The sequence below is a fragment of the Gambusia affinis genome, linkage group LG15 (genome assembly GCF_019740435.1).
Source record: "Gambusia affinis linkage group LG15, SWU_Gaff_1.0, whole genome shotgun sequence".
NCBI lineage: Eukaryota > Metazoa > Chordata > Actinopteri > Cyprinodontiformes > Poeciliidae > Gambusia > Gambusia affinis.
Window position 1 is genome coordinate 1,849,127 of NC_057882.1, and position 72,089 is coordinate 1,921,215.

General features: G+C 37.6%; 1 long non-coding RNA gene across 1 annotated transcript; it reads right to left on the reverse strand.

Moving 5' to 3' along the window:
* Positions 1-25,042: 25,042 nt before the first annotated feature.
* LOC122845382 lies at positions 25,043-43,720 on the reverse strand. Its single transcript, XR_006373026.1, has 3 exons — positions 43,476-43,720; positions 34,100-34,223; positions 25,043-30,112 (listed from the first exon to the last, which is right to left on the reverse strand). It is a non-coding gene; the product is annotated as an uncharacterized LOC122845382 (long non-coding RNA).
* Positions 43,721-72,089: the final 28,369 nt, after the last annotated feature.

Consider the following 72,089-nt stretch of genomic DNA (forward strand, 5'->3'; position numbering starts at 1 on the left):
ATCCAGACGAGCTAAAGTTAAGAGTACAGAGTTACACGGGAATTTAATGTTGGTCTGTTTAACCTGCTGCAGGTGTGCTGAGACTGAAGTTGGTAAAGTTGATCTTCACAGCATCAACTCGGCCTCAATGCATTCACTTCTTCTGCTCAGAGCCAATGAATCCTCTGATTGTCAGGAGGAATAACGGCCTGCTTTAACCCATCTTCTCTGCTCACCTCTGGTTTTTGCCTGCAGGCGGATCAGCCTGCAGGTCCAGTTCTGGTTTCTGTGGGTGCAGCTGTTCCTGGCCAGCAGCCCATCACTCATCTTAACCAGCTGTCTTTCAGCTCAGAGGAGCTTTCAGGGCCTTCTGGACCGTCTCTCCAAGTGCAGGAAGAAAAATTTAACTTTAAGATTGTTAGTTTTTCTAACTTTTTTTTCTTGCTCTATCCGAATTTTCAAAATTAACAGGTGGACTTTGACCTCAACAGGTTTCTGAAACCTGGAACTGCACTGTCCCCTAGTGGCCTGGGGTTTCATTGTATGTGATCGCTAGAAATCAATGGTGTAAAATACCGCGACCTGCAGGTCATGGAATACGGCTCAAAATGTCTATTATATTTTATACATCATCACCAAAAATAATAGCCTAAATCATTTTTTATTATTGCCAAAAGGAATTTTTTTGAAACCTAAACCTTCATTAGGCAAAATAAGACCTAAGCCGTTACTCCTTTCACTTAACCTTCTTTCCTAAGTTTTAGCATTTATCTTAGTTTTATAGAAGGAAGGACACATTCTTCCATCACTTCAAGAAAAAGAAAACATGAATACAATTTGTAATTTTTTGAATCAGTCTAATTTATTATCATAGCATATTTTGACAACAAGGCAATTCAAAGTCCTTTCCATCATTAAAAAACAAGTACACACCCAAAAAAGAAATACAAAATTGTAGAACATGCAGTCGGCAAATGTCAATTGCCATCATGATACACAATTCGTCAAGTGCCATTGTTACACATCAAAATGTTGATTAATGTTGTATTGATTATGTTTCAATAGCAACTCTAAACAGAGCTGCATTGAAACAACTAAGTTGTTTCAATAGCAGAAATGCAGCACTGGTTCAATCTCCTTTAGTCAAGATTTAGAGGCACTCTGTGTTTTGGCATTTTTTGCAGTTTTCTGAAAGGTTGTTCCAGCTGAAGCTCAATGCTGCTTCTCCACCATTCAGCGAGTCCAAAGAATTCAATACTGCTGTTGGACTAATGTATAAAAGTAATCACAAAATATTTGACCAGTTTTTTTTGTTTTTTTTGTTGGTGTTTGTTATACCAGAAAAAGTGGCTTACAGAGGCTTTAAAATCCATTTAACAAGACAGTTCTATTTTTATATGAAAAATTCTTACAAAACTTACAATTAATTTACAATTCAGTAAATTAGGGGCTTTACGTGGGATTATTAAAACTTTAGTAGACACTTTAAATCTGGCTATCCTGTTGCATTCAGCAGCATTATGCAGACTAAAGTTCCTTTCTGTCCAAAACAGATTAATTGAGTTTTATATAGTGAACAATTGACTGGCAAGGAATATAGAGGTTTTAACAAAAAGAAAAAGAGTAAATCCATGTAATTCCCAGTACAAGATTAATAAATTAAGTTTAAACCTAAAAATAACTTTCAGAAGAAAAGTGAAACTGAACATCATGGAATGTGAACTGAAATCAGCTCCGACCTTCAGAGAAAACTGAATAATGATGCCAATTTGTCAATTTGACCTCAAACTCAATGACTTCCTGTTGCTCCTGCTTCTGCAGGCAAATTAAAGCCTGACGCTGCACAATGCGAAACACCTTCAGCAGTTATTTTCACATCAACACAGCCATATTATTCTGCTCTTTTTCATCCATGGAGCACCACTTCCCATTTAAACAGCTAATGGAGTGTTGCACAGCCGCTCATCACCTGGAGCTGATCACAACTTCCTGATCCTGGAGGGGATTTTCCCCTTTGCTTTGGCTGTGATTGCTCAACCTCGGAAAAGATTTGGTTCACTGACCTTTCTACGTACAGAAGTCTGAAGAGACGTCCTGATGAATGGAGCTCCACGGATACGTTCGCCCTCACAACACCTCAATTCTGCCGCTCTCCAATACCACATCAGGTCCATTTTCAGTGGCTCAGGTTCCAGAGATGATCCAGTGACATGGAAATGTAAATTGAATGAAAATCAAATATCTCCATGTGGCAAAACTTAATAGAAAATATTGTGTTGAGTAATGAACTGGGGCTCAGCCTAAAAGGACAATTTTTACAGTTAAATAGTTTAAAGAATGCCCATTACAATAAAAAATACACTATATGCGAAAAGATTTATTTTCAGGCCAGTTGGAATCAATAAAGTTAATATTTACCAGCATATTTATAGATTTTTTTGGTCTAAGACTATAATGTTCTAAAAGTAAATGTAGATTTTTCATTAGTGTCATATGCTGCGGTGTGAGATGGTGAGGCAGAACGCTGTAGACCCAGATGAGATGAATGATGGTAGTTTAATGATGAGCACAGTAGCAAGATGGCAGACATCCTTGTGAACGGGTGTAGCCCAGCTGTTGTTTCTCTGTCTTCAGTTTGAACAGCCAACAGGGAAATGCATGGAAGAACTGAATATTCCGTGGTGGCCGACTAGAACCAGATTTGGTGCTCAGGAACCACATTCTTTAGGCAGAAATGCAACATTGGTTCAAAATCTTGCTTGAGAACCGGATCCGGAGTGTGGTGGTGTAACAGTGGTGACCAAGACCACCTGCTTGAGGCTGCTGGGCTTGAGCTAAAGTTCACCTTACAGCAGAATATCAACTCTACATATACAGCTAGAGTTACATTGAAATAACTGCTGTCTTAGTCAAAATCTAGATCTTAATCCAGCTGAGAACCACAGCATGACTTGAACACTAGAGTGTAAAAAAGATGCCGGTGAGGTTACATTCACATTGCAGACAAACTTGATCCAAAAACACTTTTTGTACCCACATACAATCGATCTCCAGCCAATTCCAATCTTTTCACCCGAAAAAATGCCCTGATTTGTGTCACTTCCATCTGTGGTGCTAATTCAGATACATATTTGATTGTTTTGAAAGCATCTGCTGTCTGGATGGTCTTGTCACATTTTCTTTGGCAATTATGTCATTTATGTGAGACGTGTCATAATCTGAACCAGAAAAAGCCAGGCGTGGAAAATCCAGGCGTGGAAAATGGCTAAAAAGTATATTTATGAATTTATTCAAGAAGCCTGTGTCAGTGAAGTGTGTCTCATTTCAATCCCTCTTCTGAGCACACAACCAAACAGACTTCTCAACAGAACAAAAAATCTTTGATATTAGTTGTGCAACCTTTTTATTAGCTTCCTGCATGTTGTTATCTTGTGAAAATACTCTTGTCTCCCATTGCTGAATAACTTTAAAACTGACTCTTAATTGGTGCCAACCATTATAACTTCTGCAAAAACTTGTTTGTCACATCAACATTCTTCTCATACACATATGTAAACCGTTCACACAGAAGTCTGATTGCAGTCAGGTTTAATTAGTAGCATAAAAGACCACATAATTTTTTTAAAATTTAGTTAAATAGTATGACTTTGGTAAAACACTGTAAAATATCTGATAATGGGAGTTTGCAAAACTGCAAACTTTTGCCGTAATGCTTATTTTGCAGGTTTGTACACATTCTGACTGAAATCTTTTTGAGGTGGTCATTATGTACTTCATGGATATGTTAGATAATTAAAAGCACACACTTTATTCCATAGGTCAGATAGGGCTGGCGGTCACTTGGACATTAAGGGGGGAGATGATTGGCTGTTACTCCCAGCTGCAGCAGCCTTTGATCCTCATGTGATTGAAGACTGTTAGTGGTGCAAATCTCTGTGGAGATCAAACGCTGAGCCAGGCTGAGGTGAAGTCCAGTCTCCACAGGGTCATCTGTAACATAACCATCTCATCTAAAGACCGCAGGGATCAATACAGAGATTAGACAGATTGTGAATGTTGGAAAATGTTGTTTTTTTAGGAAGAGTTCATGAATTTTTATGTGTTCAAATTTCCATCTGCTAAAGTAAGATTGATCCAACAGCACTGTAGACGTTCACATAACATAAAAAAACACCTTAAGTCCAGTTGCTTTAGGTCTATTACCAAGTTTATTTATATGTCATGAAATACTTCAACGAGGCACTGAGGGCAGGAAGGATCACCAGTAGCAGTCAGTCTTGCAACAAATCCTTAGAGGTCTCTGACTGAAGAGTGTCATTGTATAAAAGTTTTCATCCTCTGCTCTTTAGTCCTGCTAGCATCCATGAAGTCTCCTTTTTAACTCCTCTTGTACTTGGGGTCGTAGTTCAGATAATATTTGAGCTTTTGAGATACTAATCACCTGCTCCCAGTTGTCACCAAGGTTACAGATCATAGCAATGGTCTAAAAGTAAAAAAGTAAGAGAACAAACATTTACAGCTGGAATGCTGCAAGGCTGAAAATTTAGACACTAACTAAAAATGACAGTAGAATAGAGGAAGATTAATGCTTTAGTCTTTGAAAATTTTGCATATAAGGCAGAATTCATTTATTCATCCTTCAGGTAGGTATCTACTGACCAGTTTTTTTATCTTGGGGATGTTGAATGTTGGGGCGTAACAATAAATTGCGTCCCCACACCTCTGCTGTCCTAACACAACCTTCATCTCATACCTCTGAGGGTATGTCTCCTGCTGCTGCACAGCATCCATCGTCCAAGCAGGAAGGCTGACCTTTCACCGGTTCCTGACAGGTAACTCCCTAGACTCCAGTTGGCTTCCTCGGGCGAACATTAACCCAACCACCCTACACCTTCCTGTCCCACGCTGTGAAAACCGATTTAGACAGATGAGCATCACGCTGTAGCACAGGGCAGGAAACTAGCATTAAACTGAAACAAAAGTTGAACCACAAACAAGACATGCTACATCAAGTATGGCTAGGTCTGGTATGCTACAACCCCAATGACCTTAGATATCAGGTAGTGAGTCACAAAGCCACTTCTCTTGTAACTGAAGGGTTTCCCTCTTTCACCTGCTCAGGCCTACAAGACATTTATCATGTCCAAATTTCCTACATTTTTCAAGCCTATGATGTATGGATGGATGATTTCATTGACTAGAACAACAGCCACATCTACGGACAGATGGCCTGATAGACGGATATGCTTTCATCGATGGATGAAAGCATGTCCCTCCAGGATGGATGAATGGATGGATGAATGGATGGATGGATGGATGGATGGATGAACGTTTTAATGGATGGATGGGTGAGTAAAATATTCACACAATTGGTTGTGTGACAGATTTCTCTTTGTGAAGTTAATGTGCCAAAAGTTTATAATAAATAACAATGCTGCTATATTTTTTGAGCTACTATTTAAGAGCCAGGACCAAATCCAAACTTCATTTGATTTACTTGAATTCTAAATGTGTCATAATTAACTGAATCAGTGAGGACATTTTAAAATGTTCAACAGGAAGAAAATCAGACTGTTTTAGGAACTTAAAAGTCACAGAGCTATTTTCAGAACACTCATCATGTGCATCCATGCTCCTGTTGCCTTGAGGCATGCTGGGAGTCTGAATGGTTTTCGAGCCACAAGGTCAGCCAAACAGTTCCTGGTTTTAATACTGTGAACACACACAACAACAGGGTGGAGAGATTGTTAAATTATTCAGGACCAGACAAAACTGAGAGCTAGTAAGTTTTCAAAGTGTGAAATAGAAGGCTTCTCTGTCAGCAGACTGGCCAGAGCTCACCGACGCAGACCCTCTTCTCATTCTGACCATTCAGGTGGAGTTTCCTGCTGGAGAAAACAACAAAGGGCCGGTGAGAAGGTACAACAGAAATGACCTGGAGAGAGAAAGACTGCTGGGAGGGCAGGGGCTTTTCTGTTAGGGCTTTCACAGTGTGTACACATCCAAATTTACATTCCAGAAATGCTGGCCCTGCTTCAATAGAAATATGTATCTTTCACAAAGTTGCAGAAGACATCAGTTTTCTTCTTCTCTATTTAATAATTCTTATTGTGCATCTTATCAAAATTGTGCTGCCTTAACTCTGAGAGTTCCTTAATGCTCTAAATGCTCTATTTTTTATTTCTTTTGTCAAGTATAGACGATCATTTTTAGGTCACTCTTTAAATTATTGATTAGCTCTAGGAGGATTCTTTCTGCCATACAGAATAGTCATTATTGTTTCACAGTGCTTGAGTTTCCATCGGAAGGATCATTACAATTTTGAGCACTGCAGGTTGTCTGATCAAACTGAAACTACAAAATTAACTTTTTGTGTCTTTTCCAAACTTAAACTCCATTTTGGTTTTTAAAAACAGGCAGAAATTATTCTTTTAAATCTTAGTTAAGATTACCATTCCCCTTGTTTCCTTATCTCTGATATGAGCACCAAATATTTGATTTACCGTATTTTCCGCACTATAAGGCGCACCGCATTATAAGGCGCACTGTATAGTGCCGAAAATACGGTAGTCAATTACACAAAAGAGAAATGTTACATTTTTTAAGTGTACGTGAATTAGTTTTAGTGTCTTAAAGCAGTAGACAAATATAAAAGTGATTTCACTTTGTAAAAATGGAAATAATTGTCATTAGAGTCAAGCTTACAGCCAAATGAGCTAATAGCTATTTAAGCTAGCAACCACAGTCAATATCAACAACTCAGCAACAGGCTAACAATGACTCAAAGTAATAATTATTCAGATTCAACGTAACACCTGATAATATTGGCAGAAAACTAATTAAAATGATTTTTTTGTTAAGTGCTTTGAGACAACATTATGAAATGACACTATTTAAATAAATTTAATTGAATTACTATCAAGAGTGGCTACTTGGTCCATGTTGTATTTGTTTGGTCATGTGACAGTGAGCTCAGGACTGTGAGACATTTAACTGGAGAGAAGCAATGTCAGCACTGTGGCTGCTTTTTTGGCCTAAAGGTTAAGGATTGCAAGACAGCAATATTAATACTGAATATTAATATCGGCACAAATCTTCATATTGGAACATCCCTACCTGAAACAGCCAGAGACCATGATATGAAATGATAGTAAATGTGGACGGGGATATGTAGAATTTAAAGAAAATGATATTTTACCTGCATTTGACAGGTTACGGTGGAGGTGTATCTGTTACCCTTCATGCTTTACACTCCTTCACCAGGGCAGAGTGAAGTCAGAGGTTATAGATGCTCTGCAGTGGGAACATGGAAGTTAATATGCACCACTAAAGAATTGGCATGTTTTCTCAGCTTCAAGACCAGATTTCTTTATTAGCTCGTTGCAGCTTTGAGGCAGTCAAAGCCTGACAGGCGCCACTTTTTTTCCATTCAAAAGCCTATTTCTATGAATAGTGATGAGCATTGTTGCTCAGTCTCTCTTGGCAGAATTTTGTTCCATCTTGCCTAAGTGAACTGCACACATGTGTGCTATTAGCAAGTTTAATGAATGTCCACTCCTGTCATTTCCGTAACAACATGGGAAAGTGGTGGGCTGATATTCAAATATTTAAAAGATCACAGTATGCAGAAGTTGAATGAATCCAGTGAGAATCCAAGCGGTTGTAAAAGTTTGTGGAGTTAATGTTTAGTATTACTGCAGAGGAACATAAACTAAGGAATTCAGAGTGACCTTTATCTGAATGCTGTTGGTGTTGCGTCGTTGGTAGAGATGGATGGAATATTTAGAAAGGTCAAGTTATTTACGTCTGTTTTTATGTAGGTGTTGCAGTATGTTTCCAGCAATATTAACAGTAGATAGGTCAGTTGAATTAGGATTTTAATTCAATAACAAATCTACACAAGCTTTGGCACACTGAAATAGAGTCCAGATGCCTCTATCTCACTTATTACTGGGCATAGCAGGGGTATTGCTCATCAACTTTCTAAACAAACACAATTTTTCTTGATCATAACAATCCTCAACTTCCACCATTACTCGCTGAAAGCTTATTATCTGTGAGGGTTTCGGAAATCACATTCGCTCTGAACACCTGCAGTGATTCTGCCTTGACAAGTTAGCCTAATCCCAATGTGCCAAATACCAACAGAAACCGCAGGCAAAAAGTGAAAACCACAGAAAGCAAAATTTCAAAGAGGGTCATCAACGTCCATGCACAGGTTGTGTTTTTTCAGCAATGATGGATGGATCTCATAAATCACTGAATCTAAAATAGTGATAGCAGCGTATCTCAAACTGCACCATGGGTTTCACTGGGAGCCCTGAAGGATTTCCTCTAAACATTAGTAGTCTGAATAAACAGCAGCTTAGTTTGGACCAAAGCCTTTAGTTTCAGGCTGTGTCTGAGCTGTCGAGCATAAACTCCATATTGTAAACAGTCAGAGGGTGATGCCCTTTAGCGAGCCTCAACTTCAGAGATTTAAGGTTTCACAAACAAAAAACTGAAAAAAAATACGACTCAAGTCAAAAAAGTCAGATTTGAGAAATGTCATTAGAGATTCCTGGAGATGACCTCTGGGTGTCTCATGGAATAATCCGCCTGTTCCCAGAGGTGAAGTCTCTCACAAACAAGTTCTCAGTCAGTTTTAAGTAAAGAAAAATGTGGCGTGGGGGGTTCAAAACAATGTTAACTCTGTTGAAGCTACACCAGGCTTCATTTACTCATCTTAAAAGCATTGAAGCCCACCTGTTTCTGTTCAGAGTGTTTGGTTTTAGTTCCTGATATCTATGGCAGTTTTTGGTTGTGCTGTTGAAAAAAGTGATCATATAATACATAAACATGCCTTACTTGATTAAAACATGATTGAAAAAACTGAATTTGGAAAATAAAACCAATTTCATAGGGAAGCAACCAACGGAAAACCTGAGATGTGAGGAAACTGTTGGCTCCTTTACATCAGGACTGAAAACATTACTGCTCACTAGTAAGCCTGCCATATTTATTTTGGGTATTCAAAATGTCTCCCAGTTCCAGTGTTAACTTTCCAATGGACTGCTATTAATTTTTTGAGAGGGTTTACTTGCATTATTATACAATTACCATAATAATACCTGAAAATGGTCTCAAAGTAACAATATTGTACCTTATTGAAATAACTTCTGGGACAATTTATCATCTAGCAAAATTTTTTATTGTGATAGTTGTATTTTATTTTCAATATTTAAAATACCATCCAGTTCCGATGTGGAGAGTTCATTACAAAATGAAAGTTTCTTGAGAGGAATTTACATAATGGCATTACTGAGATGTTTGAAAATGGTCTCAATACAACAAGAGAATTGTTTATCGCAATAATTACTGAGGCAATTTATCGTTCAGCAAAATTTGTTATTGTGACTGGCTTACTTACTAGATTATAAAGGACAAATATTGCTTTATCATTACATTCCCATCATGTTTCAGTTTTTTTTTTTTTTTTTTTTTTTTTTTGGCTTAATGTGTAACTAAACTCCCTGGTGAAAGGAAAACTGACAAATTTTGAAAAATTCCCAAGTCTAGAGCCAAAATCCAGTGAGGTGTATGGTCAAGAGTGGGTGAAGTGGGTCTGCAGTCAAGACGAGGGAAAGCAACAAAGCAACTTTGCTGCCACATTTATCACCTTTTCAGACCCATCTAATAATTTTTTTATGTAAAAAGTGACACTTTTTTCTGTCATTGGAGACAACATGTGAAAGCAGCAATCGCTCTGCAGGTCCGCTGCAGCTCTGCACAGTCCTGTTTTGTTCTAAACTTTTAATATTAAATCTGTATTCTACAGTCTTTGTTTGTTGCTGTTTTATTACTTACAGTACTTTGAGATATCTGTAAAGTCTGTCATAAATAAAATGTATTATTATTAACGTATCTGAACATGGGGTTATGAAACAGATGCTAAACTAAGCTGTACCATCGAAACCAATTGCAAAATTTAATTGTAGTAGCAATTGTTCAACCTAGGGAGAGCAACACTGAAACGGTTTTGGACAAAACATTGCAGAATTAAACAAATTTACACAAAAATGTCACACTTTGCACAGAAACATAAAGATAGCACCCTTGATCCACAATTTATCTTCCAAAGGAAAAGTTAATTTGGGGTTTAGTTACTTTTAAATCATGTTTTAAAATCTTTTTTATTTGCTTATCTCATAATTTTGTGCTTCGTTTGTGTTTTTATTTATTTGGTGGCTTTTTTTAATCATTCCTGTTTTAATATTTTCTTGCTAATTATTCTGTATTCAGGGGTCAGGAGGGTTGCTGGTGTCCATCTCCAGCTACGTTCCGGGCGAGAGGCGGGGTCACCCTGGACAGGTTGCCAGTCTATCGCAGTGCTCTGTATTAATGTTGCTAAAATAATCTAGACCAAACTTTCAGAAATCTGCGAAACATCTGAATCACTGAGGGTAAAAAATATTTTGTGTCCCAATCTGCCGAAAATCTGAACATTATTTTTCTTTCAGAACCACTTTTCTCGTAATTTTAGGACTTTTCTTTTGGTAATAATATTATTTTAATCAAGACGTAAAATCCTCGAGTTGCCTTTGATTCATAATAACTGTAACATTTATCAATATTTTGATATGTATTTGCTTGATGATGCATTGGACAAAATATAATGTTTGCAATTGGTTACTCTATTATATACTTATGGTTTGAAGCTGAAATGTGCCATACAAATAATTTTGATTAAAAAAGTAAACTTGCCTTGGACATGATAAATGACAGTCACTGCATATAATTTTGCAGTTGGGGTTGGGGTTTCCAGACATCATTGCTGTCCATACTTTTCTGCAGTGGCAAGAAGAAACAGGAAGTGAGTAGCAGTGAATTTTGTACTTAATGACCAAACTTCAACTGTAACTGAATACTGAACCCAACACACAAACCTTTAACCAGAGGATCTAACATATCCATCTCTAAGGTATTTCTACCAAGACTGCAGAATTGCTATAGATCTACTGCTGCAAAACATGTGTTAAGATAAAATGTTCTTTTTCCCAAGATGAATAGCTGCTGGGAAATCATCACAGAACGTGCTGTACAATGTCTGTGCTGCTCTGGGGAGCCATGCATCTGCAGCAGCCTGCACAACAAATGCACAGAGGCTATATAGGAGCTGAAATACTGACCTCACTGAAAGCTAAAAATAAGATTCTCCCCACACTGGTGGGGAGGATTCAGATGAAAGTTATACACTTTTATGCAAGAATATACTGTAGCAAATGGCTGTGCTGAGTAGTTCTGCATTTGGATCCTAACAAATGCGAGTATTCTCTATGCAGAACACCAATTTCCATTTCAATCAAAGAGGAATTAAATTGTGATCACATTCGTGTTGTTGTTGGTAGAGTCCAGATGGAAGGAGGCAAACAAGCTGGAAAGCCAAAAACATGTGTGATCAGCAAATTAAGCACATGGATAAACCCAAATACAGACTGAGGAAGGCTGGAAACAAACTGACTGATTTTATTTATCAGAGAATTAAACTAAATGTTTACAGAGGTGAGTCACTGTTTGCGTGTTTCCTTTATTTTGGTAAAAATCAGCCTAGTTCAGTAACTAACAACTGCAGAAAAAAGTAGAAAATTTCTCTCCTTCTCCTGTCCTCAGCTGCTGAATCTTTCCTGCTTGTACATGAGATCCTTAATTGGGCCTTCCTTGAGCTGATTATTTATCTGCCAGTGTGACGTGACACAGCAGCAGATTGTTCAACCACGTTACACCATTTCACCGGTGACCATCCCAGCTGTTATACACTAACACTCATCTCTGTTAATCCCTGCATCCTTTTCCTCCTTATCTGGGATGTTTGATAATAAATATCAGAAAACCTGCCTGAACAGATAATAATGACTACAGTGGAGATATTTTCCTTTCAAGTCACTGTAAACAAAGCTCACTGTTTTTTTTTCCAATGGTATCAGATGGTAACAATTTTTATCATCTGAGACCTGACTGAGACTGTTAACAGCTTAGGATAGGTGAATGGGCTACACAAAATATGTTCATTACATTTTTTGCACAACATCATTCTTTGACACAGAACTTTTAGTCTGCTCAGTTCTACCCATTTTGATCTCTGTTCAGAATTATCTGTTTTAGGGCCTCTGGTCACTTTAAATCCAAATAAGTTGCTGCTGGCCATGTGAAAATGGCTGAAAACAGATGTGCAATTACACAACAGTACATCTTTGAAAAATAGAAGTGGAGCCTCCTGCACAACCAACAAGTGGTTTCTGAATGGTAAGTCAACAACTAAACACTTGTCTTAGCACTCATCTTTTTTAAACCAACATGGTAGGTTGCTAGGTAGCGAGGCTGGGGTTGCCAGGTAAAGGCGCAGAGCACGCCTTATGAATTAACAATGGAGAAGTTTTTGAAACTCATTTTCTAGCCTAGCACAGATTCCAGATCTGATCTGGTTGTCATGTTGCCAATCTGGACTGGTTCCCTGAACTTTAGGGATTGGATTGTGAGAAAGAAGCCTCCATCTTCCCAAAGGTGTGTTCTGACCATTGAATTACTGATTGTAATCCAATTCAACCATTAGCACTGTTTCTTTACTCCATGATGTCATTGTTCCTGGTTTCTACTGTACAGAGGATTTCCCTCTGTGCAGTCCTGCAGGCAAAACAATCCCCAGTAAAAAGAAACTCTTCAATCCTCCATTGTTACTTCACTGAAGATTCAAGTTGAGATTCGAATCTCCAAAGAAATGAAACCATTATGTAACTCACCATTTTTCTGATTACACAGTGTTAATTCTGCCAGCCATTCATCAACCATGTGACCTAGCACAGTGCTATTCTAACCAGGCTACCAGGCATTCTGAAGAAGTTACACATTTCAGCAACAGTTCAGTGAAGGCAGGTGGAGAACATCTTTCAAATGATCCAGTTCAATTTATTTTTGCAAAATGAATACTAACACCTTTCAATTCACCTTAGGAACAGTAAAAAAAAAAAAAAAAAAGACCCAAGAAGATAGATATACACTTTTATGAATTAAAGATATTCTTAATGATGTATTTATTGGACTGTGGCCAACAGATTTGTACATTTTCACCCTGGCAGATTTATTTTTAACCCCAAACTAGTGCAGTAATCATTCCATCAGAGAATGCCTTCAGCACACAAACCAAATGTATGCAAACGGCGGCCCTCCTGAAGCAGCGCACGGTTCTGTTTTATAAATCTTTGTTGTTGTTGGACTTCTCATTTCCACACAGTTATCCATAATGGATGCAGACGTGCTTGAATTACTTATTTGCATGCCTCTGTTGCTCTAGCAGTAAAGAGTGCAATTTACCAAGCGGGTGACATTCAGGAGGCTCTGCGGCGGATTGGGCTATTTATAATCCTCATGATAAGAACTCCCCTTGTGAAGCAGTGAAGTGACGGCCGACTCCATCCATCAGTAGCATCCATGCTCCTTCTCCACTGGCTGGTTTTAGCTACATGCTACGTGCTCTGATTAGTTTGTTAACCTAGAGCACAGATAAGTTGGTACTGGATTCTTTATTTTCATTAAGAAAGCTTGAATCCCACTTTATTTCCTGATCTTGTTTCACAACATTTAATCTGTGGACAATAATCTAAAACTGTTCAAATGGTTGGACATTATCTCAGTTTATCTCTCTGAATTGTTTTACCATCTTAGCACGGAGTCCAGACCTTTCATTTCCACTGTGGGAGTGTTTGGGCACAAAATGTGTTTGAAACAAACTGGTTTGGCGATAATTTCCACTTCCTGTATTTATGTTTGATTTTTTTTCCTCCAAATGTAAATACTGAAAAAGACTTATCTGACCAATTAGCAGTCGGAACGATGTTGTCTGTTTTGCAGTGTTTGGTCTTGAAAAGAAACCGAACCATCATAAGAAGCTAAAAAGTTAAACTCATCAACTGATTAAGAAATAGAAAGCAACAATAGATGTAGAAACGTCCTAAGAAGTGCGGACTGACAGGGTAATGCCCCTCCCCCAACTACTGCTGCACAGTGCTAATTAGCAAGCTAAAGAAGGTTATTATACTTTTTATTCACTACCAAGAAATGTGGCTATTTGTAGAAACTAAAGGAGTGCCACTCATTCCTGTTGCTAGGGCAACACTGATTTAAATTACAGTCGATAATGAACAATCAGAATGTCTGCTGTCTTTTACTTGTGCAGATAGTCCAAACTGATTAACTGGTGTTTTCAATATTTTCATGTTAGTCTTGCATTACAAATACAAAACTGAACAGCAACACTGTGGTATGACTAGAATATCTAATAACATTTTATGAATTACATGAAATTCAGTGAGGACTTTGAAATCCAAACTATTATAGGAGATGATAGTTTGATGCAGCTCCAATGGAAAAGCTCATAACTCTGTAGGAAAACCCTCATGTCTCGTTTGTCTGCAAATATCCCATCTGAATCTCTTTATCGCTGTTCAGCAAGAGCACCAGTGGGCAGCGGTTTGGTGCATTTGAGAGAAGTATACCAATCCCAGCTATCTGTCTTTCATGGGCTGTTTTAATTACAGCTGCTAATTGAGCTGTAAAGCTAACCACCATCTTGATTATCCATCTAAACGCTCTCTGGGCAGCTTTGTGTCGACTGCAGCAGCTTTCACGTTGTGTGCTTGTGTAGGTATCATGAGTGAAAAAAAACAAAGTGAGGCATCGGTTGTTTCCAGCCAGACCTGCTGATTCAGCAAAAGCCAACACTGTGACTTGTTAGTAACTTTCAGATGAGGCATTTTTCCTCTGTGTGTCTGTTCAGTGTCGTAAAGATGATGGCCAGATGGGGAGAAGGGGTGATGGAGAGAGATTAAAGGACATAAACCATCTTTTTTACAACTATTTGTTTTCAGTTATTTTAAAAGTCAAACAAGGGAACTGAGAACCGAGCCACAAAATAGTGATAAAGACTCAAATTTCAGTTTATAAACTGAAGATTTGGTTACAGTCAACCCTTGGTATTCACACAGTTTATGGACCACAGCTCCTAATAGACACACCCTCATAAATGCTAATTTGCCATGTATAATTTGAAGTTACATTCCACTGAAAAATCTGTGAATACTAAACAGTTTTGAGGGAGGAAATCAAAAGACAAGTTGTCTGAGAATAGTAGCACGGAGACTTAACAAACAGGCACACTGTCCAGGGATCTAAAAGCATCATGGGGGAAGTTCTGACTGAAATTCAACACAACTAGATGACTTGGAACAAAACTCCTCGGTTTAGAGTAGTGTTTTTCAAAGTGGGAGCCAACAGGGGGCACTGGGGGTGGCTTCAGAACGTTGGAGGGAGGATGAGGTGTAAATAAAGCAAAAATTTTCAAATTGAGTTAATGCAATTTTTAAAATCATTTTTATAACTATACATATATTTTTTAAGAAAATCAAATCTGTTTTTCAGTCATTGTACAAAATATAAGTTGAAATAACTTATTGAAATGGGTTTTTTTTCTGAAGAGTTTTTGTGGCGCTAGTGGCTTGTATTTGTGTGACAGTAGGCAAACAGGAAAGGGGGGAAGACATGCGGCAAGAGTCGTCAGGACCGGGGATTGAGCCTGTGACGTCTGCGTCGAGGACTATGGCCTCCAGATGTAGGGTGTGCTAACCCCCTGCGCCACCACAGCAAGCCCCAACAAATTGAAATGTTATTTTGCATGCTCATCTTTCTGATTGTGAAATTTGTTGTCATGGCAAACACAAAATTTATCATTTTTTAAAGCAAAATTAATTTTAATGTAAAATGTACATTTTCATCTGCTCAGCAATAAACTAAGCATAATATTTAAATTAAACAAAGAGAAGTTCAATTTAGTAGAAAACTGGATTTTCAGTTATTGTAGACTCTTATAGGTTTGCCTTAATAAAAGAAAAGCAAACTTGGAGGTGATTTTTTTTTCCAGAAGGAAATTTGATTAAAATGAAGACTGAATGGAAAACGTCCACCAGACTGTTGATGTTCTTTCTAGGTCCCTAGAGTGTCATTTGAACGAAAACAAACTATCTTTGAAGTTTTTGTTTTTATAACCTTCAATTCAACACATATAGATTCAAGTAATGTGCTTCATTTTGGGAACCAGTCTACATACATCAAGCTGCTTTGTATTGAGGAATCAGATTGATGGCTGATAGGGAATCAGGCTGCACAGTGGATTGTCACCAATAACTAATTTAAATTAATTGAAGCACAATCAATCCCTTTAAATTTGTAATTATTGAGACAGGTCTGACTGGTTATCAACCTAGAAAAACAAAGTTTAGGCAGTTTTGGTTGCTGTGTTTTTATTTGTCTGGAAACTCCAAGTACATCTGTAAAAACTTGACTCTTTACAGATATACACTAAATCAATGTCCAGGAGTAGCCATGGGTCAGTAACAATCAGCCTCCATCAGCAGTGCTTTGGATTGGGAACCCAAACACAGAATTTACAGATAAGAACAAACTTTTCCTTTTTGCTTTTTACTTTCTACAAACAGCTTCCTTCCACGTCTTTCCTGGAAGATTATTCCCTCCAACACAAACAAGGACGTCTGCCTCTAGTAAACACTCGAAATGTCCGGTCTTCTTCCGTCAGTCCAAGTGTTTGATGCAGCCGGAACAACTTTTCTAAACTCAACATTATCTCTCTAAACTATTAAGCCTCAATCTTCCTGCTGTCTGCAAGCAAATTCTGATGTTTTTTTTCTTTTCCTTTCCCCCATTTCTTTGCTCCTAAATTTAATGTGAGTGTGACTCAACTGAGGCTGAGTGGATAGTTCAGCTGTCAGTTTGAGGGGCTCACTTCACAGTGTCGCAGAGACTAGGATGCATTAACCAGCAGCCAGGTTCAAAGACTCCACAAGGTATATAAAAAAAATTTCCAAACTAAAATGGAAATTTAAGCTAGCAAATATCACAGTTAAATATTGCAGTAGTGGTGTCAAACTCATTTTCATTTTGGGAGACATCTAGGTCATGAATGTTCCCAAGGGCCAGTGATGCTTGAATGTACTGATCAAACCCATTAACATACCGTCAAATATCAATAAATTGCTGTCTCTACATTGATACTAATAATATTGAGCATCTTTTCACATTGATGAGTCCCTCCAAGATAATGCAAGTGTTTTGTGATGTTTTGCAATACAAATCTGAGATTCTGTGCGATATTTGCACAATGTGACATTTTGTTACTTCCCATCTCAATCATGGACTAAGCAGCAGTGGTGTAAAGGTAAGACATGCTGCCTCTTGTAGGTAGGAGATAGCTGTAGTCACTTAAACCCAATGTTGTTGTTTTTTTTAATCATTTTTGCAAAAGAATTACAATAAACTCACAATTATACATGAGCATAAAAAAATGCGATGATCTGTTTGATTGTTGTTAACCTTAATTTATCATCCAAATATCCAGCATTCAATTTCTCTTTAGGATTATTAAGGTATTTATGAATTGAATTAAATAACATGTGTATTCTTTTCTGAATCAAAATCCACTGTTTTAAATCCTTTTAAAATAATTTTTGTGCAACATTCTATTAATCCTTAGAAATTGAATTTTGGGTCGCAATCATCAATTAATAAATCAATGATATCACTCTGTGATAAATAATAGATCTCTATGATCTTAAATTTAAATCCTTATACAGACCTGGAAATTACAATAAGCAAATTGCGTTTTTCACGAATTTTAGTTTTAGCTAATGAGTTGTTAGACAGGGCTCCACAGGGCAGAGCCCTCTGGTGGCCACATCAAGGAAAGCACCAGTACAGTAAAAGAGATGAGAATGCTTTTAAAGCCCAGTGAAGAGCTCCGACATGTTCAGGGACACCTCTAAAAATGGCTTCCATCTCCTCTTTACAACCTTAAACATGCTGTAAACCAGCAGTCAGCCACTCGTACGCTGCAGTCTGGCTTCAAGGGTCCTGATAAAGCAGCAGGTTGTGGCGTGTTGGGAATGAAACTCGGCTTTGATTGCAGAGAGTCTGTCAGAAGTGTCCTTCAGCAGGACACTGACTCCAAGCTCCAGGAGTGAAGTCTTAAATTACAGCATTATCATGAAGAAAAATGTTATGTAACTGTCTTTGACTTTGAACCAGGAAGTGGCACTATGAAATGCAATGTACATTATGTAGATTCAGTGAGAAAAAGACTTGATATGAATGGCGGTGTCAGCTCTTTCTTTCATCACATAAAAAAACTGTTTACTCTGCATTGATATCCATCAAAACTTTGACAGACTCCATCTTTTTAGGGGAAATTGCTACGTTAAATTGACTTTACATCTTTTTCTTAGGTGCTACAGGTCCACAGAAGGCAGGAATGAATAGTCGGCTTGCAACAAAGATGCATCAAGATGTCATAACTCAGGAAGATTTGACATAAAGCACCAAACTGAAGTGGTTTTCTAATTACCACCTACAAACTCAACTGACTACATTATAGAGGCGGTGATGAATAAAGATGAACAGATCCTTTGTGAGCTTAGTTTTAATAAACAACTTAAAAGTTTGTATTTTAACCTTGTGGAAAGTGTTTCATACTTTAACTTCTAATGCTTTGTAATTTTTTTAGAATCATAGGAAAGTGATGAAAGGCTCATTAAATTCAAGCTAATTGTTTACAAAGTCACAGTGATTAAAAATAATCTTCAAGCATTTCCTGTGTGCCTGTTGTTGTCAAAGAAAATTGTTAAACAAAATGGGAATGACTTCTCATCAGCACAGGAGAATTTACCTTCCTTACCAGAAAGACAAACTCAGCCTACAGTGAAGACCACAATTATTCACATTACTGCCAGATGTAGACTTCAAAAATGAGACTGGCATCTTTATTTTAAAGGGAGGTTTTGTGTATTTTCCAGGCATACAGCATCATTTTATAGTAGAATCAAGTAACTAAGTTATCTTCAGTTGTCAAGAAAATACTGTATGTATCAAAAACAACATTTGACTTTGCATCATAGCCATACGGTATTTAGCATTTTCCTTGAGTCTGACTAATTATTTTGGACTTTTGAGTCAAATGATACACTTCCCACTGTGGACCATGCCGGCCCTCATGTGAAGGTAGTGTGGACAACTCAAATAACGTCATACAGTATTTCTAGTCAAGTTAGCACTGCATGACCGCCCCAGACTGGACCTCCCCTTGTGCCTGTTCTCAGGCTCACTTAGCAATCACCATTGAAGGAGTTTGTGTGTGCAAAAAGCAAAATAAAACAAGAACAGTTCTTAACTGGGTTACTTAAGGGACGTCATAACTCTATTGACCAATTAATGTTAAGAAGTAGTCAACCCAATCTCTGATGTCTGATGTTTCTGAGAAAAATAAGAAATGCAGATAAATTATGAAACAGATCTCAATCGTCCTGAGCAGGAAAACTCTGTTATTGGTGCCAGAAGCTGGTTGGCTTCATGTGACACAGATGTGAAAGACCTTTTGCTTTACTAAGGTTTCTTGTAGGACTAAATGAAGTACCAACTGGTATTACTTCAAACAACAAACAAACTAGTTAACAGGAGCGAAGGACATCAAAGCATTTAAAACTGCAGTAAAAACCAAGCATGGCCTCAGTTAACCTTGATGTGTAAACAGAAGTGGACATTAATGAGGAAGAAATTTTAACAACAGGAACAGTTTTTCGATTTAAATATTGCGCATTTGGAATTGATTAACATGTTTTTGCATGATGGCATGCATGAGATGTTAATAATTCAACCCGTTTGATTGTTTTTGTACAATGTAAATTATTTTTCTGGGCATGATGCCATGTGTGAGTTTATGATAATTAATGTGCTCACATTGTAAACTGTTACTGACGTTGGTTCTATGACTTTAGGCCACTTTTCTCCTATTTTGTTTACTTAACTCCTAATTCATTTTGAAATACATATTTGTCCTTCGAAACATGTCCATACGCAGTGTTGATGAGACGCTTGCTAATGTCAGATGTTATTAAAGAGGGTCTCTTTGTTTACATCCCGACCAGGCAAGATGCCTCGGCGGATATTATCAGCCTCATGACTCCCGGCGTTCTCGCTCTCTCACTCACTCACTTCCTCTCCCTTCATGTCTTCGATTCGTTCTTGTTTACAAGCCGACAGAGCAGCAGGATCAGGGTGTAATTAAAAGGTTTTCTGTCCGAAATCAATCTGGATTCTTTTCTTTTATGCAATAAAAGGAAAATTTTTAATTGAAAGAGATGATTAACTTTGAGTTGACAGGATATTTGAAAAGAAAAACCTGCTTATTGTTTTTATATTCGTTATCTCGTGGACATCCAGATGCCCTCAGCATCACTGATTAGAAGTTTTTAATGAAAGGGACAAGACAGGATGTTGCTAAAAAAGTTTCTCTAGTTGAAAAACCGTTTTGAAACTTACTTGATGCTCTTGCAAAAACATTTAAATATATTCCTGTTTCTGATGTAGAAAAAATAAGGATGATTTGAATGCTAAAAAACCAGAAAAAGCTAAAATTATTTTTAAGATTAACAAAATACCTTCTGAGTTGTATGAGAACTAGAGATGCACTGATTTACTTTTTCACTTCTAATACTGATTCAGATATCTGAGGTTCACCATCGGTCAGATCTTTTTCATTTGTGATATTTTGTCTAAAGTAAAGATTAAAGGAAAAAATAACTGATCATTCCAGAGCCATATCTGACAAAATGTGACTTCACAAGAATGACAACAACCCAAATATGGCAAATCAGGTGAAATGAGTGGGTTATTCTGCCTGTGCACAAACAATTTTTGACTCTTTCTGTATCAAAAATGCATCGAAAATTTACACCAGATAAAGGTATCCAATTTTTCTATTCAAACGGTCTGGAGATGATGTGACTGACAGGAGTAAAATACTGTGCAAACAAATACAACATTATTCTACAAAGTTCTATTCTATAAGGTTGTTTATTTTTTTTTTTTAGCAAAATTAGGTTTATGCATAAAAGTCTGTAACTTAACTTACCAGTATTAGGTTAGCTTAGTAGTCAATTCATCAAGATTGATCTGATTAATTGTTTCAGCATCAGAAATTACAATCTGCAGATGTCACATATCACTACTTGATGACTAAGGTTACATTCAGTCAGTAAAAGGTTTACTTAAATAAAAATAGTTTCAAGTTTCACTTTCAGTTGTCTGTGAATGGGATTCTTTCCTAGTTAAGACAGCTATGAAAAGTATGCAATATTCCTGACAAATGATGGCCTTAAGCCTTATGCATTACATTCTGTGATGGGGTTATTTCATAACAGGCTTCTGCGGTGCATACTTACTTATCCACAGAACAGTTTTTCCTTGTAGTTTTCTGTAAAATCACTGCATGCGAGTTTATTGGGTGGGAAACAATGAGCAGTTCTGATCACAGCCAGCTAGTACACAGCCTGAAGCAGACAGAAAAAAGAGAAATTGTTGTCGCCCCAGAGCCAAGAGGGGAGAAAGAACCAGCAGGACACAAAGCTTTGGATCAGCACAAACAAAAATGACAGACCACTGTGGTAATGGAAAAGGAGAAAAAGCCTGAACATTGGCTGATTATGGTTTCCTCTGTGAGCCTCCTGCCAGCTTCAGCAGGGAGGAGATTGAGATGTGTGGCTTTCTGGAAAATCTAGTGGGACAGCTTGGGTGTTTTTAATTTCTTTCTCCTTGTTGACTGATAATAAGCCACAGAAATGTTCATTTGGGACGGGGAGGTCCTGATGGGTGCAGCCTTAGTGTATGGAACAAGATGCAAGAGTTATGTAAAAAAGCAACAAGCTAATTATAGCAGCCAAGCAACAGAAAACTGGTCTGAAATGACTCTAGTTTTACTGCTCTACAGCGTTTACAGGCTCACAGTGAGAGCAAAGTAGTTCAGTTTTCTGTCATTTTCACCCTTGTAACTGTTTTCTCTTCTTTATGAGCCTCATTCCTAATTTTTTTTCTCTTGTCGTATATAAAACCAAATGAATCCATTATTTTATACCTTGTCCAACTGTGTTTGCCTCTTGATGAGTGCTTGAGGCAAACACAGTAAACTGACCATAAACTCCAATTCAAATCAAATACACAGTGTAACAAGATTATGGAACCTGTAAAATCTGTTTTATTTTTTCCCAAATTCCACTTTTTCTGCTTTTATTTTTTCCCCATTATAACCCAAACCATATTTAATTAGGTGTTAAAAACAGCAACAACAAAAAACTGCCACAGGTAAACATTTACTGTTATTCTGTTTCAAAATAAAACGTCAAGTTGGTTTTACAAGGTGCTAAAAAGTTTTTTCCCCTCATCAGTGGCCAAAACACTACAGAAACTCCTGCATATCCTTCCCTTCACATTCTGAGTTTTATTATTGCTTTAATTTTGTCTATGAAATGTCACAGTTCTGTCAGGGCTTTCCTCAGTGATAAAACTTCTGAAATACAGTAGGGTATGTTAGAACAGGGTCAAATACGTCCAGTGATTACAGAGTTTACTGTATCTTCTCTGTCTGCAAATGGCACAAGAGACTCAACAAACAGAAACCAGCATCAGAGTAACAAAACAATAAATCTCACTTGAACATAAATTGAAGGTGTCTGCTGAATATTTGGTTAAAACATATTTGTTCTTCATTCAGTGCGCTTACTCAAATAAGTTTTACTCAAGTAAAAGTACTCAAGATACATTACAATGATATTAATTAAGTAAAATGTAAAAATACATTGCAGGAATACTACTCCCAAAAGTAATTCTTTAACCTGATTTCTTTCTAAAAACGAATTGTTAGTTTGAAAACTTTTTAAACGAAATTGAGTAATGAACTGAACTTAATGCAAAGTTTGATAACTACTGGTTTGTTTGTATGATTGAATTGAATTTACTCTTTGTTTGTAAAGTGCTTTGAGTTGACATGTTATGAATTGCAGCAGTGCATACACAGAAAGTGAAAACTGAGTAGTGAAGTAAACAGACAGCCTGTGACAGACTTCCTGGTCCCAGACGCAGCATCATTTTCCAAACACACATATCCGGGTTTGAGAGCATGACTCAACATGGTTTGTTTAGAAAGTTCTCTCTCGCTTTCAAAAATAGCACAAATGCAAATTGTGATTGATATATGTTGTATGCTTCCAGGAGTTCTGCAGGTAACAGTCTGATTCTGCAGTGCTGACCTGCTTTTACAAAAAGATTCACTTTGATGAGTCTTTTCAGCAGGAGTTAATAAAACAGCCTATGACAGAATAGCAGCAGTTTTTAGATCTTCTCTGCAGACCAAAGTTAGATTTTTTTTTCTCCACCTCCATAAAAATCTGAAATATTTAGGCTCAAGTTTTCAGCGAAAAAGCCTCACAACTATTAATAAAACACTCTCTGTAGTCATTGTTCAAGTAATGAGGTTTTACATTTCATAGACTGTCATCTTCTTTGGTAACTTTCTTCCAGAAAAAAACTCCTTTACTTTGCTCTCAGGCAGAAAGAAGCAGAGTCAATAACTCACTCCAAGCTTTTATGGGCTTCTCATTCCAATAATCCAAGAGAACAGTCATCTCTGAGAGAGTGGCTCTTTGTATGAAGAGCCTCGCTCTTTTAATAATAGCACTGCTGCAAGGGAAAGCATATTACCATGAATGCATTTTCTTTATCTGTAACTCTGAAATGTCCTTTATTACAAGTGAAATGGCAAAATTAGTGTTGTTAAATGAGAAGAAACTAGCAGCAGTAACTGGAAATAGAACAGAGATATGGACATGATTGATGGGACGCCACTAAGCTGCATCTTTTAAAAAATATTGTATGGATAAAAAGAAAGTCATTAGAAAGAGAAATTGAATATCTGATGCAGATACGATCACAGGTTGAATTGATTATCTTCTCACAGTTTGTATGTAACGTCAGGTTATTTGCTGCTCAACAGAGATTAGCTAACGAGCCGACGTGATGCTTCCCATTTCTCAAGGCCTCAAGTATCAAGTCGCACTAATTAGACTGGAAGGTAAAAATTCTGTTTGCTTGTTTTCATTTAAATCAGAGTCACAGCTTGAACAATTTTTTCTGGAATAAAAACTCTCCCCACCGTCTGGCTAACAGCTTCAGGTGTCTTTTCCTCCTTTTTTATGCTCTGAGAGAAATAAAGCCATCTGGAAACTAATTCTACACATACGATTCCTATAATTGTACCATGAAAATGTAAAAGTATTAAACACTGGGAGATGAAACAAAGAGACTCGCTGGCTTAGAGTGAAGATTAAACCCATTATCACTGATGAACGTTCATGTTTCAGGTTGGGTGTTGATGTTATCAGCATGAGACATGAGAATAAAAAATGTGTGCATAATTCTCCTACGTATTGATTTAGATCAAGCATAGATTTTTATCTACAAAATTATAGTGTCACTTCAAAGTTGAGGTGTGCATAAAAGTAAATCTAAATCCTGAAACGTGATGACAATATCTAGTCAGGGTGAAAATGGGGAATGAAAATGAGAAAATGACCAAAAACCCCTCAAATCTGAGCTGCTAATGTTACACTATATTCTACCCTAAGAATAAAACCTACCCTGCAAAAATACTAAATCTTAGCACATCATTAGAACAATGCACAGCGATTCCTCAAACATTTATGAGACAACCAAAACACTCCAGGTAATTTTTTTTTTGATGAATTATTAACACTACAACATGACATAGAAGCTCAAAAACCTAATTTTACACATACTGCTGCAGTGACATTTATTCAGTGATGGTTCTTGCATTCTGCAAGGCTTTGATTGCGATAAAGTATTTTTGAGGATTGTGTACACATTTTTCTAATTTTTGTGTAAAGTTGTGGTTTTCTACAGTTTTTCCTGCCTGTCTTTGACGTCCTCAGCATCACTGAGACGTACCTGCGCCACAAAAGGAAATAATATTTACTGCTGATGGCAAAATTACCAAAACATTTTTACATAACATGTGCAAACTCTCACATTTTTAAAGTCATAGTGACACATTTCTGCATATTTCATCTGCTGAGGCTGCAAAGTTTCTTTTCAAGAAAACTCCAGTGACTAACACAGCCAGTTCGAACAATGCCTTTTTTTTATTTTGGCATCTTTGAAAACTACTCCATGAACGGCAGTTTCTGACTGAAGAGTAAAGAAAAGATGGAAAAACGAGTGGGCTGTCAGGAAAAGAAGGTACAGAGTGTTCAGAGCAAAAGCACAGCGCTGAGGGGATTGTTTTTGGCACAGCCAAGGTAAATACCTTTAGAGTTTCATTTTGTGTGTGTTTTTGTACACCTTGTTGGATGTATATAGTTTAACAAGCAGGCAAAACGTTTCTTGCATTAGTTAGTTTACTTGTCACTTATCATGACTGAATAACTGACTGATTAGTAGAACAAATCCTGGATGTGTGAAATTTAAACTCATGTTATTAGCAAACCTAAACATATTTAAGTGGGAATGTTGGAGTAAACTACATATGTGGAAAAACAATACTCATCAACGCTGTGCAGATGTTTCTTCTGCTCTTTCCCTTTAGGTTTTCAGTTGTTTTCTGCATTTGATTTACTGGCAACCATCCAACACGTTCAGAGGAGCAGAAGAACCAAACGTAGCTCATACAAGCGCAAATTTACACACGGCACACGTAGAAGGAATGCAAAGACCTCAGCACCAAAGTAGGAAAACAAAAACATCTGCAGCTTTGTGTTTGTAGCAAACATCTGAGCTCAGCCGGAGACACGAGAACATGAAACAAAATCAAAACGAGCTTGTTCTCCACAGGCCAGCGTTGTATACACTGCCGTACATGCTGAGTCAATGAATACCTTTTAACTTTTTGGGAGTACTTTTTGCCCTTTTTAGTATAAAAACATGTATCATTGTACATAAAAAAAAAGGCTTCTAAAAGAGCAACATTTCTCTTTAACGCCGCATCACCGCATTCATGTTTACATTATTTACATTCACAGCCCTATAAAAGTCTGTTTACATGTATTCAAAAAGTAAATACAGCAGATTCAGGTTGAGTTTTGTGGGAAAATATATAATGTACAGTGACATAGGAAACAGAAGGAAAAGGTGGCACACCTGACTAAGAGAGGACACAAAACACTAAAGATGTTGAATAATTAAATTGTGTGATATGAAAGTGGTGGTAACTTTACTTGTAGGAGTAAACTTAAAAAACTGAACTTTATGCTTAAAGTTGCTGCATCTTCTAAAACTGTCCAAATATACTAGAACTATTTCTATGTCCTTGACTATAACATATCTTTAAAAAAAAAAGATTATTTTGCTTTGCAATGGGGAATTTTCAAAAAGATGTAGCATTTTGAGACCAAATGTCTTGCATATTGGTTATCAACAGTAATGGACACAGCTAACTACACAATTAGCTGTGTTAGCCCTACAGCACAAATCATAAACACTAATTCTGAAAAAGTGCTTTCAATACTTTATTTAAAAAAGCTAGTGCTAAAGCACTAACCTAAATTCAAATTATGTCTGCCCTTAAAGGGCTACAATCTTCAAGCACCAGTTTAATTATGACATAATTTGCATGTTCTATACGGCCCTTAGATATTGTATTTATGCTCATGTAAAGTTCTCTATTGTTAATATTGTATTTTTCTTCTGTTTGTATCTTGTTTGAAATCAGGTATGCAGAAAAAAGAAGGAACAGAAGGAGAGGAAGCAGAACGTCTTCACCCCCTTCAAAATAAGAGCATGAAAAAGGCTAATTGCTTGAATTCTTAAGTTATTAACTAATACATTAACACAGATGTCAATCTTAATTTGTCTGAAACTTTATAAAACAGCCAAGTAATTTAGCTCTCTGGAATTTATCCAGAAAAATGTATTTAAACATTTTCAAAGTTAGCAAAGTGCTACATGAAACATTAGCTCCACTGTTAGCACATTAGTGGATGAGCGGAAGTGTGCAGAGAAGAATGTCTGGTTTAGATAGCCTCTGTCTTCGCCTAGTTTTAGATCAGTAAAACTTTACAGCAGGTTTCATCCACACCGTATATTTTAACATCGCTAAACGCTGGATTGATAACCAATATGGTGACATAAATAACTACAGAGTGAGGATGTCACATGCAAGTCTTTTGCAATGGAAAATCATATCTATAGTCACCAAATTATGTATAAATTTATAAAATATAACACAATGTTTGGAGTAGGACATCTTGAAGATATAGCAAAAAAACAAAAACAAACAAAAAAGAACAACAGCAAAAAAAAAAATAAAAAAATCATTCCTGCTATAAATCTGAAGTATTCTTTTACTTGTGTTGACCGTTTCTTGGAATAGCACCCAACCATCTGGATTAGCGCCATACATATGTTTAGTTTATGGTGATTCATAATTAGGTCTGTCAAAAAATATTTGATCAAGCTGCAAATACAACAATTCCACCTCTTTCCTTTCTCACAGAGAGAAACCTGAAGCACAGCAGCAGCTGGAAGGTTAAAACACATCATATGGCAAGTAAATCAAGGAAAAAAAGTGGCAAGTTTCTCTAAAAATCAACATAAACATGTTATTGAATTAAACCCCCACCTTTTTTTTTTTTTTTACCTTAAAGTGGTTTTCATCTGGTTCTGGAACATTTTCCAAACAGTTGGATACAGAACATACACACCTTTGTCTTTTACCAACATCTACATTTCCTTTCTTCTAACTGCAAACATTAATAAAAGCCTAACCTTCAGTAAAGTCATTTTCATACACCGTTTATAAAACTGTAGTCTAAAATGACTACTTTTTAAATCATATAGCCCTCCTCTGAAGTCCTTCATATCTCAATAAAGGTTTTATTTGAACATATGGAGCTTAAAAAACAACAGCAAAGATTATCAAATAAGTTTTTTTTAATGTTTTACTGACCAATGCTGCACTACGTGGCACATTTTTGACACATAATTATCAAGCTTGTATGCAAACCCTTCACTCTGCAGTTCATGGGAGGTTTGAGTTTTGTAATGTTAAATTAAATGCTGAACATTGCCAAAATACTGCCAATGCTGAGGGGGTGTTATTTTCATAAGAAAATGGAGGCTTGCAAATTGAAATGTACAATACAATTTATAAAACATCTTTTCTTTAAGTTTTATTTTACATGTGTCCAAACTCTTACCCAAGTATTTTATTAGCTTTGATCGTTTTTTTGTAGTTATTAAACAAGGTAGCAAAACTTCTGCAAAGTATATCTTTACATCACCTGTGAAGAATTAAACAAATGCTGAAGACCATAGGTGGACTTTGAAACACATTTCTAATGACAAAAATATATTTTAATGTATTCTTAAGGTAAGTGTCCAAATGTTTAAAAATCAAACCAATACAGTTTTAAAGTCCACAGTATCACATGATTGCCAAGTCAAGCCTTAACACACACTTAAAAGCAATATTTTAAAAACAAAGATATAAATTGTGATACATGAAAGAAAACCCAACATGCTGTATCCATCACAGCAGTCGAATGTGAGTGTCTACAGTCGGAGGCGGCTGAAGGTCTTTGCATTCGCACACAAGGAAAAGGTTTGTGATCTGGATAAAAACCAAACTAAAATCAGACCATGAAACTCATTAATGTCAAAGAAAGTTTGTCTGATGTGCTTCTTCTTGCCAAGAGTGCATTGACATAAGGCACAGGCACAGTTCCCCTCTTTCAAAAGAGTGGTTCAATATCTTTTTTTAAACTTACAGTGCAAGAAACCAGTAGGGTGATCACCACAAGAGTTCAGACATCTTATTTTATTGATTTATTTTTTGTGTATTTATTGTGTTTTAAAATCAACATAATGTAAGTTTTGTCTCGCTGAGCAGCCTGGTTGAAAATATATTTTTGTTAAAAGGCAAAATGACAAAACAGCTGCAGAGGGTTGAAAACACACTACTTTAAATTAGATTTTTACTCAAATTAAATATATTTTTCAAGATTTATATGTGATTCAGGATGTGATTTCTCTGCAGCATTGTGAACAATAATCACATATTTTAATACTTGATTATTTAATCAATCGGCTGTGATTGATTTGTTGTTAACTGCTTGCATGATAGAAGACATTTTGGATTAATGAGGAGAAGAAGACAAATCTTGAATATTTTATGCATAAAAACCTTAAGAAACTTTTGTAATTTGATTGAACTTCAGTTAAATGCTCAGACTTTACAGATTTTGATGTGAAGGTAACATGGCCAAACTTATGTAGAAACTGTGAGTGAAAGTCAGCCACATAAAAGCACATACAAACACAGCAGCTAAAATATTTCTCAATTGTTCCGTAAAACCAAACTTAAATAGCAAAGAGACTTGGCCTGTTGTCATGGGTGATGACCCCAGAGGTTCTGGCACTGAGAAGGTCCGGGGGGGAAAAAAAGGGAGCAGATCAGTGTCTTTTATAGTAGATCTCAGAGGAATTTCCTCTCCATTTCTGTCAGGAGAAAATACTCACTGGAATTCTGTTAAGTGTTTCCTATGTTTGCTTGCTATTAATAAACAGACGTGTCATGTGAGTCATTTAAGGTCAAGCCATTACGATACAAACACCAACCTTATTTATACTTGTCTCTGTCCAGGTCAGAGCGAAAAGTGCCATTCTGTCCTTCTGTATTAAAAAGGTATTGAAACCTGTAACCTTTAGACTTCTGTAGAAGTTAGGGAAAAATATATGTTCTCACTGAAATTTGGCACCGCTCAGAAACCTTAAAGCAAACTCGTCCTTATTGACTTTTTAAACACATCAGTAGAACCCAAGGTTAAAGTGTTTTTGATTGAAAAATGACGCTTATTTGTTTGTCTGTTGGCTCTGGCAGTCTTTGTATTTGCCATGGATCAGTCCTAGAGGCAGACAGCGTTTGAACATCGGCCTGCTCTGCGTGTCATTTCCTCCCGCCCCCCCACCGAATATCTTATTTATAGTTGTACAAAATTATAGAGTTGCAGTCCTAGAGGCAGACGTTGTTGTTGATCTGGCAGGTGGATCCGGTGCCAGCAAGGGACAGAAAAAGTCTCCCGTTAGGACAAACGCAAACTTCATAGACAGTCTGCCTAGTCCCAGAGGACGAGGAGCTGGAGGAAGCTTTTCCTTCTGGCAGCCTCATCAGACGGATCCTCTGAGCATCCAGAGCAATCTGGGTGAATGGAGAGGAAACTGGTGAGACTCTGGACAAGTGCAGATTGGTCGACATCAGAAAAATTGACTGACAAAATCTTGTTAACATAGTTACGGTTACCATCAGAAGTTTACATGCACCTATGCTATTTAACATCCATCCACTGTTTATGCAATTAGTCAATAAAAACACGACATGCCGTCATCGTCCAACTATTTCCTGTCATCGTCTTCTTCTTAGTTTGCGACAGTGGCAATACCCGGTTTGTTATTTACATGACTTGTGTGATGCGAAAAAATAAAAGTGTTGCAAAGTATACTAATTTTGATGCAACCAAAAAACTCACCTCATCCCAGCACCAAAACGTTTTATCAAAAAACAAAAGGTTTTTCAAAATTGCTTTATTTCCATTAAGTGGATCTATTTATGAAATGTCAAATTGTTCACTTACATGGTCAATGAAAACGACTGACAATGTTGTTTACTCTCAGTTTACAACAAACACCGGTGAACACAGAATATTATATACAAGTAATGTCATGATCTGGGCTCACAATGCTCCACTGCAGAGTTATATCAAGGATACAAACTGATAACCTCTTTACAGACAATCATCTCTGGATTAAGGTACTACTGGTGAAGCTATATAGAGTCAAAGGAAACCTGTCAGGTAAATATTACAGGAAATCATGAAGCATGAGAACTGATACAGGTGAAAGGGGAAATTATTTCTATTCCATTAAATACAAGACAATCCATTTGACATTAATGTCACCATAATGTTACCAGTAATTGACTCGGCTTGGTAGATATTTGCTGGACTAGTAGGAAATCTGTGTGAGTGCCAAAGAGAAATCACATGAATGAATAAGATGAATTAATCCTCCAAACTTTGCTGTATTTTTGGAAAATAGTTTTCTAAGGTGACATTCTTAAAGTTAAGTAACACTCGCTTTAAATTCACGAACAGTACTTCTATGTGGTCTGTAACTGCATTTTCTAGACCTGTTTGATTTGACAGTCAAATTTCCCTCCAGATAAACAAATCAATCAAACTACCTGAAGATGAGAGTAAAACTGGTGGCATCACATCAAAAAGACTGGAGGCTGTGAACACTGGCAGAGGTGGAGGGTCAAAGTGAGTGATCGCTTATCTAAATGGGATTTCTTGGTTTTCTATTTTTAATAATAAGTTAGGATATCTGAGATAACAGATTCATTTAATCCAATTTGGAATAAGTCTGTATTGTAACAAAATGTGGAAAAACTGAATCGCTGTGAAAACTTCCTGAATGCACAGACAAAAACATATTTAATTCTCTGGCTCACCCACACTCTACTGAATCCTATTTTTATATTTTTTGAATCATGCTGGAGTTTACCCAACTCAGGCTTCGACCAATAAGAAAAAAGATCAATAACCATGATTCACAAAAGTGTTTTTTTATTTTGTTTCAACAAATATTTGTTGGATAAAAATCCAAAACAGTAAATTTTTGGATTTGCTGTTTCGCCTGCAGTTTACTGCTGGTTATTTCTCTAGAGCAACGACAGAAAAAGCACCCCAAGTTTTCTCTGCTTCCCTCCCTTTACAAACACATTTACTCATAACTCATTTTATCTCTCTCATTGATTGGAACAAAATATCTTTCTCACTCGGTGCAGTAAAAACTCACTCCTGGATGAATCCAATCTCTCTTCCCTGTCCTCCTCCGTCTCCTGGGGCTCGTGCCCGGCCTGTGTTTTACTGGCCACAGAGAGGAGGATCTCTCCAGCCATAAAACGAAGAAGTAAAGGAGCTATTACCAGGAGCTCCAGGGAAGCATCGTCAACAAATGACCTGGAACCCCTTTTAAAGCTGATTCTCAGCTGACTTCCTCAGGCAGCTGCTGCTGAACAAATCCTGGCACCACAAGGGGCAGATGGACCAGGACTCTCCGGGAATTTGTGGGTCCAGGAGGGTAAGAGTACATAAAGATAAGCTTGGTAAAGTATTAATCTAACAGGAATATTTCATTTTAATATTATTCTGAGTTTATAATCTACATCTTATTTATTACGCTGGGAAATTCACTTTGAAATACAAAACTTGAGAGAGAAATCTCTTAAATCTAAGATCAACACGGTGTGATTACTTAATGCATCAGTGAATCAGATCTAATATATTTGTTCGCCTGTCCGTCCATCTCTGCTATAATAGGAATTTTTGTTCTATTGTTATATAAATTAATTGTGGAAAAGGGAGAAATGTTAACAATAAAAATGACTCATAACCCTAAAAAAAAGAAACTCCCCCATATATTTGTAATCTTAAACCACATCCTACAGACAAGTTGTTTGTTGTTTATTATGTTAGTCTAAACAACAAACAAATTTAGACAGAGAGCCTTCTGGATTTTGTCTAAATCATCTCAATTAGACAGAAACCTTTTTTATTATCATTAATATTTAGGTGATTATTTTCTGATGCAGGATTCAGTCTCAGTCCAAATGCAAAGTCTCTGTAATTAAAACTTGTTGCAGTCTGTCTGGACAGTTTGCATTAATCTAATGAAGACACGGACACGTGCTCGGTGGCCCGTTAACGAGCCGCCGCGCTGCGTTTCCAATAATTTCAGTATCTGCTCATGTGGCCCGTCACCGGATAATAGCCAAAACCTTTCTGTAATTGTGGAGGCAGCTCCCGCGGACATGGAGGCTGCGGTGTAAGACAGAGGTTTGACAAATGGACATTTGCTGGACTAATGGAGTGTGAGAGCGCAGTTCTAATTATATGCTCTGTTCACAGGAAGTTCCACATTTAATCTTTGAGCACATGTCTGCAGGCGTGGCGTCTGCTTTTAATTGGACCAGACTGGATCCAGGGTCACCTTCATAACCTCCACTGCTCCTGTTGGTCTCAGGTCAGATTTTCCTAAGAACACTAAACTGTTTTGCGAAAAACTTTTAAATACTTTCTTTCTCCCCTAATCCTCCTGCGTTGATGTTCGCAGATCTGACAAGGGGCGACTGCTGAAATGTACGGAGGAAAATCCTTTTATCAGGAAAGATAAATGCCAGGCTGATGGGTGTAACGAATTGCTGGATGGTTGGAGGAACTCAGGTGCACAAAGGAAAACGATGAGAGAATTGGAAAGATGCTAAAAAAACAAAAAAAAAAAACAAGTTAAAGACAGAAAGTGGGAAAGATGAATGGAAAATAAATAGTTATTAGCACATGAAAGGATCAGGAGGAATAAAAGAGACAAAGAAATTAACTTCTGCTTCTAGTCTTCCTACTTTTTTGCACTCCTGGTGGATGGCCAGTGAGCAGGAAAATTGCCAGCGGCCATCTTAATAATGCCGGCCCACGTTGGCTCAGAGAGCTAAATATTGTTTGTGTTTTTTTGCTAAAAATACGTTTCGACAGAAGGAATATTAAACTGAGCTGGAGCCAGAAGACAAAGACGGTTAATTTCTCCACTTGATGCAACAGAGTGGGAGGTTTTTCCATCGACAGAGAGCCAAGCGGACCTCGCTGTGAGGGGAATAGAAGGCTATGCATAATCTTTCTGCTCAGCTCCTGGATGGCGGGGTGGAAATGAAATGAAACTGCACGTTGAAAGATCGTGTGACTCTACTGCAAAGATCAAAACATCAAAACAGCATCAAATACAAAATAAATAAATATAAATTTTGTCCATTTCTACATTAAGCAGCATTCATATACTGATGTTAATCTGACTTTTTATGTCTGTTATATGTCAGTATTTTATTTTGTATTTTGTCTTTATGTTGAGCATTCTATCTGTGTGTCAGGTTAGTACTGCCCAATAATTTCCCAATAAGGGGATCAGTAAGGTTCATCTTATCTCATATCAAAACTGAAGGACAATTGTTCTTCAGGAAGTATTTCTGATATCATATCCTGAAGGACTCAGAATGTAAACAAACGTTAGAGGAAGCAGAATAAAAATAACAACCAATGTAAAAAAACAACCAATAAGAATTTGGAAGCTGACCCACCTCTCCGTCTTTGGACTCCAGCCGCAGCTCGTTCCTGCAGATGGCCTGGATGTCTCCGGCCTCGGCCAGGATCTGGATTCCTTTCGGGGCCTCCATCAGTAAAGAGCGGGTGGGAGACTCCAACCTGCAACAACACCGCTCCGTTAGAACCTTTTGTCTCTGGATGGGTTCAACATCATCTCTTCAAAATTTATGCATTTATCCAACAAAGCATAAATCAGAAGGAGAACCATTCAACACAGGTTACCACGGCAACAAACCTAGGAAAGATGTATTTTGTATTGATATTGATGACGTGTCTATTGGTACATATATTGTTATTGATTTTTTAGCAAATATCTACAGACCAAAAGTTTGGACACACTTTTTAATTGAATTCAATTAGAAGGTGTGTCCAAACATTTGGTCTGTTTATGCAGAGCCACCATTTTTAGCTGTTGCTTAGCAAGTTACATATTTAACACCATTCGTTGGGATTCTAACATGGCTGTGAACAGGAGATTCTTTGACGGCGTTGAATATAAATGGTTGTAACAACAACAAACAACAAACAATTAAAATATTGGTCACATTACTACCAATAAACTCTGTTAAGCTGCATCAAAAGAGGCAGACAGACACTAAGATCTTAGTTTTCTGTAATGAAAACTTGGGACTGTTAGGGAAATGCAAAGATCAATGTCAAAGAAAATGCCATGAAAGTGAAAGAGGCCAACCTGACTCACTCACCAGGCAATAAAGTCTGAGGTTTGACTGCTCCACTAATCAACAATGAAAGGTAAGTTGACACGTCTGCATAGCAGCTCCACTTTGCTGGTTATTAACCGTGATGATAATCATAATCCTGCCACTCCACTTGATAATACTGACTGTAAAATGACTGTTGGCTCCCTGCAGTTTTTTTTTTTTTTGCTTTAATTTACATTAAGAGTTGGATTCTCACTCAGGCTTCAAAGCCAGGATGATTTATGGTTTCAGGTCTTATTAAAGCTGCCCTGTTTGAGTAGTACAAAGGAAAGTATGAGAGGAGTGGCAGCCAAAAAAACCGATGGGTGAAGGTCCAAATTAAATCTACAATCTTCTTTTATTAACCTCTTGCTCTCTCCCAACAAAAAGGTTTAAGAAGCCCTTAACACTTTATAACAAGAGTTCTTGATACTGTAATGAATTACAACATGTTATCCTACAGAGATGTTTTAGTGTTCAAGCTTAAGAGCTTTTAAGAGTTTAGTGATCTGGTATTTCTGGAGACGAACTAGTTTAAACTACCATGGGCCCCCAGTTGCAGGGACTAGGAACCACAGCAACCAGTCAATAGCTAAAATCTGTGGATACGGACTTTTTAAATAGGCAGTTAAAAGTGAGACTCCTTGTGGGTTCAGCCAATCAGCACCAAAGAAAATAAATCGCAATCTTGAATTGGGTGCTTTGAAAATGCCAGCCAATAGCATTGTGGCTAAGTATTTCAACTTCCAAGGCTGAAATTTCTTTTGCATATCTATTGAAATATAATTTATATGTAAATGAGTGAATAGGTGGGTTTTCCACAAATAATTTGTCGTTTAGCTCTGCTGAAAGCCTGGGATGCACTGATCCACATTGTTTCAGTTTTATTGTGGTTACGTATCGCTAACTCGGTTGTTAATTTGACTAATAATCACAGTATGGCTTCGGTCAGAAAGAATGCAAGTCATCAGTAGATTTTAAACTATTGGCAACATTTGGGTACAGAATAAATACAATCTGCTGCACCATATCACGGGTGGAGAAGATGAGATGATGCTGGCCTTCATCTACCTCAAAATAAGATCATAAATAGGCTGACTATTTGAAGAATTCTTAAAAGTTGATAGCCAGAACTTCAAATAAACTCTATCCAACTGAAAGTTTACAAAACAGCCAAGCTAATTATCACTTTAGAATTCACCCACCAGTGCTAAATGAAAAGTTAGCTCTGCTTTTAGTACATTAGCTGGTTAGCAAAGGTGTGTTTACTACCTACAAAGTATTTTTTGCATTTTTCAGAAGATCAGGCAGAAAATGATGTAAAAACACATCATGGTGCTGAGTTTGACTTCTTGAGGCAAATTTTCTCTGGATCAGCTGATGATGTGAGTCAACTGCTGAATAAAACCTTGAAGTCTATAACTGCACAATATATGCACAGTCTATTTAGCATCTCATTCATCATTTAACTTAAGACATCTGGTGATTATGCAGCAACTATGTCAATACACTTTGCTGCTCTACAGGTTTGTTCCTCCTCATCAGTCAGTCACTTTCTTTGTTGTCTATAAGGAAATGTTTGAAAGCAAACAAAGCAGATTTGCTGTTAACATTCAGAGACGTGCCTGCTGAAGAAAAGGCCCCCACGCTCTCACCTCCCCTCGTTCTTTAAGGTTCCTCCTCTGGGAGTCCGGCTGTGAATTCTCTCTCATTCATTTCCTCTTCACGACCCACATGAATTCGATGCTTGTCTCTTTTTCTTTGTTCTTGTTTCTCCTCCATTTTCTTTAGTTTGTTTTTTATATCAAACAAAAAGCAAGCTTCAATCTCTCGTCTACCTGTTTTATTCGATGTTTCCAGTCTGTTCTACCTGGTGTAGGTTTATGGTTTATTTCCATGATGTCATCTGTGTTACTTTTACGACTGGCACAAGCTCATTTCCTCTCAGCGATCAATAAAGTTCCATCTTCCTCTCTGACCTGTTTTCTTCTCTGCTTTATTCCTCCTTTATATCAGTTTTTCCCCTCCTCTTCCCAGGCTCGGCTTCGTATCTACAACCAGGATCAAAGGTTAATAACTTTCTGCGCGTCTTCTTCATATTGTTCGTCTTCAGATAACGGTGAAAGGTTTTTAATTCTGCAGATACCGTAGATGTGCAGCATGTGAAACAAGCCTTTGGATAAATGTGACTCCTTTCTCCTTGATCTGCAACTGTTCCCTGCACTGCAGGAACACAGCAGTTCTGAAAGGATTCTCACGTTACTCTATTGAAAAGTTTCACTGAAGATGCAATTATTTACAGATCTTTGGTTTTTGTTTGTTCCTCCTAGCCCTCTTTTGATCACCAAACACATTACACAAGGAAAAAAAAATAACTTGAGTAAATAAAAAATGTAATTTTCAAATGATAATTTCACAATACACTGGTTGTGCAATCCTTAAAAAATAACTCATTTATTGTTGAAACTGGATTCATTTTAGATGAAAATGTTTGAGCATTTTTAGTTCAGTTCTAACTTTTGAAACATTTGAATGAAAAACAAACACCATCCTAAGTGAAAAATACAACAAACACCTAGACTTACACTATAGTTTCATCTATTTTAGTATTACATTGAAATAAAACACAATTATTAAAAAGATGCTGAACTCGTATTTTAGATGTTATGTGAGCTTTGGAGATGCTAACCAGTTCTTCCCATTCGTACAATGTCTTGTTGCCATGGCTACGCATCATAGCAAATGTCATAAAAGAAATTAAACTGAAGTCTACTTCCTAATAGAGTTAGGAATAAAGTGATGAAGGTATTTAATGCAAGAAATAGGGGTGTAGATGACAACCAGGGAAAGAGACAAAAAGTGGGAAAAGGTGAAGATAACTGGCTGAAAAGCAACATTTATTTATTTTGTGATTTGTGATGCAGCAGCCTGGTGTCATTGTTTGTAAAATAATGCAAAAAGCTTCTGTGCAGCTCTGTCTCCTGCTGTTGATGTGTAGTGAAGAACAATAAACTTGAAACACCGTATTTCCAGGGGGTGAAAGTCACCTCAAAAATTCTAACATTTAACAGGCCATGAAAAATATTCCATATGTATTCATGACCTATCGCCCTTCCTGAAAATGTCAAGAGCTTTCACAACAAATTATTCAGTTTCAGAGATTTCACCAATGGTAAAGCGATATATTTTGGAAATGGACTGAGATATTTGTTTATTTGAGTCTGGAAAAATACAGAAGTTAAATCTTTTTAACAGATTTTGAAAAGCAAGTCAAGTTATAATGGAGTTAACATTTGCCTGAAATAAAGTAAAACACTGAAGTAAAACTTTAGAAAGTGCTGCTAAACTGTTTTTGCTCGTGTGTTTGACTCGGCTTCATTTCTTAATTGATTTATCCAACAGGGAGGCCTTTATCTGAGTCTGATATAATATGGAGGAAAAAAAAGGCTCTAGTCACTGAGAAAAGAAAACTCTCCAGACTGAGATACCGTCGGATTAACAACAGTTTTAAAATGATTCTGAATGTTAAAACTTTTTTGTCCTTTACGCTCTTCTCAAGGAGGAAAATCTCCTCAAGTCTTAGCTCAAGCAAAAGAAAAAAAGGAAAAAAAAGACTTCCGTCGCATGTTTGTCTTTCAGTTCCCATTATGGCTTCTTATATATTCCCTTTATCTGTGCTCAGAGTTAGTATGAAGATAAATCAAGCTGCATTATCGAATTCAGCCACGCTGGAGTTTCACTTTCCCAAAGACAACTGACTGATGCAAGGACACATCCTGTTGACAAGACATTACAGCGCAGATGGATATGATGGCCACGGTTTCAATAAAAGAAGTGTCAGCTGAGCTCTAGGTGGGACGTGTGTTTTTATGTGCAAATGTCTGGTGTTATGATATCCTCAAATGGGATTTGGATGCTTGATTGCTACCTGCTATGGATTTGCAGAGATTTGAGAACGATTAGATTTTAGCTACACTCCAATGAGCTTTCACGTCTTTCCTGACATAATTGGCCATTTTTCATCTTCAACTGGCTGGTGCCAAAGATGTACAAACTGAGGACAATGAAGGAAGAAAAACACAGTCGCATAGATGCAAACTGTCAAATTACATAGACAATGACGAGACGGGTGCTTTGGAGCGTTCACAAATTATCTGAACTTTGTTAATGAAACTTTCGTCAGGCATTACGTGTTTGAAATGATCCCACAAAGGAAAGCAGCAGTGATTGATGACGATTGGGCCATTTTGATGCCCTCATCACTGAATCGTTGTTATGTTTGTCATTGAGATGTTTTGTCTGTGAACCCTAAGGGTCAACACACGCCGACAATAAAGACACATGACAAAAAAGATGCTCCAATATGTTTTTGATTGAAAACCAGCAGCGCAGTGACCATTTTGTTTTACTATCTTTTATTGAATAATAAAAGGTTTACAGCCTGGCTACAGATGAAGTGATACAGCAATTCAGATTTCCAAGGTGGTTGAATGCCGAGTATCACATATACAGAAAGAGCTTTCTGGTTAACTGAATTAAGTACTGGATACTGTTATATATAAGGAAGCAAGAAAGATTTGCAAAACAGCCAAGTTTTTTTTTTTTTTGCTAAATTTAACCGTATTGCTATTCAGTAGATGCTGACCATAAAATTGACCATACACTGACCAAAAAATTGCACCAATTGGAATTATGAAAATAAACTTGCCGAATGGAACCAAATTTCAGACACTTTTGATAAGGGACACTGGGATGAGGTGATTTTTCTAACCATATAGAAACTGTGTATTTTGCAAAACTGAAAATGAAACACTTTTTTGCATCATGCCAGTTTCTATACAGCAATTGTAAGTTGTTACAATTCACTTTCTTACTGCACTGCTTCAAACAAACCAAAACCTTTTGTGTAATCTGTTCCCCTCCTCACCAGTGGTGGCAGTGCACAAAGAACCACTGAAGGAAACACAACATCTGTTGAAGACACTTCCTTCTTCAAAAAATGTAAACAAAAATGGGGTTGTGTCAGATTTTAGCAGTTGTAGGATTTCTCTGTTGTCATTGGTGTAAGACCTTGAGCCATTTATCCCACAAGATTTAGACTCTTGTACTAGTTTTGGTTGTAATTACACAGAATGCCCTGCGCTATACAATAGGATTTATCCAATTCAGTAATTGTTTTGTTTCTACCAGTGAAAAAAGGTTTGGTCTATCCTGCGACACTGAATCTGTCTTAATGGTGTTCATGAATTGGTTTCTATCAGTTTGTAAGATCTACTGTCTCTGCTGATGACTGTTTCTACAGATGAAAGCAGATTGGTTTCTGATTAAATTTGTTTCTACAGGTTACTGCATTCTGCTTGGCTTTCATATATACATTCAAAAGGCACTAGAGTTCACTTCAACCAAACTGAGACCTGTGTCTTTAGGTAGACTAGAGTTTGCTTTATGCATTAGAGTTTGATGACGCATTCATCCCTCCTCAACTCCCCAAACCAACCAGACTTTAGATAAATGATCTAGAGTCGGGTTAAACGGGGCTGGTGTTAAAGGACGTCAACAGCCTTTCAACAGAGTGAATGTGAAATAAATATTTTCTCATTTTTATATGATCAGGAAGAAATAATATGTTCGACTTTTTACTGTAATTGTCTAAGAAAACTATAATGGTGTCATAACTGACCCGCAACAACAAAAATATAGAGGATGTAACTGCTTAGACACACTTCTCTTTCAAGTCCCACCGTTTCACTGCACCCTTCCTTCTCTCCACCCGAACATCCATCACATCCCTTTCTCTCTTTTTTCCCCCCTGGGTTTCTGTTGCCCTGATTGACTGTCATCACAACTGACAGCACAGCCGAGAGAAAGATGATAAACAAGACATTTACATTAGAGAGACGTCCATACCTCACACTCGCTCATAAAACCTGCGCTGTAGGGGAAAATAAGACATGGGAAAAAACCACACAGCAAGCCCAAGATGATTTGGAACTGCACCTGTGCAAACGCTCTTCTACCCTCAAAACAATTTTTTTTATTTTTATTTTATTTATTTATTTTTTTATTTTTATTTATTTATTTATTTATTTTTTTTTTTTATTTTTATTTATTTATGATTTTCAAGAATAAACAGGCAAATTAGAGGACAAAACAACAAGGATAAAAATAAAAAAAAAAAAAAAAAACTAACCAGAGTCCCCTCAAAACAAATTTCACCAAAAATATTTTGATTGCTGTTATTGGAGGCAATAATTTGCCCCGAGAAAAAGTAGGATTTCACCGATTCAGTAATTATTTTGTTTCTACCAGTAAAAACAGACTTGGTTAATCCTGAGACACTGGATCCATTTTTAATGGTGTTCATGGATTTGTTTCTTTCAGTATGTAAGATTTGTTGCCTCTGATGATGACTGTTTCTACAGATGACAGCAGGTTTGTTTTGCTTTATATCCTGTGAAACATTTTTCACAATGGTTGAATGCTGTAGACAGCTGGATTTGTGAATGTTTCTCCAATATCAGTGATGTTTACAATCAGCTTGATGTTCAAGTGAAAACTTCAGCTAAGTTCTCAGGGAGCTCTGTATCGAGTTACAAACAATGACGACATAACGTTTTGGTTTGGTCTAGCTTTTTCCCTTCGCTGTAGCTATTTTCTGTTGTTTTAGTTGCTGCTCGTATCTTATCCCCTTCTGCATCTCATTGATCAGGGTTTTGTTGCTAAAATGTCTGCAGTTTTGATTTAGAAACAACAGGTTCTGGGTAAACAGGGAGGAGGAAACGCTCAAGGATAAAATATCTGTTTTTAAAGATGAACCCATTGATCTCACAGATACACAACAAAACTCTGGCTCCAACAAACCGGGATCATTACAAAGTGTTAACCACCCATGACAAAAAGCTGTTTTTACACAGTTCACTGGTTTGCTTATTCTGCCTTCTTCTCAGGTTAGACATTTAAGTTAACTGGAAGGTGTGAAAATCTGCAGCTGAGTGAAATGTGAAAGGTCTATGAACCAAAAACATTATTGCTGTTAAGTTATTTATGTGAGCTATTTATGGGATTTATTGCCAACAGGATTAAGCTTATAAACAGTTTTGTCTCAAATATGGCATCAAACTGATGGGAATAAAAGTTTCAACAGCCAAGTAAGTAGGTGATTTAAGTATTTGATATAAGTCATAACAACATTTCTTGCTAAAAATGTAATTTATAACTGAACCAAGGCCGCAACGAAAAAACAAAAATCTCCATGGTAAAATAAGCATCCTGAAAACAACAGTAATCATTCTTATAATTTTACAACAGCATTTTCTTCTGCCTGTGTCTTTACTGCTGTCAATAAACTATTTTTACTGTTTGAAAGCAATATCCTGTCCTATAATGGTCAATCTGGAGTGACAAATGAGGCTCAGCAGCTAAGTTTTCATTTCTTGAAATACACAATGCAGGGGTCAACATCACTTCAGCATATTTTAGGCTGCTTTGTATCTGTTTTACTTTAAGAAAACATCAACAATTCATTCTTTTTAAATGTGATATCCTTTATCTTTGTTTTTTTTTATTGTCTCACTGGATACAAGTCTGAAGCTATCACTTCTGAATTACTGGCCCCTCAAAAGAAAGTACTGACCCCATGAAAGACTAATTTAATGTCTATTAATTGTGTTTTCCTCTTATAGATTGGCTCAGTAGTCCAGGAAATAAATATTGAGTTTATTAGAACAGAAAATGATTAAAGTAGCTACTCACTACCCCATTCAGTGTGAAATAATGCTGCAGTGTTCATGCATCTTGTAATAATGTTGTACCCCTTCATAGACGAAGGGAACATGAGGGTTTTCAGTCGTTTCTGAAGCGTTCAACAACAGCATGGTAGAGTCATACAAACAGATAGAAAAAATGGAGTAAATTTCCACCAATAAACTCTGAAAATTTTAGATATAGCTATATAATTCTCGCAAACAATTTGTGAGAAAAATAGTTAATTTCACACACTTGAAAAAACACAAACTTGGAAATTCTCTGAGCTGAATTTCTTTGAATTTTGAAGATCAGAAAGTTTTCAAAAGTTGAAAAAAAACAAAAAACAAAAAAAAAAAAAAAAAACCCAATAACCAAAATTCTTTTGGACACACATATTCTTACCATATATTTTCATCTTATTTCTAATACAAGTATTTTAGTCCACTTGAATTAAGACAAAGATAACTTAAAAGTAACTGTTCAGCAGGATAAATCTACTAGTTTTAAGTCAATAGATACAAGCAGTTCTAGTCCTACTGGCAGATTTTTGTCAATTAAAACAGGAAAGAAGTTATTATAGATAAAAAAAAATCTATATTCAGGAATTATTGACTTAAAGAATCTCCTTTTTCTTCTTGAAAAGTTAACTTTGTCTTATTTGACATGTACTAAAAAAATTTGCACTAGACAAACTACCGGTAGACAAAAATACATTTGTACTTTTGCAGCGTAGTCTTATAATAAACAGCCCTGGTAATGTTTTCAGAGTCTTTTTTTAATCTGTTTTGTATCTTCATGACCTTTAATTATTTGTTTCTAATTGTTTCATGTCAATTAGTGTAAAAGAATGTCAATAAAAGACTCCTTTCCATGAATCCGGTCTTTGAGCAGAGCTCCGACTCACCGTAGCTCTTTGAACGGCTCGGCCCTGACATGCGGCGTCTCCACAGATTTGCTGAACACTGCTCCTTCGGCCCCTGAAATCGCAGAACAGAAAGTCAGACAGAAAGCTGCATCAATTGAAACCACAAACCCCTTCTGTCCAATCAATGGACATAATCTGTGAGACTCTGCCAATCTATACGGCTCTAGTCAGAGTGCACAGCGGCCCTCGGCTCGCCTCACAATAAGAAGGGAGGATGCTCTTTCAGGATAATATGAGAGTCAACTTTTTAAAGAAAACAGCAACATTTTGAAAGGAAGTTTATCTACAACGCTTCTGTTATTGCAGCGTTTTACTGGCTGGTAGTCAGTAAGATGACTACCAGCAAGGCAAGGAATCAAATATATTAGAAAAACACCGAGGATCTTTTTATCTACAGTTATCCTTCTTTTATTCCATGTAAATGGTTACATAACCAGTTGATATTTTTAAGGTGTTTCTAATGTTGTATAAAAAACCCCCATAAAAGGTTAAATACAAAAATCTGCAGAATATGTCGTGGTTTTTATATGAACAATCACTACACTGCAAAAACAAAATCTAATCAAGCATTTTTGGTGTAGTTTTTAGTTCAAATATTTCAGTACACGCTAAGACAGAGCTAACATAAAAGTGACTTTTCCATAAAATATAAGAGCTTGTTTTATGTCAATAATTTCATAACTAGTAGTTAAGTCCAGTGGAAATAATAGTTTTTTATTAATATTTAAGAATTACTCACTTAACTCAAGCTAATATATGTTGCAGAAAATGTGACTAAGTTTTGTCTTTTTCCAAGTATGCTAAGATATTTGTTCAAAATCACTTGTTCTGTGTCGTATCATCAAACTGGAAACAGGATTATTTTCAGTCATAGTTTTCATCTTACTACTCTTTCCTACATTCATGCTTATCCGCAACCAATAGTTGGTAATTTTGACAGATTACCCTTTTAATTATTGGACATTTTTCATCAGAATTCTGAGAATTTGAGGATTATTTCAAAAATTGTTGTACATTTAGGACATAGACAGCAAAAAAACCCAAAATACTTTTATTGTCAGTGACATTGAACTCCAGTGGTGACTTTCAACTCTAGAGCTCTGCAAACTGAGTCTAACTTCAACTATTACTCCTCTCTTGTTTTGCTTGATTGCAAAGAGGTACAATATAACAGCACTGAAGAAAAACAAAACACACACAGAAGGTAATTGGCTGGCCCTTCACCCCGAGGCTCTGATTGACCGCAGTGCCAGTGCAGGCGCCGCTTGGGGTAAACCCAACCATTCAGTCACATCAAATCAACTAAGCATCAGGTGCAGATCAATAGCCATGACTAAATGCAATTCAAAGCGTTTTGAGTGGCTGCTGGGAGTCCAAACAGCCATTGCTCAGTGACACATTTAAGTCTTCAACAGTAAGCACGATGGAGAACCAAACTCTCCAATGTGTTAAACACTCATTTTTGTCACGTTTCCTCTATTCACAGATTAAACGGGAATTTAGTCCGACTATATCACAACATGTCATTTTCCCAACCTCTTCATTTTTACACTGTGCTTAAAAGGTTTTTTTTTTTTTCTGTCCAATGAAGCCACAGACTTCCTTATTTGGGTTTCAACTCTTTCTAAAAACTGAACAAACACTTAAAACAACCAACAAACTGGTTTTTAGCAATAAAAGAATAAATCTTTTGGTGTCGGGAAAATGAGCCTTTCAAAAACCTTTCAAATGTAATGTCACAAATCCTCAAAGCCAAGTCCCGTCACCTAGCAACTGAAGTGGATATCCAGCATGTTTTGACAGGACCATAGACCTATCCTACCTTGTACAGGGAAACATAATAGTTCACCTTTACATAAGAATGAACTTAATAAGGCAAATGTACAACAATATTTTTAAGTTTATAACCAACCTCTGACTACTTTATTAGTGGAATAAATTAATTCATATTATCTTACTGTTGAGCAAGTAGGATTAATCAAAGATTCCTCTCAGTAGCTTGAGGGTGCCACAAAGAACACATTTTATTTTGCAAATTTAATTAACACAACAACATGCTTTATTTTTGGAAAATTCACTCCTTTGCTGCAAGCAAAATGCATAAAAACTTATTTTAAACTGACAACACCTGGACTGAAGCGCTCCTGGCACAACAAGTCTGACATATTTTGCTATTCTTTAATTAAACAGGTGTTTCATGGTTGACTTTCTCTGAACACCGGGAATATTTGCGGTCTCGCTCCTTTGGGTCGAGCTCTTCATAACGCAGATAAACCTATCAAAAACAGGGAAATATAAAACATCTCTATGCAAATTCATGTTCTCGCTCATCCGTGTGGAATACATAACTCTCTCCTTAATCACCCGTACAGGTGGAGCCACTTCTGTTCCTCTTTTAAATAGATTGAGCTAATTTTTGAAAAACACCTCGTCAGTACAAGATGTAAATCGGGTAGAACAAGGTATGGCTGGTTAATATGTATTTTACAGTATTGGAATTGATCATATAGTGTGAAAAAAGGCAACAGTTAAGTGTCAGACCTTTTAAATCAATGTTTAAATAGCAAAATTTTATTTTATTTCAGAGAAGCTTTTGAAAAGGTAAGATACAATTTAAATTATCTGCTGCTCACTCACTCAGAAAAAGATTAAGAAGGAAATCATTCTGTGATGTTTGAATGCATTGATCATATTTTTATTGGTGGTATGTCCTTGAATCCTAAAAAAATAAGTGTTGATTTTTATTAGTTATAGTGGTCAGACCGCAACAAACTTAATTTAAACTTCTGAGTGTGTGTGATCACACTATTTTTTAAATTACAAAAATAAATTGTATTTAATATATATATATATATATATATATATATATATATATATATATATATATATATATATATATATATATATATATATATATATATATATATATATATATATATATTTATATATATATATATATATATATATATATATATATATATATATATATATATATATATATATATAAAAACTTATTTCTACCACACTGACAAGACACCAAGGTGGACTGAAGGAGGCCCTGAGACAGTCCAACACATAACAGCAGGGTGCAAGATACTGGCAGGGAAAGAATACATGGAACGACAACCAAGTGGCAGGCATAGTGTACAGAAACATCTGTGCAGAATATGGACTGGAACCCCAAGATCAAAGTGGGAAACACCCAAGGTAGTGGAGAATGACCGAGCTAAGATCCTGTGGGACTTCCAGATCCAGACAGACAAAATGGTGAGGGCGAACCAACCAGACATAGTCGTGGTGGATAAACAACAGAGGAAAGCCGTTGTGGTGGATGTGGCAATACCAAGTGACTGCAACATCAGGAAAAAGGAGCATGAGAAACTAGAGAAATACCAGGGCCTAAGGGAGGAACTGGAGAGGGCCTGGAAGGTGAAGACCACAGTGGTGCCTGCAGTCACCCCAAACTGGAACAGTGGCTACAACAGATCCCAGGAACAACATCAGACATCTCAGTCCAGAAATGTGCAGTCCTAGGCACAGCCAAGATACTGCGCAGAACCCTCAAGCTCCCAGGCCTCTGGTAGAGGACCCGAGCTAAGAGGAAGAAGAATCACCACCATGTGGGTGAGAAGGATATATATATATATATATATATATATATATATATATATATATATACTGTATTAATTTGGTGTTGAGATGAGCGTTTTTTCTTTTTCTGGTAACAAACGGTCTCGAAGCATAAATCAGATTTTTACTTTTGTATTCAATGTCTGTGTACCATTAATGGCAAAAAAAACATTTTCACTTTTCTCCAAATTTCACCAAAGTGATGATTCTTAAGTATTATAAGATACGTAGTGTTTCAAAAGAGCAGAGGAAATCTTATGTTTTTTGAACAATAACAATATTTGTTGTTAAGCAGTTGCTAAGAGATGGCAGCGTTTTCTGGTAACCAAGCCCACAATGTAAACATTAGTTTAGTTTTTCAAAGTTTACCAACTCTAAATTTGTTGTCTAAGCATATAAGCAGTATCTCAAAAGAACTTATATTTTATAAACAACAATATAACTTATTAATTTGGTGGTAAGAGATGAGCGTTTTTTTCTTTTTCTGGTAATAAACTGTCACGAAGCATAAATCAGGTTTTTACTTTTGTGTTCAATGTCTGTGTACCAGTAATGGCAAAAAAAACCAACATTTTAACTTTTCTCCAAAATTCACCAAAGTGACGATTTTTAAGTGTTATACGTAGTGTTTCAAAAGAGGAGAGGAAATCTTATGTTTTTTGAACAATAACAATATTTGTTGTTGAGCAGTTGCTAAGATATGACAGTGTTTTCTGGTAACCAGGGGCTACAATGTAAACATTACATATTTTAGTTTTTCAAAGTTTACCAACTCTAAATTTGTTGTCTAAGCATATAAGCAGTATTTAAAAAGAACTTTTATTTTATAAACAATAATATTATTTATTAATTTGGTGCTAAGAAATGAGCGTTTTTTCTTTTTCTGGTAATAAACTGTCACGAAGCATAAATCAGATTTTTACTTTTATGTTCAATTTCTGTTTTATAGTATATCTACCATCAATGATAAAAAAAAAATACAATTCTTAAGTAGAATCAGATGAGTAGTATTTTAAAAGAGCAGAGGAAATCTTATGTTTTTTTAACAATAATAATATTTGTTGTTAAGCTGTTGCTAAGAGATGACAGCGTTTTCTGGTAACCAAGGGCCACAATGTAAACATTACATATTTTAGTTTTTCAAAGTTTACCAACTCTAAATTTGTTGTCTAAGCATGAAAGCAGTATTTCAAAAGAACTTATATTTTATAATCAATAATATTACTTATTAATTTGGTGCTAAGACATGAGTGATATTTTCTGGTAACAAACTGCTATGAAGTTTAAATAAGATTTTCACTTTTGTGTTCAATGTCTGTGTACCATTAATGGTAAAAAAAAAAAAAAAAAAAAAAAAAAAAAAACATTTCCACTTTTCTCCAAAATTCACCAATTTGACAATTCTTAAGTAGAATCAGATGAGTAGTATTTTAAAAGAGCAGAGGAAATCTTATGCTTTTTGAACAATAACATTTGTTAAGGTGTTGCTAAGAGATGACAGCGTTTTCTGGTAACCAAGGGCCACAATGTAAACATTACATATTTTAGTTTTTCAAAGTTTACCAGCTCTAAATTTGTTGTCTAAGCATATAAGCAGTGTTTCTAAAGAACTTATATTGTATAAACAATAATATAACTTACAGTGCATATATATATATATATATATATATATATATATATATATATATATATATATATATATATATATAGATAGATAGATAGATAGATAGATAGATAGATAGATAGATAGATAGATAGATATAGATCTATATATCTATATATATAGATATATATATTTGTTGAAACTGTCACAGCAAGGTATGAGACAGAAAATCTGAGAAAAAAAATGAAATCTTCTGCTTTCTCTCAGTGCTCCCAGCGATAACTAGAAACAACCAATCAGAACCAGGAAGTGGGTCTTAACGCAGTCAATCATGTCTGTGTGTGCGCTCCACTCGTTCTATAGCTTCCCCCATCAGCAGAGTCTGTGGTGAATGATAAGTCTATTTAGCATGACGACTGATGTTACTGAATAAACGGGTTTCCTCTAACAGTAATTTGTTTCTCTGCCATTAACACATTTAAGAAATAAAAAAACTTTATTTAGAAAGGCACAGTGTACAGCTCAGACATAAACCTCACCATGTGATGTGGTGTATGAGATTATAGCATAAGCTAATTCACATCTATCGTCCCTTTAAAGGTTAGTTTGCAGTATGTTCTTGAGATGGGTTGTTTTTGATCAAGAGTGGTGCATTTCGTCACATGGCAACAAGAACTCAAGGAGAAGGTGGAGGAGATCAAAGATCACAGATTATCTGTCTCATTTTACACCGTCACTACATATTGAAAGTTCTAAAAATATGTAAAAACACTTTTTTAAATTTTTTTATAAAAGTTACTTCTTCCAGTTTTAAGGCCAGATAAGTTTATGAACGTGAGAACCCAGATGTTCAGCTCAACTTATAATTTGTCTATAATCAGACTCCTCCACCTGTGAAAATGCAGTTATTTTCAGCTCCGATGCCTATTGGAGTAGCATTCAAAGGCAAGGGAACGAGACGGCTCCATTCATGTGGACCTCCGGTGAATAAAGTGTGATTTATCTGATCATCTGGATCACACGGTACACATGAATAGCGAGCAGGAAGCAGCAATACGTCACAGCTCTGACATGTTGGCGGAGCGTTTGGGGCGGAGGGTCGGATGAGAAAATAAACGATGGCGTTAAAGATTAATGCGAGCACCGTAGCAGCTGTGTGTCCGTGTGAATCCATGTCCGTGTCGTTGTGTTTATGAGGTAGTACTCCGAGCAGGACCAGATATCATCAGCTGAGGCTTGAAGTATCTCAGAGGTGATGAAATACAGAGACATACACGGCACAAAAGAAACTCCCTGCAGAAATAATCTCAGTGATTGGTTGAGGCAGTAGACATGCATGAGCGACACTGACTGAATACCAAAAGCCTTTGTTTATCTGCCGGCACTCATGAGCACACAATCACATAATTCTGACATTTTACCATTGTTAGATGAACATTCCCCCTCCCGTTCTCACAGACTTCGAAAAGGAAAAAACACATACTTGGATATATTTGTATTTTAAGCAGCCAATTTAATGTGGATTAAAGGTAATGGCAGCTTGTACCAGCCATGTTTGCCAGCTGTAATAATTAATAACAAAACACTTGTCTTCCATCCTGGTTTGAGTCAAAAGCCAAAACCAAACGTGCCAAGAAGAAGAAATAAAAATAAATGGTGTTGGTAGAAAGCCAATTATGCATTGAATCATAACAGTGAACTGTTGACTGAAGAAGAATGGCGTCTAAGCAGACACTGTAGATCAGTTTGACACTAACTGCTGTTGCAGAGCCTACAGTTTGGTCTCTGGCCATCGTCGTCTCTCTGTCTTTTGGAACTGAAACTAATAGAGTGCAAATACTGAAAACTTGAGGAGACTTTTCACCCATTACGGGAGCAGATTAAACTCCACATTAAATTAGGTAAACCTGTCAAGCTTCCTGCTGTAGTTTCACTCCATTCACATTTTACTATATTTCCCTCAAATATCAGGTCTTCTGATGCAGGCACTTCTTTTTTATCCTCAATTCAAACTGCAGGTCACACTTCTGAAATGCTTTATCTCCTGTGTAGAGGAGGTAGATCTAATTGGTCACCATGTTTCACTGGTCACTAAATCAATTCTAGACTGTGATGATTAGAGAGCAGAATATAGAATAAAATAAAAAATGCATTCCTGAGGAAGTCAGCAGCTGAAGGCAGACTGAATGAATGTAACAAAAACATCCAGTTGGGAAAAAAAAGAGGAAAATGAATGAGCGCAAACTATCAATGAAAAAGAACATTATCCATCCATCCATCCATCCATTCATCCATCCCTCCCTAATATTTCCAAATAGGTCAAAAATAGGTCTAGAAAAGCACAAAATTTCAACATTAAAAGTGAAATAGAAAATTAAGCAGAAGAGAAATAGTAGAAGCAAAATATCATCTAAAATTTATTTACTAGATTTTATTAATAACCCTTTAAAATATCAAACAGAAGGCTTTTTAGGAAGTAAAAAAACCCACCCTCTACCCCACAACCTTAAAGATGATAAAAGTCAATGTTGCTCAAATTTAGGCCACCTTGGGTTCATGTTTATGCACTGTACTACGGCGCTGTCCTGGATTTTAATGCATATTGTCGACACAAACACAAAAACTGTTTGATCATTTCTGAATTTTAATGTGCGCCCTGCATGTGGCAGCAGGGTTTTCATTAGCAGTCAAAGAGAGCTTTGCAGTAGAAACTTGCAGTAAACAACACAGAGTTGCAAGAAGATGATTTAAGGAACAAGGAAAGCCCTCCTATTAACCATCAGGAATTCAATCTCCACCAATCCCCAGAGGTAAAAAGAAAACCCTCGACTGATTATCATATCAGGGACCTGTAACCTTTCAAAGGAAGTCCACACTCCACTACCATTTCTCTGCAGGGAGCTCAGCAAATCTGTGCAGTTTCAGGTTTCCAACCATGAAATTATGACCGCTGACGAGACGTTCGGTGGTGTGAAACCCACTCTACTCCTGTCAGAGGAAATTCAACTCTCCACGCTGCTAGATAAAAAAACGATTTGTGATGATCACAGTGTTCTGCACTGATTTGGGGATGAAGGGTAATTTTCTGTCATGGTGTACCAAATTTCCCTCAATCTGTCTCAACCATCTCCACTGAAACTTGTAACTGTCTTGATTTCCCTGAACAGACCTGAGAAGGCAGGGAGGAAAGGTTCAGTTTGGATTCCTGAAAACAAAAAGCAACAGTCAAGTCCTCAATAAACACTTGAGGAGAGACAAATACAGAAGTTTATTCAAATTAAATAATAATAAATAAATGACATAATCCAGTTGTGTGTTAAGTATGGTAAACTAAATGCAAATAAATCATATCTTGTTCTAATGAAATTGACTTGTGTTCCTGTTGACTTGAGAAAAATTATGTCAAATTAGACGAGTTTAAAGTAATATCACAATGTTACAGGAAACATCTCTATGACATAATTTGTTTTAATATGTACTGATTGATATAAATATATATATATATATATATATATATATATATATATATATATATATATATATATATATATATATATATATATATATATATATATATATATATATATATATATATATATATATATATATATATAGGCCTGAACCCCCTCAGCCATATCATCAACAAGACTGGCTACGGAGACCGACTCAAAAATGGAGCCAACATCAGCCACCTCCTCTACATGGATGACATCAAGCTGTACGCCAAGAGCGGCGAGACATCGACTCACTGATCCACACCACCAGGATATACAACGGACATTGGGATGTCATTCGACTAGAGAAGTGTGGTCGGATGGTTACAAAGAGAGGAAGGTCATCCGCACAGAAGGATCTCACTCCCAGAAGGAACAATAGCAGACATAGAGGAAGGTTACAAATACCTGGGAATATCACAAGCAAATGGCAACCTTGATGAGATCACAAGAAAAAGAGCCACAACCAAATACCTTCAACGAATAAGACAAGTCCTGAGAAGCCAGCTCAATGGCAAGAACAAGATCCGTGCAATAAACAGCTATGCCCTACCAGTAATCAGATACCCTGCAGGAATAATTAGCTGGCCAAAGGAGGAGATACAGGCCACAGATGTTAAGACCCGGAAACTACTAACAATGCATGGAGGTATCCACCCCAAATCCAGCACCCTGAGACTCTACACGAACCGCAAAGAAGGAGGCAGAGGACTAGAGAGTGTGAGAACAACTATCCAAGGCATCCAAGATCCATAGATACATCAGGGACAAAGCCTCAACAGACAATGTGCTCAGTGAATGTCTCAAACAATGGGGAACAGAAGCTGAGGTGCCGGAGGAACCATCATGGGAGGACAAGCCCCTGCATGGGATGTACCACCGGCAAATAACGAAGTGGCTGACATCAGAAAATCCTACCAATGGCTGGAAAAAGCTGGACTGAAGGACAGCACAGAGGCCCTCATCATGGCCGCCCAGGAACAGGCCCTAAACACCAGAGCAATTGAGGCCCAGATCTACCACACCAGACAAGACCCAAGGTGTAGGTTGTGCAAGGAGGCCCCTGAGACAGTCCAACACATAACAGCAGGGTGCAAGATACTGGCAGGGAAAGAATACATGGACCGACACAACCAAGTGGCAGGCATAGTACAGAAACATCTGTGCAGAATATGGACTGGAACCCCCAAGATCAAAGTGGGAAACACCCCCGAAGGTAGTGGAGAATGACCGAGCTAAGATCCTGTGGGACTTCCAGATCCAGACAGACAAAATGGTGAGGGCGAACCAACCAGACATAGTCGTGGTGGATAAACAACAGAGGAAAGCCGTTGTGGTGGATGTGGCAATACCAAGTGACTGCAACATCAGGAAAAAGGAGCATGAGAAACTAGAGAAATACCAGGGCCTAAGGGAGGAACTGGAGAGGGCCTGGAAGGTGAAGACCACAGTGGTGCCTGTGGTCATCGGGACCCTCGGGGCAGTCACCCCCAAACTGGAACAGTGGCTACAACAGATCCCAGGAACAACATCAGACATCTCAGTCCAGAAATGTGCAGTCCTAGGCACAGCCAAGATACTGCGCAGAACCCTCAAGCTCCCAGGCCTCTGGTAGAGGACCCGAGCTAAGAGGAAGAAGAATCACCACCCGCGGTGGGTGAGAAGGGAATATATATATATGTGTGTGTGTGTTTTGAGGCAGTTGACCAAAATCCGGGATGATTTTTAAATTCCCCCCGGACATTTTTTTAGGTCTGAAAAGTAGGACATGTCCGGGAAAAAGAGGACGTCTGGTCACCCTAGGCTAATGGTTAAAGGGGAGTTGAACTTGAGGCTAATGAAGAATTGAGCTAAAAGCGAATAGTAAAGTCAAAGGCTAATGGAGAGTTGATCTAAAGGCTAGGGTAGAAATTAGCAAAGGCGAATGGGAATTTGAGCCAAAAGAAAACAGAGAGCCAATAGATAATTTAAAAATTGCTAACAGAGGGATAAGATATAAGCTAAAGAATTGTATAGCTCTTCCAATAAATCACAGATCTGACAGTCAGATTTATTTGGGCTCAGTAGGAATCTGGACCAATGCAGTAATAACAGAGATTTGATGCCAACAACAACAACAGAGAACTAAGGAAAATAAATTAGATTTGAGTCAATCTCCAGCACACAGTGGAATATTACACAATATATCCTGAAAACCTGAATTATTAAGAGGAAAATACAACCAAGAACAGAACAGCTGAACCGCACACTCTGGAGAATAGTTATCACAACAAAACTGCAAAGTCCTCGAGGTGAGTTTATAACTTTCTGAAGACAAAGAGTCCTGCCTCCCATAACCCTGCCGGTCCAGAAGGTTTAATATTCACCCATTTAATATTTTTTCCCTCAGCTCCCTATTACCCTCCTCTCACTTTTCATCATTTCCCTTGCTCATTCTCTGCAGCAGAGTCTATAACATTCTCCTCTTTTACTATTTCAGTCAGACTGGAGGTATAGCTAGCAGCCATTTCTAATAAATAGCCCTTGCTCCCTATTGAGACACTTTGCCCTTTTTCTCTTCTCAACAGCAGGCTGCAAGGAAATCAGCAGCTTTTATAAAAGGGGCAATTCTCCACCTCAACAGTAAGCTCAGGTTGCCAAATAGTGTGCAAAAAGCAGATTACTGGAAAAAAAAGATACCGTAGTTCAAAGATGAGAGAGAAGGAACAAGGCAGTCCCAGTTTGAGTTGAATCTTTCACATGCTGCATGTATCCAATAGCAGCATCCCCCACATTGCTGGTAAATATAAATAATTTACCCACGGTCATCGTATCCCTCCTCTGCTCCTGCTCTTTCTTTTCATATTGCCTCAGGATGCTGACAAAGCATGAAGCTCGACAGCGATCAGGACAAAAGCAAGTGACTTTATATCAATCCTCTGAGTTTCAGCAGTGATACACAACTCCATCATCCAACCCAGCCAGCACCAAGTGACAAGCTGTCATCCCGAGTTGAATAATACAGGCAAACAACAAGCGGCTATAGCTAACACTTCCAGAAGGCAGAGCGACTTATTTCACAGGATTATGATGCCTTTTTTATCTGGCAACAAGTCATGAGACTGAAGTCTGTAGGAGAAATGAGACATTTTTCTAACAAAAATCTTCCTGTGGGGAACACCAAAGCCCAGTCATCATTAGCTTTGTGTTAGCCAAGGGCCAGCATGTGTTTTTATCCAGCTGAAAACTGATAAATTATCTGATCAAGCAATTATGATCTGAGTCCATCCCTCAAAATGTTGTGAGAAATGGCCTTACTAAAACCATCTTCTCATTTTATTTCAGTAGCGTGTGGCAAAACATTCTGCAATTTTGAGTTTGAGAGAAAGAAAAAAACAACTTTTTAACATCACTATGGGGCAACTATTATATTTTCTTGAACAGTTTAGGATAGGTGTATGGATATGCCTGTTTATAAAATTTTTTGCACAGAATTATTCACACATAATGAGATGTCAGCTGCTCAGATCTGAATATTTTGAGCTCTTTTCAGAATGAGCTGTTTTAGTGTCTCTATTACTTTAAATCCAAATAAGAAACCAGTGGCCGCAGCCCTCAACTCAACATTTACACTTGCACTTTATACATGTCAATGTTTCTGCAAACACTTGTTTTTTCCTGCAGACATTGTACAGCACATACAGTGGCAAAACCAACTGACCAAAACATGCTAGAGTTCTGCTTTGGTTGCTAGGTAATGGGGCTGGGCTCGACTGGAGTTGCTAGGTAATGGTACCTGCCAATTATAACTTCATAATTGAGAGAATTTTGAAACGGCTCGTTTTCCAGACACCCAATATCATTAACTTATTAACTTATTGACAATTCCATACTAGACCAATTGTTAACATGAAAGCAAGCCTACCTTTTAAAACATAATTTATTTTGATCATTTTAATCATGGAAACAAAAATAGCATCACTCATCACTTTTATTAAGGTAACTGTACTTTAAAGTTACAGCTGCAGGGCTATAAGCTGGCCAGCAGGGTGTTAGAAATAAAAGCTAATAGGTCATTATGGACATTTGTTTTAAATCTGAGTTAATAAAGTAAGATACATTTCTAAAAGCAAAAACATCCAAGTGAGTGAATACTTTTTATAGGGCATTGTATAGTCCCACTTGAATACTGATGCGTTTCGATCAACCACTATTTTTTATGGATTTCATTTTTTAATAGTTTTTTTCTGTGCTAAAACTAATGTTAGACCTTGCACACCTCTAACACTACGTGGTTTATTTACAGGACACTGTTATCTTTGTTGCTTTTCAAACGCAAGATTTAAAGTAGAGTTGCCTAAACGTTATTCTGTGAAAGGATGCAACACCAACTGATCCAACAATCTTATCAGCTAAAAAAGCAGCACAGCTCTCGTTGTTGATGTTGCCACTGAAGAAGTATTGATACACTTGAGCAGGTTTATAAAAAGACATAAAGCTGCCATAGTGGAGAGAAAAAGTTTAAAAAACCTTAAGAAAGTCTTCATCAAACTATTGGTTTGGTTGGTTGAAAAGATAAGAAGAATGTTCTTAGATGAGGAGTATGAACAATTTTGTAGAGTTATGCACAAAGATAACACAAAGCCACTTCAGTAGGTAAATCCATTCAGCTGTAATGTTGGGTGAGCCAATATTGCTAGAGAAACTAACAGAACAGCATTCATTTTTTGATAAGCATTCATTTTTTAGTTCTTTTTCTAAGGATGCTTTGACAAATCCCAACCAGAACCATCAGATCTGTATGACCAAAAAAAACGCTTGGTAAAAGTCATCCCCACACTATGGTGGGAGTCCAAACTAATGTAAGGAAAGACACATGCAGACATTGATGGCTGTGCGGCTGGTTACATCATTCTCCAATAATGATTGTACAACGGTCATTATGAACCAAAAATATTTATGTCTCTGTGTTTGAAATGTGCAGCCTGGGAATGATAGTATTGAAATCCTGAACATCTAAATGAGGGACTAAAGTAAGCAAAACATTGGATGTTCCTGCTGAGGACATCATCTTGAAGAGCAGCAATTTACATGAGTTTGGCTCTGAGTTTGTGCTCTACAGTATGAGTCACCTCCATGCCTTTAGTTACAGCTTAAAAAATGACAGTTTTTGATATGTAGCCTATTTGATGTGCCTGTTAGACAAAGAAGAAACTGAAGTCCAGCTGAAAGTTCCAACTGGTTCTCAGCAACAAAAACTGCCCCAGTAAAAGATCTGAGAAGTTAATATTAGGGACCAGCAGCTTGGAGATACTGGACCTTTCTGAAACACACTGTCCACCACACTACACTGCTATTTAAATATGAAACCCTGGCTAATAGATGGAAATACAATGGAATTTTCTAAAGTAACCTTTTAATATTAGAGCAGAGTTGGGTGGATTTGGATCGAGGCAATAGATAGTGAATTGTTACTTATGTGGGGTGTGCGCAATGTACAGGCATCTCTTCTGATCTCCATCTTTGTGACTTTTACCTTTTCAACTTAGTGGTGCTAAATCCAGCATCATATTCATCAGGCTATTTTTCAAGTCTTAAAAGGTCTTGTGGGATTGGGGGTGTCTTACCAGACTTTCCTTTCATGTTCTTTTTAACTGCCATGTAATCAGCCCTCATCTCCTGACCTCCTGATCAGTCGATGTATGAGTGGCAGACTCGGATCAATACCGACTCACCTCACATTTACACTCTGCCGCACTCGCTCTTTACCACTTCAGTTAGCCTCCTCCCCCTGTCCCTGTTTGTCTTGTAAACATGAACAAACTGCATGGGGGGGATCGATAAAAGCCTACGCAGGGTTTTATTTCAACAACCCGCAGCCAGAATATTACAATGTTTTTATTTCTAAAAATGAGACCTCAGTCATGTCTGTTTTTCTCACTCTTTATCTTTTCTCTTGTTCATTCCGGTTCTTCCTGACCTACTTCACCAGCGTTTGATCCATTCTCATACTCAGTTCTTCATTTGATGACATACTTCCACTTGATTTTTCTTTTTCTCCCTTTATGTTCACACTGCCTTAGTTCACATTCTCCTGTTTCAACATGTCATTTCATCTCTTACTTTTTTTCAGTCTTTTTTTCTTTATTTTGGAATCTTCTTCCATTTTCCTTCTTAGTCTTTGTCTTCCATCTTTATGTTTTGAGTCTACTGTTTCTCTTTTGTGCCTTTTCTGTAAATTCTTTCCTCTAAATGTTTGGGATTTTTTAGATAAATTTCTTCTCCTCCTGTCTGTGTTGTTCAAAATTTATTTATAGCTCCCTTTAATTTTTTTGCTGTGCATTTTGTGCATGCATACAGGCCCAGACTGAGGTAGGAGCAAACTTTTCCACTCCTCTGAGCCAAAGAAACATTAATATTCTCAAAGAATACGTTGACAAATGTGTGAGTTTTACACACACTACACAAATATTTCTTCTGTTTTTGCTACTTTCATCACATTTAATATTTTAGTATCTGACAAAATACAAAAGGCAGTTTTCAAATTATTTTTTTGTTAAAGACAAGAAAGCTTATTCAACACAATATAAAAAGTAATCTCCAAAACAATAAAAAGGCTGCAGCTATACTTGTTGCTTGTGCCCTTTTTTCTCCTGAACTTTTTCCTTCCACTCAGCTTTCAGTTAATATGTTTGGATACAACACTCTAACTCCCCTGTTCTTTAGAAATAACCTTTGATGCTTTCCTTCCTTGTGCAGGCTTCAACATATTTATTTCAGCTATAATATTTTATTTTCTGTATTGACATCATTTTCAATATTTGCCTGTCTGCCAGAATTATTAAACTCCACAAAATTTGGAATATTTGAAACACTTGAAATTTTCCTCCTACAAACTACGGCCACCTCCGCATGTCCCTTTTTGTTAACAATTTTGCCTTTACAATTATTAGCTCATTTCAATCTTTTTTTCAGTTTTCAGTCTTTATTTCTCTGTGTTATTTTTTTTAATCTGCCCTTTCCTTTCCTCTGCTCCCATTTTTATTTCTTTATTTTTGCCTCTTTCTACATCATTTTCTCATTTACATTCAGATGTCTAGACTGACATTTTAGAAATAAAATGATTTAAATTTGTTTCATTCAATCACTTTTTTTTTTTACCTCATCTGAAAGTGTCCTACTTCTGTCCCACACCTTTCTCTCTTCCTATCATCCATCCCAGAAATCAATGAAGAGTTTAGGAAGCATGGGACAGGAAAATTCAGCTTATGAGGATGGACTCGGTGGAATGTTTGGGGAGGTGCACAGGGAGTTGATGCTTGTCAAGTGTGAATCTATATAATTTGTTCTGGAATTTGTTTTTATAAAGAAAGAGAAACTGTTCTAATCATAAAGTTGAAGAAGAAAAGTAATTTCAAGCAGGATTTATGAAATCTGTACTGGTACAAGAATATACCAAGAGGAACACTAACTCTGATTTTATTGTTGACCACATTTCTAAATAGCCACAAAAATGATCTGAGAACTTTTCACTTGACTGAATTGAGCTCATTTTGGATTTATTAAATAAATATTCCATAGGTATAAATGAATGTATTCTTTCTTATCGTGATTATCTTTGATTTATTGTCACAATAAATTTCAGTTATTTATGGTAAATAACAAAAACATATTCTGACAATATCAGAAAGGTTAGTTTTCCAATTTTCTCCACAGTTGGTTCCAGGACAGCATAAATAAATATCAGTACATTTGAAAATATGAGTAAAGGCACTTACTATGTGCAGTTCAGTAATATAATTCATACTTAAAAAAAAAAAAAAAATGGAATCCATTTATGAAAAACTATATTTGTGCATGTGGGGCTAAGAATGCTGACCATGCAGTCACAGTCATACAACCACCTAAACAAATAATTAATTGTTTTTTTTTCTTTTATCATAATCTTTATTGATATCACAACAGTACCACTAAATATGGCTCACCCCTTACACTTTGGGTTTGGTGCAGCCAGTTATTGTTTTCTCTATTTTCTAACAGATTAAATTATGACCCATTTAGTTGTGACATCAACTTTCATTTGGTTTTAGAAAGATTTAAACCCAAACTCAAGAACTTCCCGCCCAAAAATATATCAGTTTCTTCCATCTGTGCAATCTAATTAATGAGCACTTTGCTTAATTAAACTGATGCTCTAATCTGTGATTCACATTCCAGACAGACTTAGAAAACAGAAATAAACGATCTAAAGTTATTCATGAGTAAAAGGAAAAGCAATAAATAATCAAACCTGTTTACTGCAGAAGACAAAACGCACATGGCTTCACACGTAACATATCTGTGTGATTTATACAGATTGTGTTGCTGTAGATCATGATCCGTTACGCTTCGTGAAAGCTTCATCTATAAGAGTTTAATTAAGATCACGTCTGCACATTTACAACATGTCAGTGCAAACAGAAAAACCTCCTAAGTTAACGGTTCGACAAGATGAAAGGCTGCTAGCAATCACTGACATGCCAGGAGAAATGAAACCAATAACTTACAGAAGTGATGATTGTGTTCATTATATTAAGCAGATGCATCAGAATAAATGAAAATATACATATACTGTGCAACAACCTATCCTTGCACATTAGTCTTCCTCACTGCCAGCTTTTTAAACTCTTCTTAAAATTCCAGGAATGTGTTCACCACACTGCCATAAGAATTTTTATGTTTTTATATAATAGTTTATATTTATTTATAAGTTTAGCTTTTCAATTTCTCTGAGCCATAATAAAAATGAACAGAAACAGACACTTGAAAACATAGATTTTTCTATGTAATAAATCTGTACAATATATGTTTTACTATCATCCAGGACCTTTCAGGAACATTATAATATTCAGTGAAATTACATATGTCACTTGAATATAAAAAAATAGCTCTACCAACTGGACAGTGGTAGCACTGTTGCCTTGCAGCAAGAAGGTCCTGGGTTCGATTCCCAGCCGGGGTCTTTCTGAACAGAGTTTGCATGTTCTCCCTGTGCATGCGTGGGTTCTCACTGGGTACTCTGGCTTCCTCCCACAGTCCAAAAACATGACTATCAGGTTAATTGGTCAGTTTAAATTCTCTCTAGGTGTGAGTGTGTGTGAATGGTTGTCTGTGTTGCCCTGTGACAGACTGACGACCTGTCCAGAGTGACTCCGCCTCTCACCTGGTGCGTTAGCTGGAGATAGGCACCAGTAATCTCTCCTAAGGGACAAGGGTGTATAGAAAATGGATGGTTAAAGCTGCAGCATGTAACATTTATAAAAAATATTTCTGTACATATTTATTGAAACTGTCACTATAGTATGAGGCAAACAATCTGTGAAAAAGATCAACTTCCTCTGCCTTCTCCCTGTCCTAACTATAAACAACGAAGGAGTATCTTAGTGCTGTCAATCACCACTCTAATAACGCTGCTCATCCCTCTCTCCCTGCTAAGCTAAGCATGTCCACCAATGAAAGCAGACACATGAGATTGATTGACAGCACTAAGACCCTCCTCCTGGCTCTCATTGGTTGTTTTTGGCTTGGAGTGCTGCATTTCTTCAGACAGCAATTACAGCTGAGGAAGGAGGTGGAGGAGATCAATCTTTTCACAAATTATCTGTTTTATACCAAACTGTCATGACATGGCGACAGTTTTAACAAAACTGTAAAAACATATTTTTTAAATTAATGTTACATACTTATTTTCAGTCCACCAAAATTTTAAAAAACCATCATCCATATACAGCTTTTTCCCTCTCATCTGTTTTCTGTTTCATCTAATGTCTCCTTTATCTATTTAATGTGAGCATGTTGACTATTATTCCTCTCCATTTGGCTCCTTATAGTCTGCTTCTCTTTTCTGAGTTAATTTCTCTTAATGAACCCATTGTATAAATCCAAAGAGGATCCAAAGCGAGGGAGGGTGAAGGTGAAGACGATGACCCTGGAAAGAGTCAGGAAAGGGGGGAGAGGAGGATGTTGGCCTCACAATAGGACAGTGAGATTTCACATTATCAAAATATATATTTAGCCATGCACCGTCTCATTACAGCAGGTCAAAGTGAGCTGGAGGAGAGTCAGTGGCAAACAGAACAAAATGAGCCACGGGACAGATTTAACAAGAGGGGTGACGGGCCGCCTGCAGCGCCAACAGACAATTAAAATCTCTCCATCTCCACTGTAAAGAGAACTCAGTGGTTATTGGCTGAGGACACTGAGATTTTTAAAGAGGTAAAATGTGGAATGAGGGTGGAATCACATCTACTCTCCATGTCTGACAACAAATCAGAGAGAGTCTTGGGTGTTAATGCTTTTTTGGGTCAAGGGAGCAATTCAAACCAGCAATCTGCTCATGGAAAATCTCTGTATAACTTTACAGAGTATCTTTAGTTAATCACTGCAGACCATTCTGTTCTTGGTATGATGTCACAATATATGTTTTCTTTTTCTTTAGCCCCCTGGCAGTAGAAGACATCAACTTGATGCTGGTACCAGACCTGAATAATGATGTATACTCGTAGTAGAGACAAGAATTTCAAGAAAAGTATAACTCCAAAGTCCTGGCTGTTCTTTCCCTACCAATCACATTGAGGAAAATATACATACTGTGTAAGGATGCACAATGTATCACTACTGGCCGATATTAAGTCATTTTTAATATATCGCATCAGTCTTATAAAACGGTGCCGATATTTAAAACGGATATTTATTACCATCTTGTTGCCATTTGTCTCTAGAGGGGGAGAGGTCTTCTTTTTTCAAGAGCAGTGAAACATACATAATATTGGTAAACTAGAAAATTTCAGAAGAAATTTAAACGGGACCTGCCAAAGTGTGCCTGTCAGTTGGAACAGCGTTCTGATTCTACAAATTAGCATCAATGCTAATTTGAGCTGCAATATAATGTTCACTAACATGGACTTGCATCAGTCAGTATGTTGAAATTATTGAACAAGTTAAAATGAGCCAAATTGCTAAGATTAGCCTAAATACTGTCAGTAGTAGGTGGGGCATCACTAGCATGTTGTCTTACATTGACTTACTCCATTCAGTGTACTAAGCATGGCTAATAAATAAGAAAAAGTAAGCCTCCCAGGAATAAGGTAGATAGAACGTTCAGTTCCAACGTATCAATGACATCAGCAGTGATGACATCACCTTCATGGTGATAATAATCTAACCTGCAGGGTCAGGTTGACTCCAAAATCAATGGAGAAAACATAAGATCAGTTTCAGAGCATAAGAAACATTCTTAAAACTTTCCTATACTGCAGCAGGTAAAATTTCTCAAAGATTTATTGATTAATTGATCTCTCTAAATTGTCATAAGGTGTGAATGTGTGTGCGCAAGGATAAGTGTGTTAGATGATGGATGGATGAATATTTGTTAAAAGTGTCTGACAGTAGAATATGAAACAGAGAGTCTGTGAAAAGTCCTCTGGCTCTGCTACTGTCCAGAAACAACCAATCAGAACCAAAAGACAAACTTTTGACACTCAAAATGTGTTTTATGTGAATGCACCAATAGAATGTTCAGTTCGACTGGTAACAACGGCATCAGCAGTGATGACATCACTTTTTGAGGCATCAAATGATGCCAGCATCTATTTTGAGTCTAACTGACACTGTTTTGTGTCAGACTTTTGTCTTGAGTTGAACTTGGCTTGTTTTTTGTTAATTATGTCGCCACAGTTACTCAAAATACCAACAAAAGTAATTGCTCTCCTGACAGGCTCAAGCTGCTCGTTTTGATATGTATGAGCCACATTAACGGTAGTAGGAAGAGGCAGTTATTTTGAGGTGTAGAACAATAGGTGCCTGCCATGCAATGCATAGGGAGCCACCATGCATAGGTGGCTCCCTATGCATTGCATGGCAGGCCCCAATAATAACATGGTGACAAATTGTCATACTGGTGTACCCTAAAATTATGTGTGTGAGAGTGAGGGGGATGCAATAATTAGTCACCAAAGGATATATATTGTTTCGGCCCTGGGCCTTATGGGCTGAGTTGCAGGTGCCTTGTTGTCTGTCTTTGTGCTCCTCCCTTTTACAGGTGCTGCTGATTAGTTCATTTGGAGTACAGAGCATTTAAACCTGGCCGTCTCCACCTTCTGGGTCGCCTTCGGCTTCCATTCTGCCACTTGACGCTTGTTGTGTTTTGGTGCCAGGCCTCAGCTCCCCTCCTTCTGCACAGTTGAGTTTGTCTTTGTTTTTGCATTTCAACACTTCCATATGCACTCACACACCACATCCAAGCATTTGTATTACACCACTGATACCGACATTCACAATTCATTGTTGTTTTTGTTATGACCTTGAGCCAGTCGTAACAATATATAAATAAATATATATATATATACTGTATATAATAATATATAACAATATATTATTATATACAGTACAGACCAAAGGTTTGGACATGCCTTCTCATTAAATTCAAATAGAAAGTGTGTCCAAATCGTTGGTCTGTACTGTATAGCTATATTTACTTTCGCTGTTCAAACAATTGTTTTCACGCTTGTTCCTGTGAGTTATCGTGAATTCTACATTTATGTATCAATATAAATTTTTCTATACTGATCTATAAAATAACTTTCCCTGTATGTTGATGGTAGAGGCTCTCACTGTGCATCCCTTCCATTCAATCAGCTCCTGTTATCCTGATAATGACAGAAAGCCATATGGCAGACACAAACACAAATGAGGGCAGCGCCCGGACACCTGACAAGTGGCACAGTATTTACACAACAAACAAAAAGATTCATCCTGACAATTAGAGCAAAATGTGTGGGTGGAGCGACTCGTGTTTGTCGCGCTCATGTTTGCTTTCTTGTGAATGCATTAATCAGCACCTCAGCAGCTGTTTGAATCCACCACGAGGCGGGAGTGGGGGTCTGAATTAATACTCTGCTCAGCTTTCCCAATTCACTCATTTTAATTCTAAAGTGGACAACATTAGTAATGCACAATGTAAAAATAAAAATGTGTGTTTTACTCAATAAGAGATTAAATTATTGGAAATTATATGGAATATCTGATGGAGCATACGAAGAAAGAATGTGCTACACCAGATCTTCCTTCTATGATGTACCATCCATCCATCCATTTTCTGTTCACCCTTGTCCCTAATGGGGTCAGGAGGGTTGCTGGTGTCTATCTCCAGCTACGTTCCGGACGAGAGGCGGGGTTCACCCTGGACAGTTCATCAGTCTGTCACAGGGCAACACAGAGACAGACAGAACACACAACCACTCACACACACACTCACACCTATGGAGAATTTAGAGAGACCAATTAACCTGACAGTCATGTTTTTGGACTGTGGGAGGAAGCCGGAGAACCCGGAGAGAACCTACCATGCACAGGGAGAACATGCAAACTCCATGCGGAAACCAACCGCGTCACTGTGGAGCCCCCTTCTATGATGTTTAGAAATAAATCTGGGATCAGATAATGTGATGACAAAACACTTTATAATCTCTTTGGTTACATCCTTAGTGTCAATTGTAAACGCTGATTGTATTTGTTTGATGATAAAGTTTCTTTGATGATCTGAAACATTTTTCTGAATCTGAGTCCATTTTCAACTATCATTTAGGGTTCTGTAGAAGTATATTTTTTGGGTATAAACATTTTTTTTCCGCTCTTCTACAGCTTTTATAAACCTTATGCAAAAGACAAACACAAAGTCACTTTCACTTGCAACTTGCATTGCTTTGACGTCTCACATAATATATTTTGTTTCACTGCTCCTTTAATGCCGCTTGTAGGAACAATCAAAGCTGTTAGATTAAAGAAGTTCTGCTTCGGAGGAACAAAACTTAAAACTTTTCAAAGAGTTCATTTAACTGCCCCACCTCCCTTCTTCCAAAGTCACCTTAGAGCAAACTCAGCCATCACTGATGAAAGAACTGCATCATGGCTGTCGGTTATGCTTCCTCACAAGATGTTATGAGAACATTACAGCTAGCGCGCTCGCCTCCTCGCTCACACAGATGGCCCTTTATGTGTCGAGGAGGATAAAATCAGAGCACATAACACTCCTGAGCTGCCTATAGAACAAACGCTGTCTGTCACTGACATCTAACTGCCTTTGCAAAACAAACCGGCTCAGCTGCGATCGCTGCAGACGCCCTGATCCGGACTTTGGCTGTGTCACTGGAGATGGAGCCATCTGCAGACCCTGGGAGCAGAGGGGCACCTTATTTCCTCCACTATGATTACCGTCTAATCTGGCTTCCTGACTGCTGGAGCTCAGGCTGGCCCTGGAACAAAGCTGTGGGAGATGTCCTCACACCCTGCAGACAGCCAGGTGTCAGGAATGCATCTGTGCAGGAACCATTTTTCCGTCAGATGGAGACATAGTCAGTTCTACAGTGAGCTGCTGTCAGTTGGAACCATCCAGAGGTTCCACAGGAAAACATCTGAACTTTGACAGATAAAGAATTTCTTATTCTTTGTTTATATCGATGGTGGAAAGAATTCATCCTTGTTGCTGGTTCGATCCCTGCTCCACCCGCCTCTGTCAAAGTCCTTGGACAAAGACACTTGACCCGCCTTGCTGGCGGTTGGTGGTCAGAGGGTCTGGTGCATGGCAGCTTCACTCCTGTCAAACTGCCCCAGGTCAGCTGTGGCTACTATCCAGTAGATTCTGAATTGCTACTGGATCAGCGACTGAAATTCACATTTCAGAGTAATAATGTTCAACTCTTGTTATACAGAAAGTTGGTTCACACCTACAGATTTGACTACAGAGCTTTATTTAAAGAAAACAGGTATTCATATGTTTACCTCAAAACACTCAAGTTTCATTTGATTGCTTGTCTAATGATGACTCACTAAACAATTCATCCTTACTCAAGCAGAGTGAACATAAATCCTACATGAGTCTGCACCATGCAGCAAACCCATGTGTGCATTTTATTCTCTTTTATTGATCTATTGATCAGAGCTAAACACAATCTCACAAGTAAGCAGTTACTACACTGGGTAGCACTTTTCACATGCACTCCAGATACCACCATAAAATGTGTCTGTCTTAGTCTGGCTTTAAATATACTCTGTGCTGTGACGCAGTCCCCTGCAGTAACTCTCGAGGGCCTTTTATGGTCTTATTACAGCTTAACGATGTCCACTCTGGAGGAGGGAGAGCTGGGAGTAAAAGGAGGAGCAGCCTGAAGCCGTCAGGGTGGATATACGATCCAGACTGGGGGAGATCTGATGAAACATAAAGATCATCCAGAAAGTTTTGTATGTGTGTGGGTGTGTGAGGGGGGTGGGGGGTGGGGGGGGGGGGTATTTCCTGAGGTGGCAAATTAAAGATGGGAAAAGAGGTTTCATTTTGAATCCATTACCAGGATCGAGTATATCATGTTGTCAGAGTTGCTGTCAGTCACTGCCATAAATTGGACTTTAATGCAATAGTATTCTAAGAATAACATCACTGGAGAGGATTAAAAAATATAAAGCTGAAATATAAGTGATGTATTTGCAGCTTTACTGCTGCGATAAATACATAACAGACCTAATATATGTATAAAAAATTCCCTTCTCACCCACCGCGGGTGGTGATTCTTCTTCCTCTTAGCTCGGGTCCTCTACCAGAGGCCTGGGAGCTTGAGGGTTCTGCGCAGTATCTTGGCTGTGCCTAGGACTGCACATTTCTGGACTGAGATGTCTGATGTTGTTCCTGGGATCTGTTGTAGCCACTGTTCCAGTTTGGGGGTGACTGCCCCGAGGGTCCCGATGACCACAGGCACCACTGTGGTCTTCACCTTCCAGGCCCTCTCCAGTTCCTCCCTTAGGCCCTGGTATTTCTCTAGTTTCTCATGCTCCTTTTTCCTGATGTTGCAGTCACTTGGTATTGCCACATCCACCACAACGGCTTTCCTCTGTTGTTTGTCCACCACGACTATGTCTGGTTGGTTCGCCCTCACCATTTTGTCTGTCTGGATCTGGAAGTCCCACAGGATCTTAGCTCGGTCATTCTCCACTACCTTCGGGGGTGTTTCCCACTTTGATCTTGGGGGTTCCAGTCCATATTCTGCACAGATATTTCTGTACACTATGCCTGCCACTTGGTTGTGTCGTTCCATGTATTCTTTCCCTGCCAGTACCTTGCACCCTGCTGTTATGTGTTGGACTGTCTCAGGGGCCTCCTTGCACAACCTACACCTTGGGTCTTGTCTGGTGTGGTAGATCTGGGCCTCAATTGCTCTGGTGTTTAGGGCCTGTTCCTGGGCGGCCATGATGAGGGCCTCTGTGCTGTCCTTCAGTCCAGCTTTTTCCAGCCATTGGTAGGATTTTCTGATGTCAGCCACTTTGGTATTTGCCGGTGGTACATCCCATGCAGGGGCTTGTCCTCCCATGATGGTTCCTCCGGCACCTCAGCTTCTGTTCCCCATTGTTTGAGACATTCACTGAGCACATTGTCTGTTGAGGCTTTGTCCCTGATGGATCTTGGATGTCTCGTCTTGGACAGTGGTTCTCACGCTCACTAGTCCTCTGCCTCCTTCTTTGCGGTTCGTGTAGAGTCTCAGGGTGCTGGATTTGGGGTGGAACCCTCCATACATTGTTAGTAGTTTCCGAGTCTTAACATCTGTGGCCTGTATCTCCTCCTTTGGCCAGCTAATTATTCCTGCAGGGTATCTGATTACTGGTAGGGCATAGCTGTTTATTGCACGGATCTTGTTCTTGCCATTGAGCTGGCTTCTCAGGACTTGTCTTATTCGTTGGAGGTATTTGGTTGTGGCTCTTTTTCTTGTGATCTCATCAAGGTTGCCATTTGCTTGTGATATTCCCAGGTATTTGTAACCTTCCTCTATGTCTGCTATTGTTCCTTCTGGGAGTGAGATCCCTTCTGTGCGGATGACCTTCCCTCTCTTTGTAACCATCCGACCACACTTCTCTAGTCCGAATGACATCCCAATGTCCGTGCTGTATATCCTGGTGGTGTGGATCAGTGAGTCTATGTCACGCTCGCTCTTGGCGTACAGCTTGATGTCATCCATGTAGAGGAGGTGGCTGATGTTGGCTCCATTCTTGAGTCGGTATCCGTAGCCAGTCTTGTTGATGATTTGGCTGAGGGGGTTCAGGCCTATGCAGCGCATCTCCTTGGTATATGCCACATTTGATGGATACTTGTGCAAGTGGCTTGCAGTTGGCTTCAAGGGTGGTCTTCCACATCCGCATTGAGTTTGCAATGAAGGCTCTCAAGGTCCTGTTGATGTTGTACATCTCTAAGCATTCGATGATCCAAGTGTGTGGCATTGAGTCATAGGCTTTCTTGTAATCAATCCAAGCCGTGCACAGGTTGGTGTGTCGGGTTTTGCAGTCTCTGGCAACTGTGTGGTCTACAAGGAGTTGGTGTTTGGCTCCTCTGCTATTTACCCCGATGCCCTTCTGTGTCGTGCTCATGTATTGATCCATGTGTTTGCTTATCTTAGCCGCTATGATGCCTGACATGAGCTTCCAGGTTGTGGACAAGTTATTGGTCGGTAGTTAGATGGGACCGGGCCCTTTGTTGGATCCTTCTGGATCAGGATTGTGCGCCCTTCAGTTAACCATTCAGGGTGATTCTCGTTCTGTAGCAGCTGGTTCATTTGGTCTGCCAGTCGCTCATGTAGGGCAGTCAGTTTCTTTAGCCAGTAGGCATGGATCATGTCTGGCCCTGGTGCTGTCCAGTTTTTCATATATATATATATATATATATATATATATTAAGCACCCAATAAATATTTAACATCAATACAAGCACTTTTAACAGTTAGAAATTGTTTTTGGACCACTCAGAAATAAGTACAAACAAGTTATTCAAGCAGCTGCATCCAGGCAACATGCTATAACACATCTTCACTTCATAAACTGTCTGCTGACTTGTGAACATTTTTTCTCTTACGCCATTTTAGTTGTTTATTTTCATAATCCTTGATTTAAGCCATATTGATCAATAAAACAATCCTGAACTCAAGTGAAAACAATAATTTGCCGACATTATTACAAATGCCCATTAATTTCCCAAACATGTAATACCTCAGATAGCCACTAGGAAGCCAGTAAGACCAACTTGTACAGTAGTTGGCGATAATAGAAGAGTAAAAAAAAAATATGCTCATGAAAATCCCAAAAACAATAAATGATTGAAAAAAACAATCACAAAAAAGCTTTCAGGTGTCTTAATTTGATCTATATAAGCGATTATCTTTTTTTTTATTGTTTCATCTTTAGACTGCGCCTCCTCTGTAGTCATTCCTCACTTTGAAAAGAAAAGCATTGAAACCCTTTCAACAAAAACGAGAGAAAAAACACTTTTCTGTGGGTAAACATTTCACTTTCAGGCCAACATGGAGCCAAAAAGGCTGACTCAACGCCTGCTGGAGGTCCACAGGGCAAAAACCGACGCAGAATAATGCCAAGTTCTTCTGAGCAGCCGAGAAGGAAACCATTAACAACAAACAGGCCAGCCTCATTACAGAGAGGGTCAGAGCTCCCGCAGCCAGAGTGCAGAGGGCAGCGGACCTCCAATGCTTCTCAGGTTGTGACCATCAGCTGCTAGCTGAGAAAGGGCCGAAGGTCAAAGTTGCTTCATTAACAACAGAAAAAAGAAGTCCAGCTGGGTAATGGTGCCAAAACAACCAGCTCTCACATCCATGCTAGAAGTTGTTTTCCTAATCTGATTCACGGATCATTTGCTTCAATGACAACTTTCTGGCTCCTTTGTGCAGCAAGAAAACTTTTCTGCTGAGTTTGCGCTGGAGTTCCACAGTTTCAGGTCCATCTGAATGCAGACGGTAACGATGATAATGATTCTGCATTATGCAGTGATATAAGTGAAAACCTGCAGGCAACTAAAAGATGATAGCATATTGTCATTAAATTATGTTTTTGCTATTTACATGACCTCTAATTGGATATATTATATGATAAACTTAAAATAAGCTCATATTTCTTCTTGAAAAGTTACTTGTAAGTGAATTAAGATATGTGCATTAAAAACAAGATACTTTGATATTTTAGCCTTTGTCAAGCTGTTAGACGGGTTATGTTTAAAGCATTTTTGCTTTAAGTGTTGTGGCAGCAATTCAGCCACAGAGAGGAAGTGAAACTAAACCAAAAAATGAGGTTAGTCACTCTAAAAACAGAAGAAACATATAGGGGCACAAATATTTATCCACACTCTTGTAAATTAATCAAAGTGAATTTATAGCTAATATCCTCTTCAGGTAACTACAATGACAAAACTTAAAACTTAACCAAAAAATTGCATTCGATTCTTTGTTCTTAAGAACATCCACTCTGCGCTTTGAAGTAGTTTATAAAATCACTTCTGAAAAATTTATTTGCACCCTTTTAAAGAAGCATCTCTTTCTTTCTCTTCCAGACTGCATTAATTAACATTTAATGGGCTTTCTTCTGTTTCACTCTATCACTTTGGAGTGTTACGTGATACAGCAAGACTGTAAAAGAGAAAGGAATTGTTTTAATCCATCTGCCAACTGAAACCCCAAATGTCCTCAGACGGGTTTGTAAAGAGTCCCGAGCAGAACGGGCAGATGTTGACACATTTCAGCTGAAACAGCTGCAGTGATGAGACGACACATCAACAGCAAGGGAGAAATTTATTTAATGCTAAAGTTGAGAGGAGCAGGCGTAAACAGGACCTGAAATATTCATCTCCTAAAACTTGCTTACAAACTTCTGAGTTGTTTTGAGACTAAATAAAAAACACATTTTAAGATTTTCTTTCATCACTCTGGTCCGCTTAGAAACCTACGTCTCAGTTTGGTTGCAATAAACTCTGGTGTGGTTCAAATGCATATGTGAACGCCAAGAGGACTGGAGACCGGAAGTGGACTACAGCGC